This window comes from Leopardus geoffroyi, chromosome E2 (genome assembly GCF_018350155.1).
Source record: "Leopardus geoffroyi isolate Oge1 chromosome E2, O.geoffroyi_Oge1_pat1.0, whole genome shotgun sequence".
NCBI classification, from domain to species: Eukaryota; Metazoa; Chordata; class Mammalia; order Carnivora; family Felidae; genus Leopardus; species Leopardus geoffroyi.
In genome coordinates this window covers 9,922,662-9,991,457 of record NC_059335.1, presented here as the reverse complement: position 1 = coordinate 9,991,457, position 68,796 = coordinate 9,922,662, and the positions used below count along the sequence as shown (strand labels likewise).

General features: G+C 54.1%; 3 protein-coding genes across 7 annotated transcripts; all 3 read left to right on the top strand.

The window, feature by feature from the left end:
• The first annotated feature begins 10,926 nt into the window (after positions 1–10,926).
• Positions 10,927–18,430, top strand: C5AR1 (complement C5a receptor 1). 2 transcript variants are annotated; one of them, XM_045441904.1, is made up of 2 exons: positions 10,927–11,046; positions 17,017–18,430. In XM_045441904.1, the coding sequence occupies exons 1-2, from the start codon at positions 11,044–11,046 to the stop codon at positions 18,067–18,069; spliced, it is 1,056 nt and encodes a 351-aa protein (XP_045297860.1). In that variant the 5' UTR covers positions 10,927–11,043; the 3' UTR covers positions 18,070–18,430. The 2 variants fall into 2 exon arrangements, with proteins under 2 accessions (XP_045297860.1, XP_045297861.1); XM_045441905.1 differs by lacking the exon at positions 10,927–11,046 and adding an exon at positions 11,179–11,422.
• Positions 18,431–22,340: 3,910 nt separating this feature from the next.
• On the top strand, positions 22,341–33,424 carry C5AR2 (complement C5a receptor 2). Of its 3 annotated transcripts, none has more exons than XM_045441903.1 (2): positions 22,341–22,491; positions 32,112–33,424. In XM_045441903.1, exon 2 carries the CDS (start codon positions 32,127–32,129, stop codon positions 33,138–33,140), a length of 1,014 nt encoding a protein of 337 aa, XP_045297859.1. In that variant the 5' UTR covers positions 22,341–22,491; positions 32,112–32,126; the 3' UTR covers positions 33,141–33,424. The 3 variants fall into 3 exon arrangements, with proteins under 3 accessions (XP_045297859.1, XP_045297857.1, XP_045297858.1); XM_045441901.1 differs by lacking the exon at positions 22,341–22,491 and adding an exon at positions 25,166–25,985; XM_045441902.1 differs by lacking the exon at positions 22,341–22,491 and adding an exon at positions 28,958–29,214.
• A 4,629-nt stretch (positions 33,425–38,053) lies between these two features.
• Positions 38,054–64,599, top strand: DHX34 (DExH-box helicase 34). Of its 2 annotated transcripts, none has more exons than XM_045441898.1 (17): positions 38,054–38,164; positions 42,554–43,482; positions 46,325–46,636; positions 48,087–48,341; positions 49,413–49,515; positions 50,729–50,946; positions 52,908–53,082; positions 54,772–54,965; positions 55,641–55,742; positions 56,755–56,979; positions 57,195–57,368; positions 57,741–57,858; positions 59,752–59,858; positions 62,059–62,349; positions 63,131–63,307; positions 63,541–63,679; positions 64,338–64,599. In XM_045441898.1, the coding sequence occupies exons 2-17, from the start codon at positions 42,781–42,783 to the stop codon at positions 64,469–64,471; spliced, it is 3,426 nt and encodes a 1,141-aa protein (XP_045297854.1). In that variant the 5' UTR covers positions 38,054–38,164; positions 42,554–42,780; the 3' UTR covers positions 64,472–64,599. The 2 variants fall into 2 exon arrangements, with proteins under 2 accessions (XP_045297854.1, XP_045297855.1); XM_045441899.1 differs by lacking the exon at positions 38,054–38,164 and adding an exon at positions 38,181–38,677.
• The last annotated feature ends 4,197 nt before the right edge of the window (positions 64,600–68,796 follow it).

Sequence of the window (68,796 nt, the reverse complement as noted above, 5' to 3'; positions counted from 1 at the left end):
AGAGATAGGGCATGAATCGGGGAGGGGTGGAGAGAGAGAGAGGGAGACCCAGAATCCGAAGCAGGTTCTGGGCCCCGAGCCATCAGCACAGAGCCCGATACGGAGCTCGAACCCACGAACCACGCCACGTGCTCATGACCTGAGCCAAAGTCGGACGCTCAACCGACTGAGCTCCCTAGGGGCCCCAACCCCTTCTCTTTCAGAGCAATGCTCAGAGCCTGAGAGAAGTCTTTGTTGCCTGTCCCTGCTGCCCCAGGAGGCCTGGGGCTCAGGACTGTGGGGGACTGAAAAGTGTCCTTGCTGGCAGGGGACAGAAGCAGTGTAGAACACTTACGAAGTGCTTGCCCTGAGCCTGATAAGGACCGAGAGGAGAGTGTTTCATATCCTCTGTTTTCTGTTTGATTACGTGCTGACGCCCACACTTCGCTGTGATAAAAATAAACAAATGTGGTTTTTATCCAGAGAGAAGAGGTGGCTTGTCATTCTGGCAACTCTTAAGGCAGATTGTCAGGCAGGGGGCACGGGCAGGGACGCTGAGAGAGAGGGAAGCGACAGAGGGCACAGTGAGGGGGGGGGGGGCGGTGGAACCTGAGCCGGCACTGAGACATCTGGGGAAGGAGGTGTGGCAACTTGGGAGTCGGGGAAGGGGGGTGTCTCTGAGGCCGAATGTGAAAGAGAAACGGAGGCACAAAGAGACGTCAAGAGATGCAGAGATGGAAACATGGAGACAAGGCAGGGAGAGAAGTCCCGAGAGAGAGACAGAACCCTTGGGAGGTTGGGAAGGACGGGGACTGTGAGGTGGGGGGGGGGGGGGGGGGGGGGAGGAAAAGAGGGAGAGACAGAGTGAAGAAGAGACAGAGGGAGCCGAACATGCCAAGAGAGAGGAGAAAGGACAGGGACACCTGAGCGGCTCAGTCAGTTGAGTGTCCAACTCTTTTTTTTCAAAATATTTAACGTCTATTTATTTTTGAGCAAGAAAGACAGAACGTGAGCGGGGGAGGGGCAGAGAGAGAGGGAGACACAGAATCCGAAGCAGGCTCCAGGCTCCGAGCTGTCAGAGCAGACCCCGACACGGGGCTCGAACCCACGAACCGCGAGATCGTGACCTGAGCCGAAGTCGGACGCTCAACCGACTGAGCCACCCAGGCGCCCCTGAGCGTCTGACTCTTGATCTCGGCTCAGGTTCTGACGAATCTCATGGTTCACAGGATCGAGCCCCATGTTGGGCTCCACACTGACAGCATGGAGCCTGGTTGGGATTCTCTCTCTCTGCCCCTCCCCCACTCTCTAAAAATAGATAAATAAACATTAAAAAAAAAATAAGGAGGCAGGACCGATGACCCATCTGAGGAGATGAAGTTGAAGGGCTTGAGTTACCTTGAAAGCATCTCAGAGACACCGAGAGAGAAGGACAGAGGGGGTGGAGAGTCCCCCAAAGGCTGGGTGATGGGGGGACAGAGAGAGATGGGGAGGAGCCACACTGACAGACCATGGCACCGAGCGGGGAAGACGGGGACACAGTGGACACGGGCCGGGAGAAGAGGGATGGAGAGAAGGAAACGCTGAAGTTCGGGGTGACTGAAGGAGGAGGAAATGCAACAAGAAGAGAGCGGACAAAGATTCTTTGCTTTTTACGTCCGACTTCAGCCAGGTCACGATCTCGCGGTCCGTGAGTTCGAGCCCCGCGTCAGGCTCTGGGCTGATGGCTCAGAGCCTGGAGCCTGTTTCTGATTCTGTGTCTCCCTCTCTCTCTGCCCCTCCCCCGTTCATGCTCTGTCTCTCTCTGTCCCCAAAATAAATAAACGTTGAAAAAAAATTAAAAAAAAAAAAAAGATTCTTTGCTTTTTTTAAATTTTAGAGAGAGAGTGTGAGTGTGAGCGGGGGAGGGGCAGAGGGCGGAGAGAGAGAGAGAGAGAGAGAGAATTCCAAGTGGGCTCCACGCTCCGCACGGAGCCTGCCGTGGGCCTCGATCCCACAACCCCGGGATCATGACCTGAGTCAAAATCAAGAGTCGGGTGCTCAACCCAGTGAGCCACCCAGGCGCCCCAAGAGGGGACAACGTTTCTGAGAAAGGGACAGGAAGGTGGTGTGCCATTAGATAGGGGGAGAGGCAAACTAAGAACTGGGAAGCGTGGAGTGTGGTCATCAAACGGAGAGCTGGAGGCAGGTGGTATCTGGGTTTGGGAAGTGGAAAGAAAGCTAAAGATGGAAACCAATGGACACTCTGGAAAATTCCGAGAGGCGCGGTTGCTGAGAAGCACCCAGACAGGTGCGTCTGTCGCACGTCCCCAAGACGACTTTCATGCTTGGCGACTCACCAGAAGGGCTCACGGAACCCAGAAGAGCTGCTAGAATCACACTTGTGATTTATCGGAGCGAAAGGAGAGAGATTAACGTCAGCCAAGGGGAAAGGTGGGCACGCGGCCTCCAGGAGAGACCAGGCGTGAGCTTCCGGTCGTTTGTCCTCACGGAGTCGTATGGACAGCGCTCGCTTTTCCTAGCGAGGTCACGCGGGCCGCCCACCTGGAGCCTTTGCCAACCAGGGAGGCTCCCCTGAGCCTTGGTGTCCAGGGTTTTTGTTGGAGGGGGTCAGTTACAGGGGCATGGAGACCCCGGGGGCATTTTTCTGCCTCTCCCACCAAACAGTGGAATACAGCTTTGCAAGAAAAAGGAATTGGATACGGAACATTACACCACGCGAAAGACACCGGGCAAGAGAAATCACCTCCTACCTTACCCTTCCACTTACGGGAAATTCTAGGAAATTCAAACCGATCTGTTACGACAGAAGGCAGATCAGTGGTTTCCTGAGGGCAGAGGGTAGAGGGAGGGCTAGATTACAAAGAACCGCAAAGAACCTTCTGGGCACTATGGAAATGTTTGTTAACTTGCTTGTGGCGGGGGTGTCACCTTCCTACCTCGTTCTGGATACGTGCTGTGTGTGGCACATCGATTATACTTTAATAAAGTCGTGAAAAATAGCACATAGGAACTCAGTGGTACACGTACTGAATTTAACAGGAGACTAGGTGTCTTCTGTTTTGCATCCTTAGCTTCACTCAGTTGCCACAAGCATTATAGTCATTTCAAAAGCTTTATTATGGGGGCCCCTGGGCGGCTCAGTCGGTTGAGCGTCCGACTTCGGCTCAGGTCACGGAGCTCATTGCTCATGAGGTTCCAGCCCCGCGTCGGGCTCTCTGCTCACCGCTCGGAGCCTGGAGCCTGCTTCGGGTTCTGTCTCTATCTCTCTGCCCCTCCCCTGCTCGCTGTCTCTCAAATATAAAATAAAACATTAAAAAAACATTTAAGATTTTCTTTGTCTCCCTCTGCCCTTCGCCCCTGCTCACACACTCTCTCTCTAAAAAATAAGAATAATAAAAAGCTTTATTCTACTAAGGCGTTTCCCATTCGGTCATGATATTTTGACAATAACCCTGCGCACTAAACATTCTTCCCCTCGTTTTACAGAAGTGGATGGGATGGGGGAGGGGAGGTCAGAAACACGGCCAGTGACATACAAAGGTTTATCTGACGGCAAAGACCTCCATGAATTCTGAATTCTTTAAAAAAAATTTTATTATTGGGGTGCCTGGGTGGCGCAGTCAGTTAAGCGTCCGACTTCAGCCAAGTCACGATCTGGCGGTCCGTGAGTTCGAGCCCCGCGTCGGGCTCTGGGCTGATGGCTCAGAGCCTGGAGCCTGTTTCCGATTCTGTGTCTCCCTCTCTCTCTGCCCCTCCCCCGTTCATGCTCTGTCTCTCTCTGTCCCAAAAATAAATAAACGTTGAAAAAAAAATTAAAAAAAATTTTATTATTATTTTTTATTTGGTTTTAATGTTTCTTTATTTTTGAGAGAGAGAGAGAGAGAGAGAGAGAGAGAGAGAAGGAGTGGGGGAGGGGCAGAGAGAGAGGGAGACCCAGAATCCGAAGCAGGCTCCGGGCTCCGAGCGGTCAGCCCAACGCCCAATGCGGGGCTTGAACCCATGAACCATGAGATCATGACCCGAGCCAAAGTCAGGTGCTCAACCGACTGAGCCGGCCAGGTGCCCCTCGAACTGTTACTTATATCCATAGACCTTAATTTTTTCCTTAGGGTTTCTCTCTCTCTGTCCCCACATGGAGGCCTTTGGGGACAGTATTTTCAGCTCGCTCACTCATTCTTTAGCTGTATCCATTCGGCCATTCAACTCACCTATTAAGTTCTTTATTTCAGTAATTACATCGTTCATGTCCCTTGTCTCCAGTTAGGTTCTACTTCATAACTTCCTCTTCTTGCTTCAGATTTTCAATATCCTCTCTTGGTTCTCCACGGATATTTAGGATGCTTGTTTTTACATGCCTTATTAGCTCCACTTCATTGGGTAGAGTTTCTTCCAAGCCTGACCGACAGGTTGGAGCCTCCTGGGGATGCCGACAATTTTGCGCTTCAGAAAAGGTAACAATTCAGTGCTCTTTAAACTTGATAGCTTTACACTAGTTTTCTTTGAGCGTTGATTTAGAGGTGAGGCAGAGAAACTGATTTCTGTTCGTCAGAAAAAAAAAAAAACAAAAAAAAAAAACACACAAAAAAAAACCGCGGACAGAAAGTGAATTACAGCGTCTGGCCAGAGCAGAGACAATTTCCTGGTTAAAAAAAGAAATCGTCAAGGGGCATGGTGGGGGGGGGGGGGTGGTGGTGGGTGGGAGGAGACAGCGCAGGTGCCTCTCCCCATCTGGGTTCACCCGCGGGGACTGACAGTTTCCGGCACCTGGTCAGCCTCTCAGCTCGGCACTGAGGTGTCTCCTTGTGGCTTTTTCTGGCATCGCTGGACTTATTTGGACCCCAGGTGCAGCCCCCGAAGTGGGAGGGCTTGGGGCGACCCCGCCTCAAAGGGGGCAGCGAGTGATGACATCAATGCCCACCCCGCCCCACCCTTCGGTGGGAAGATCTCGAGGTCTGTTCTGCCTGGTTCCTCGCAGGGTCCCCAGCAGGGTCCCCAGCAGGATCAAGCCCCGGTTGCCCCCAACCGGTGGGCGTTAACACACCCTTTAATGGCCTTTCTCCCTTCTCTGGTCTCTGTTCTGTACTCCTCACTCCTGCTGCCCTTGATCAACTCCCGCATAAACTACCTGTCAAATCACCGCTTTAGGGGAAACTCAGGCAAAATTGCGATCGTCTCCAGATCTTGTCCCATGTTCATTTTCTTCATGTATATATATATACACATATTTAATTTTTTTTTTAATTTTTAAATGTTTATTTATTTTTTGAGAGAGAGAGAGAGAGATAAAGAACAAATAGGAGGGGGACAGAGAGAGAGGGAGACAGAGAATCCGAAGCCGGCTCCAGGCTCCGAGGTGTCAGCACGGAGCCCGATGTGGGGCTCGAACCCATGAACCGGGAGATCATGACCTGAGCCGAAGTCGGATGCTTAACCGACTGAGCCACCCAGGCGCCCCTATTTTTTTCCCCCATTCTTCGGACTTGGTCTTTTTTTGTGGGTGTGTGGGGGGGGGGGGGAGGTGCATGTGAAACAGTTTAAAATTAGAGAATAATATCAGTGGTTTATTGCCAGGAAAATAGCTCCGCCTTCATATCAGATTTTCAGCTGATTGCAAATGTGTGCCCCCCCCACCCCCCACCTTCCCACAAGGGGCACCTGGCTGGCTGGGTTGGAGGAAGTGGGCGATTCTTGATCTCAGAGTTGTGAGATCGAGTCTCATGTCGAGCGGAGAGGTTACTTAAAAATAAATAAACTTGGGGCGCCTGGGTGGCTCAGTCGGTGAAGTGTCCGACTTTGCTCAGGTCACGATCTCGCGGTCCGTGAGTTCGAGCCCCGCGTCGGGCTCTGGGCTGATGGCTCGGAGCCTGGAGCCTGTTTCCGATTCTGTGTCTCCCTCTCTCTCTGCCCCTCCCCCGTTCATGCTCTGTCTCTCTCTGCCTCAAAAATAAATAAACATTAAAAAAAAAAATTAAAAAATAAAATAAATAAATAAACTTAAGACAAAGCGCGTGCACCCGTGACCAAACACAGACCCGACAAAGGGCGAGGCTTAAAACATCTCCACAGGGCGACGGCCAGGGCGGAATGAGGGCAGAACAGGAAACTTGACCAGTTTTCCCCCATGAGGCTTGAGTCCAGCACTTGGCGTACTTTGCGGAGTAAGGGGATTAAAATTGGTGGTCAAGATGGAAAATGGGGCGCCTGGGTGGCTCAGTCGGTTGAGCCTCCGACTTCGGCTCAGGTCATGATCTCACGGTTTGTGGGTTCGAGCCCCACATCGGGCTCTGTGCCGACAGCTCAGAGCCTGGGGCCTGCTTCGGATTCTGTGTCTCCCCCTCTGTCTACCCCTCCCCTGCTCATGCTCTGTGTCTCTCTGTCTGTCAATAATAAATAAACGTTAAAAAAATTAAAAATCAAATCAAATCAAATCAAAACACACATTAACCACATCACCCAGCAGTCCGGCTCCTAGCTCCCCGGACACCCTGCAGCAGTGCAACCTTTTAAAGATTTTATTTGTCCGCAGTCCCTCCGCCCCACGCGGGGCTCGAACTCACCACCCTGAGATCAAGAGTCGTGGGAGGATGGAGTGCCACTCAGCAATTAAAGGGGACTTCTGCGACCCACACAGCGACAGGGATGAATTGTAAACGTATGAGGCTGAGGGGGAGGAGTCAGATTCAGAAAGCTGCCTATGGTATGATTCCGTTTATAGGACATTCTGGAAAAGGCCAATCTGGTGACGGAGACTAGCGTGGCGGTTGCCAGGGGTTACAGGTGGGGGAGGGGCTGGCTGCAAAGAGGCCGCTGAGGGAATTTTCTGGGGTGGGGGGCGGGGGACGAGACTGTTCCGGGTCTCATTTGCGGCGGTGGTTACCCCACTCGGTGTTTTTGTCAACACTCGCAGGACGGCACGCCCCCAAAAATGTGTTTTGTCGTATTGGGTTCAAAATAAATGAATAAACAATTAAAAAAATCTTAAAACCGGCATTTTAGGATCAGAGATACCCATTCGCTTTGTATCCGTGCATTTTTATTTATTAAAAAATATTTTCTAATGTTTATTGATTTTAGAGAGAGAGAGCGAGTGTGAGTGGGGGAGGGGCAGAGAGAGAAGGAGACGCAGAATCTGAAGCAGGTTCCAGGCTCTGAGCCGTCAGCACAGAGCCCCACGCAGGGCTCGAACTCGTGAACGGCGAGATCATGACCTGAGCCGAAGTCGGATGCGAAACTGACTGAGCCCCCCCAGGCGCCCCTGTTGTTGTTCTTGCTGGTGTTTTCCACCGAGAAGAGGCCCTCTGCCTGATGTGTCCTCCGGCTTCTTTCCCCCAGCTTCCCCTTGGTACTTCCTGTCACCATCTGGCTTCCAGGTTCCGCCGGGGCTGGAAGTTCCCGAAGTCCGTCTGACCAGGGTTAGAAGGTTGTGTGGGCCCAACCACTGCTGGGGCTGGGCCCACCACATCCTGCCTCAGAAGATCCCGTGGCCACCGCTGAGGAGCCCCAGTACACAAGGCCAGCATCTGTCTGGCTCTGGGCTTCCTGTGACAGCTAGCAGGTGGTGGCTGGCCACCAGTGGCTGTTGTCCGTGGTGTGGTGGCTGCAGCCCCATGTTCCGCCCGGCCAGGTTCAGATGGGTAGTAGGAAGTGTGGATTCAAAGTAACATGGGATTTAAAAATTGTTTTAAAGATTTTATTTTATTTTTTTATTAACAAAAACAAATTTTTTTAACATTTCTTTATTTTTGAGAGACAGAGAGCAGGCAGGGGAGGGGCAGAGAGGGAGGGAGACACAGAATCCCAAGCAGGCTCCAGGCTCTGAGCCATCAGTACAGAGCCCGACGCAGGGCTCAAACCCACAAACCGTGAGATCGTGACCTGAGCTGAAGTCGGACCCTTAACTGACTGAGCCACCCAGGCACCCCGGCCCATTTTTCTATTAGGTTGTGGTGTTTTGTTTTTTTTTTTTTTTTTTATTATGTCTGAGGGTGCTCACTGTGGTCTGAACAAAAGCGTCAGAAACCACCTAATCCCAATAGGCAAATGATTAAGTAAACAGATTTCAAGCCAAGAATGGATTTATTAAGCTGTTGAAAGGGGGGGAAATAGGTGCTTTCAAATGTATTCACAAAAACATTATTCAGAAAGCTAAAGTGAGGATCTCACAGTCATGGGATCAAGCCCCGCGCTCGGCCTGCTTGGGATTTTCTCTCTCCCCCTCTCTCTGCCCCTCTCCTGCTCACTTTCTCTTTCTCAAAATAAATAAAAGAAAAAATTGTGACAAAAGCACCTTATTGGAACAGTTGATGACATGTGAACATGAACTGCACATTACATCAGTACTATATTTCCTACTCGCTCTGTGGTAAAGAGGCATGGGGTTTCTAGCTCACTCTCTAGTGATTCAGAGAAAAGGGCTAAGATATATATCTATATACCCACAATTTCAGGAACCGATTTCTTTTTTTTTTTTAATTTTTTTTTTTTTTTTACATTTTTATTTATTTTTGAGAGACAGAGCACAAGTGGGGGAGGGGCAGAGAGAGAACGAGACACAGAATCCGAAGCAGGCTCCAGGCTCTGAGCTGTCAGCCCGGAGCCTGACGTGGGGCTTGAACCCACAAACCGCGAGCTCGTGACCTGAACGGAAGTCAGATGCTCAACCCACTGAGCCACCCAGGCGCCCCTCCAGGAACCAATTTCTTAAGACAAATATCCCTCTCTTCCTCCTTCCTTGCCTCACTCTCTCTCTCCCTCCCCTCTCCCCTGTTTCTTTATCCTGTTTTTAAAAATTTATTCCGAGAGAGAGAGTGAGGGAGGGGCAGAGAGAGAGAGAGAGAGAGAGAGAATCCCAAGCAGGCTCCTCACTGTCGGCGCGGAGCCGGATGCGGGGCTCGAACTCATGAACCGGTGGGATCACCACCTGAGTCAAAATCAAGAGTCAGACGCTTCACGCACAGAGCCCCCCAGGCGCTCCTATCCTATTCTTTTGGAAGATTTTCTTTTTCTTTTTTTTTTTTTTAAGCCATCTGTACACCCAACATGGGCTCAAGCTTACAACCCCGAGGTCAAGAGTCATATGCTCTAGTGACTGAGCCAGCCAGGCGCCCCCTCTTTGTCCTATTGGTCCTGTTTTTCTAGAGAACCCTGATTGATTGATTACCTGCCGCGTCCCCCCCACCCCCCCCCACCCCAGGCATATAGTGGGCGCATATTAAAGAAAGCACAGCACAGGGGGCAAATGCAACGGTGCGTGAATCTGGGCGAAAGCCACACGGGAGTTACTTGTATTCTCCTTGCCACTTCCACTTAAGTCGGAAATTACATCAAAATCAGCAGTTGCAAAAAAAAAAAAAAAAAAAAAAAAAAATTCTGATTAGTTCATAACTTCGCCAAGGGTCTAGGGCACAGAACCCACGGGTGTGCCTGGGTGGTCCATCCGTTGAGCAACCGACTTCCGCTCTGACCTGATCTCCCTGGTTGGTTCCTGGGGTCCAGCCCCGCCTCAGGCTCTGTGCTGACTGTGCAGAGCCTGCTTGGGACTCTCTTGCTCTCTGCCCCGCCCCCGCTCCCTCTCGCTCTCAAAAATAAGCAAACATAAAAAAAAAAAAAAAAAAAAAAGAAAAAGACGAGAAAACGTTAAGAACCCGTGCTTTAAGGCAATACGCAGCTTTGGTCCAAAATTCTAAAAAAAAAAAAAAAAAAAAAAAAAAAAAAAATTAGGGGGCGTGGCCTGGCTTTCTGAGTCTCTCCCAGCTCAAGCGCCCCCTTGAGGTCAGGGTCAGTATGACAGCACCTCCTCCCGACCAGCGCCAAATCCTCAGAAAGCGACCGTCCAAGTCCTTGCTGACAGCGCCCCTGGACCACACCCGTGGCTTCGTGTAGCGGCACTAAAACCCGACATCGTGCACCCTCGTGTGGGTCCCCAAACGCAAATACCACACTTGTAACAGCCTGGGGGAACGCACTCCGAACTCTGTAGGGGCTTCGGCAGCATGGCAGTGGAGATGGGTCAAAAAAAAATCTTTTTTTTTCCGATTTTTCTTTTGGTAGGGGTGGTGCATTTCTTTTTTACGTGTCTTTAATTTGGAGAGAGAGAGAGTGCGAGTGGGGGAGGGACAGAGAGAGAGGGAGACAGAACCGGAAGCAGGCTCCAGGCTATGAGCGGTCAGCACAGAGCCCCACCGCGGGGCTCGAACATACGGTTCTGAGAGATCATGACCTGAGCTGAAGTCCCGGCTGCTTAACCGACTGAGCCACCCAGGCGCCCCTCCTTTCTTTTCTAAGTAAACACTGTCTAACGTGGGCTCGAATTCACAACCCTGAGATCAAAACTCATGGGCTCTCCCCACCGAGCCAGCCAGGCACCCCCATTTCTGTGGTTCTAAGCCGCTCAGTTTGTGGCATTTTGTTACAGCAGCCACAAGAGACCAACGTAGGGTCCTTCCTCACCCCAGGCTTCCAGGTGTCTCCGGGAGAACCCAGAAAGAGGCCGGAAACGATGGCTGTGCTCAGGGGGTGCCAACTTCAAAAGGCCAGGCAGGAGAATTTAACAGCCGGGCCACCTCCACGGACCTCTCTGGGCCTCAAAGCAATCTGGCTGGGAGGCTGGGGCTCACTCACGATCCCTGCTCCCCAGGATCCCAGGGGGATTTGATCCAGTTGGATCTCTGAGCTTTTCTACACCTTCCCCGGGGCCCTAGAAGGTCCCACATGGGGAAACCAAGGCCAAGAGAGGGGTCGAGCCTAGATCTGGGCGGTGGCGGGGGGGGGGGGGGTGGTGTCTCTTCTCTCTGGGTTCCACCCTCGTCAGGCCAGGAATTACCTCAGGTTTGTGAGCCCAGCCTCCCTACTCTGGCTGGAAGGAGGTGTTCAGAGCTCTCTGGGTAATGCCCCACGGAAGCTGCCCCAGTTGGGGTGCCCAGTGCGCAGACCAATGAGAACCCCAGAGGGGAAAGACTGGTCATTTCCTTTCTGCTGTTTGCACCCTCCCTTGGGGCTTAAAAACCACAGTCTGTGGGCAGGACGCACCTTCGATCAGCGGGGAGCCCGGGAGACCTGAATATGGTGAGTCCCCCCCCAGCAGGATCATGGGGTTCAGGAACCATCTCCCTTCTCTGTCTCCTTGCTGGGTCTCTCTCTCCCCACCTCTCCCCTTCTCGCTGCCTCTCCCTCTCTCTGTTCTCCGTCTCCTCCCTTCTCCCCTGACCCGCATCTCAAGACTCTCCAGGGCTGGGAAACAGCTAAAAAGTAAGATCGTCAAGGGATTATCCCCAGGTCCTCGGGGCTGGGATCAGAAAGGTCCCTGGGGCAGGAAATCCGAGGGTCGGATCTGGCTAGATGACATCTTCCTCAAGTGGAGAGATCCAGGAGGGGTCTTTCTGGCGGTGGGAATGGCAGGAGCAAACCCTGGGAGGCTGCAAAGAACCAGCTCGGAAGCAAGGTAGTTACTCACCCGGACTTTCAGATGTTCTGAATTGTAGAGACGGGGAAACTGAGGCCCAGGCAGGAGCAGAGATGGCCCGGGTCCTTCATGGGTGGGTGGCAGACCCAGGTTGTCCCATGGGTTCTGTGAGTGTCAAAGGGAGCAGGTCTCCAGGCTCTGGGAGGGCTCCCGCCTCCCCTGCCCCCCACCCCCCTGTGCCCCCAGGGCTGGGTCTCCAGAGAGGCAGGGCTGTGATTTAGTACCTGCCTTGCTAGAGGTTCTGGTCTTGCTTCATCTGGGTGAAAGAGGAAACGGAAGACACATTAGCTGACCAGGGAGGGGCTTGGCATTGCCTCACCCCACTTTTGAGACCTGGCTGGGGCCAACAGGACTTTGCGAAGCGGACCGACCTTTGGCTTCGGCTTCTTCTTGCCGTAAAAAGGTCCCAAATACCAAAGCCGACTCAACAATCCGACGATCCTACGGAACTAGAACCTACATCACAGGATCACTGAGAGAATTAAATGATACACGGAAAGCTCTTACGTGCATGGTATACAGTAGGCGCTCACTGCATGTGGCATGTCTATCGTTCCTTCCCCCTGCAAACAGATGTACGTTCTGCGCGTTGGCCTACAGCTTGCTTTTTTTCCCTAGAGTACCGTATAGTATTAGTAACCTGTATTTATTGAGCGCTTACTGTATGCCAGGCCCTGTGCTATGCGCTTTACATTTACATCGAGGAGGAAGATACTGTTATCATCCGTGTATATTTCAAGGGGATTCGTCCTTTGTTTTTGTCAGCTGTGTGATAGTCTCCTGGGAGGGTCTGTCCCCTGTCAATAGAGATTTAGGTTGTTTCCCGTGTTTTGTCTTTATTTTTTTTTTTTAATTAAGTTTATTTATTTATTTTGAGAGAGAGAGGGAGGGAGAGAGAGAGAGAGGCAGGAAAGAGCAGAGAGAAAGGGAGGGAGAGAGAATCCCAAGCAGGCTCCACACTGTCAGCACAGAGCCCGATGTGGGGCTTGAACTCATGAACCGTGAGACGATGACCCGAGCCCAGATCAAGAGTCGGTCGCTTAACTGACTGAGTCACCCAGGCGCCCGTGTCTTTATTTTTTAAATTCAATGTTATTAAAAAAAATTATTTAGGGGCGCCTGGGTGGCTCGGTCGGTTGAGCGTCTGACTTTGGCTCAGGTCACGATCTCACGGTTTGTGGGTTCGAGCCCCGCGGGGGGCTCTGTGCTGACCGCTCGGAGCCTGGAGCCTGCTTCGGCTTCTGGGGTCCCCCTCTCTCTCTGCCCCTCCCTGCTCACACTCTGTGTCTCCCTGTCTCTCAAAAATGAATACACGTTAATAATTTTTTAAAAATATATGAAATTTTTTTTTATTGCAATCTACCCCCCCCAACACGGGGCTTGAACTCACGACCCCGTGATCAAGAGTCGCACACCCTACCGACTGAGCCAGCCAGACACCCCCCCTCTGTTTTGTCTTTGAAACCAAAGTTACATCTTTGGACCCAAGTCTGGGTGTCCAGACTGCAGATGCTAAGTCCGTGGGCAATTTCTCTTTTAAGAGACATTGCCAAAAGGCACACCAACCTAGACTTTCCCTCTGCCGTGCATCAGAGCGTCTTTCTTCCTGCCCCAGCGCCCTCTGCCCCCCCATCTGCACGGTTGCATCAGACTTTCTTTTGTGTGTGCGTGTGTTCTACATTAAAAAAATTTTTTTTTTAATTTTATTTTTAATTTTAAAAAATGTACATCCAAATTAGTTAGCATAGAGTGCAACATTGATTTCAGGAGTAGGTTCCTTAATGCCCCTCCCCCATTTAGCCCCTCCCCCCTTCCCCAACCCTCCCGGAACCCTCTGTTTGTTCTCCAGATTTATGAGTCTCTTCTGTTTGGTCCGCCTCCCTGTTTTTATATTATTTTTTGCTTCCCTTCCCTTATGTTCATCTGTCTTGTCTCTTAAAGTCCCCATAGGAGTGAAGTCATGATATTTGTCTCTCTCTGGCTAATTTCACTTAGCATGATACCCTCCAGTTCCATCCACGTAGTTGCAAATGGCAAGATTTCATTCTTTTTGATTGCCGAGTAATACTCCATTGCATATATATCCCGCATCTTTCTTTATCCGTTCATCCATCGATGGACATCTGGGCTCTTTCCAGACTTTGGCTCTTGTCGATAGCGCTGCTATAAACATGGGGGTGCGTGTGTCCCTTGGAAAGGGCACCCCTGTATCCCTTGGATAAATGCCTAGTAGTGCAATGGCTGGGTCGTAGGGTCGTTCTATTTTTAGTTTTTTGAGGAGCCTCCGTACTGTTTTCCAGAGTGGCTGCACCAGCTTGCATTCCCAGAGAAGATTTTTGTATTTTTTTTTTTAATTTTGTTTTTAATGTTTACTTATTTTTGAGAGAGAAAGAGAGAAAGCCAGAGCACGAGCAGGGAGGGGCAGAGAGAGAGGGAGGCCCAGAATCCGAAGCAGCTTCCAGGCTCTGAGCTGTCAGCACAGGGCCCGACACGGGGCTCGAACCCACGAACCGCACGGGATCATGACCTGAGCCGAAGTCGGACGCTTAACCGACCGAGCCACCCAGGCGCCCCCATATTTTTTTTTTTTAATTTTTTTTTTCAACGTTTATTTATTTTTGGGACAGAGAGAGAGACAGAGCATGAACGGGGGAGGGGCAGAGAGAGAGGGAGACACAGAATCGGAAACAGGCTCCAGGCTCTGAGCCATCAGCCCAGAGCCCGACGCGGGGCTCGAACTCCTGGACCGCGAGATCGCGACCTGGCTGAAGTCGGACGCCCAACCGACTGCGCCACCCAGGCGCCCCTCTTTTTTTTTTCTTTTTTACAGTGTCATTTATTTGTGGGAGAAAGCAGACCATACCATTTGTCCTGTAGAGTTTTCTGCGGTCTGCTTGGGCTGATCTTGCCCCTGTGGCGTTATCATATTCCTCTGTCCCCCGCTCTTCCTGTGGACTGGTCGTTCTTGATCTAGAACCTTGATTGGAGCCCCATTCATTTATTGGGCCACAATCACTTCACAGGCGGTGCTGTGTCCTTTCTAATGCGTCACATCAAACAGAACAGGATGTCCAATTGTCTGTCTTCTCTGGATGAGCCACCCAGGCGCCCCTCTTAGATTTTTTTCCTAAAGGAAGACTTTCTTACATCAACTCTTTATTTCCCTGAGATATATATACCCTGTGCAGAAATGGCAGGATAAATGCTTGATTTGTTTCTTTTCCAGAATAAAAAGGTGACCAATGGGTTTGCTTGGGTTTTTTTGGTTAATGTTTATTTATTTTGAGAGAGAGACAGAGAGAGAGAGTGGGGGAGGGGCAGAGAGAAAGGGAGAGAGACCATCCCAAGCAGGCTTTGCGCCATCAGCACAGAGCTCAGTGGGGGGGGTTGATCCTTCCAACTACAAGATCATGACCTGAACTGAAATCAAGAGTCGGACACTTAACCGACTGAGCCACCCAGGTGCCCCTGGGTTTGCTTGTTTTTACTGTCATTTCGAGCTCACAGATCTTTATATATTAATGTGTTTCATTCCATAGCAATTATTATTAGATATTCAAATTGGCTCATCTTTGTTTTTAATGCTTATTCATTTTTGAGAGAGAGAGAGGGAGAGAGTGCATGAGCAGGGGAGGGGCAGAGAAAGAGAGGAGGACAGAGGATTTGCCGTGGGCTCTTCGCCGACAGCAGAGAGGCCGATGTGGGTCTTGAGCTCACAAACCTTGAGCTCATGACCTGAGTGGAAGTTGGACGCTTAACTGACTGAGCCCCCCGGGGGGCCCCAAGCCTGGGCTCTTTGAACGGCAGAGGGTCATTAGAGACCATAATCTGGGTGCTAAGGCGCTCTTTGTTCTTGGACACCTATATCTTTCTCTGTTCCTTTCATCCCTTCTGTCCTTCCTCTTGCGAGGCAAAAATCTATATCTTATTCCTATTTTTTTTTTTTTTTTAATTTTTTTTTTTCAACGTTTATTTATTTTGGGGACAGAGAGAGACAGAGCATGAACGGGGGAGGGGCAGAGAGAGAGGGAGACACAGAATCGGAAACCGGCTCCAGGCTCTGAGCCATCAGCCCAGAGCCTGACGCGGGGCTCAAAACTCACGGACCGCGAGATCGTGACCTGGCTGAAGTCGGACGCTTAACCGACTGCGCCACCCAGGCGCCCCCTTATTCCTATTTTTTTATGCTTCATCTTGCCCCCCCCCCCAATATTTTCTCTCTGCTCTGACCCTGAGGTTTTGAAACGACTTAAGCTAATGGTGATAGGAGAGTACAGGTCAACCAGGAAAGAAACCGAGGCACGGAGCAGTAAGGGAACGTCCAAGGGCCCAGGCAGGCTTCAAGCAGGACAGTCGGGATCTGGCCTCTAAGTGCGGTGCTGAGCTCTCCGGGAACCCGGAGCGAAAGGACACATGTGTGCCCCTCTACCCTTCGCAAAATATCCTCCCGTAGTTTGAACCGAGTAGAACAAATAAATAAAGCTCTGCTCAAATCCCCCCGCCCCCGCCCCACAACAGAGACCACTTCATAAGCCCCAGCAGCCTGACTGTCCATAAAACCCCGGAATTGCCTGATACGTTTACACACCAGTGTCCATTTGCAGACACCCACCTGTCTGGGAAAGCAAACTGTGGTCTGATTGGACGGTTCCCAAGGCACGATCGTGCAAGGGCAGAAAACAAACAAAGATGGCAGCCTGTCTTTATTTACAGTTTGGATGTTTTGCCCCCCCACCCCCCATGGATTTGGGGGGAGGGGCGGGCATTGATTTTGATTCTTTAAAACATCGCATCAACATATTTACCTGGATGACTGAGCGTTGTTTTTTTTGTTTGTTTGTTTGTTTGTTTTGGGTTTTTTTTTTTTTTTTTTTTTTGATTCCCCCTTTCTGCTTGCTTAAATACCAGGCCGAATCCCTGCCTTCTTGGGGGGAGCCACTCCGAGACAGAGCACGGAGCTGTCTTAGTGGGCACGAGGCAGCAAAAGGGGGTGATGGGCGGCAGTGGGGTAGCCACCTGGGGATATCATCTGAGTTTGTTGACAGCGTTAAAAAGAGCTAACAAGCCGCGGGGACCCCCCGGGGGGCTCGGTCGGTTGAGTTTCCGACTTCGGCTCAGGTCACGATCTCGCGGTCCGTGAGTTCGAGCCCCGCGTCGGGCTCTGTGCCCACGGCTAGGAGCCTGGAGCCCGTTTCGGATTCTGCGCCTCCCTCTCTCTCTCTGACCCTCCCCCCGTTCATGCTCTGTCTCTCTCTGTCCCCAAAATAAATAAACATTAAAAAAATAAAATAAAATAAATTCAAGAAAGAGCGAACAAGCTGTGTGCCGTCAGAACGGACAGTGACCACAACGTTGGCAGCAGGACTAGGTTTTGCCCGCTCGGTTGCCGGATCCTGGGGATGTCCAAGGATTTTAGCAGGAGGTGGCAGGGCGGCAGGTGTAACCCCGTAGCTGGGTCTGGCCCTCGCATCCCCGTTTCCCTGGGGAGAAACCTGGGGCTCCAAGAAGAGGTGTGATGGGCTCCTGGCCGCATAGCTCTGATGGACCCTTCTTGCCTCTCTCATCCCACCCAGGACTCCCTGAATTACAGCACCCCTGAGTATCCTGATTATGGCTGGACCGTGGACCCGTACATGCCAGTGGACAAGTCTTCTAGAACCCCCGCCCTGTCTGCTCCGAATGTGACTGCCCTGGTAATCTTGGCGGCGGTCTTCCTGGTGGGCGTCCCGGGCAACAGCCTGGTGGTGTGGGTGACGGGCTTCGAGGTCCGGCGAAACATCAACGCCATCTGGTTTCTCAACCTGGCGGTGGCCGACCTCCTCTCCTGCCTGGCGCTGCCCATCTTGTTCACATCCATCGTCCAGCACGGCCACTGGCCCTATGGCGACGTGGCCTGCCGCATCCTGCCCTCCCTCATCCTGCTCAACATGTACGCCAGCATCTTGCTCCTGGCCATCATCAGCGCCGACCGCTTCCTGCTGGTGTTTAACCCCGTCTGGTGCCAGAACTACCGAGGGGCCCACTTGGCCTGGGCGGCCTGCGGCGTGGCCTGGGGCTTGGCCCTGTTGCTGACCATCCCGTCCTTCATGTATCGCGTGGTGCGCGTGGAGGCCTTTCCGTTCAAGATGCAGTGCGGCGTGAACTACGGGAGAGACGGTTTCGTCACCGAGAGGGTCGTGGCCGTCCTGCGGCTGGTGGTGGGCTTCCTGTGGCCGCTGGTCACGCTCGCAATCTGTTACACGTTCCTCCTGATTCGGACGTGGAGCCGCAGCGCCACGCGCTCCGCCAAGACGGTCAAGGTGGTGGCGGCGGTGGTGACCAGCTTCTTTGTGTTCTGGCTGCCCTACCAGGTGACGGGGATGATGCTGGCCCTGTCCGACCGGCGCTCGAGAATCTTCAAGAGCGTGTCGCCCCTGGACGCCCTGTGCGTCGCCTTCGCTTACGTCAACTGCTGCATAAATCCCGTCATCTACGTGGCGGCGGCTCGGGGTTTACACGCCCGCTTCCTCAGGTCCCTCCCCGCCAGGCTCCGGAACGTGTTGACCGAGGAGTCCGTGTCCCGGGACAGCAAGTCCTACACGCTCTCCACGGCGGACACCCCAGCCCAGAAGAGCCAGGCGGTGTGAGGGGCGCGCTCCCGGCCGCCCTCTGCTCGGCGCCCCCACCTTCCCACCCGTGCGGTTTCTCTGGGCTCATGGTAACCGTGACCTTGGTGAAACCGTATTACCGGGAGCAACCCTGCCCCCCTCCCCCAGCCAAACAGCTCTCTGTCTGCGCGTGCGCGTGCAGATTGTGACTAGGACACATTCGATACACAGAAGACAGATGGGAACGTCGTAACCTTTGCAGAAGAGTGAAGGGCGCCTGCGCGGCTCAGTCGCTTGAGCGTCCGACTTCGGCTCAGGGTCACGAGCTCCCGGTTCGTGAGTTCGAGCCCCACGTGGGGCTCCGTGTTGACGGCTGGGAGCCTGGAGGCCGCTTCTCTCTCTCTCTCTGCCCCTCTACCTGCTCATGCTCTGTGCGTCTCTCCCTCTCTCGCTCTCTCTCAAAAATAAATAGACATTAAAAAAAAAAACTTATAAAAAATAGTGAGGTATTTATATCACTAGAGAGCTGGAACAAAATGTAACAAGCGTCTCAAAAGGCATTCTTTTATTTTTTTATTTATTTTTTTAAAAAAAAAATTTTTTTTTCAACGTTTATTTATTTTTGGGACAGAGAGAGACAGAGCATGAACGGGGGAGGGGCAGAGAGAGAGGGAGACACAGAATCGGAAACAGGCTCCAGGCTCCGAGCCGTCAGCCCAGAGCCCGACGCGGGGCTCGAACTCCCGGACCGCGAGATCGTGACCTGGCTGAAGTCGGACGCTTAACCGACTGCGCCACCCAGGCGCCCCTCAAAAGGCATTCTTGCTCCTTGATACGCGGGCGAAGCTTTTCTAAGCGGGTGGATCTAGGGGCGCCTGGGCGGCCTGGGGTTGAGCACTGATTTCCGGCTCAGGTCATAATCTCGTGGTTCGTGAGTTCGAGCCTCGAGTCGGGCTCTGGGCGGACAGCTCGGAGCCTGGAGCCTGTTTCGGATTTGGTGTCTCCCTCTCTCCCCGCCCCTCCCCTGCTCACGCTCTTTCCCTCTTTCCCCCCCCCCCCCCAAATAAAATAAACATAAAAAAAAAGCCCAACTAAGTGTGCCGATTTAAAGTACAGTAGGTTAAAATGTTACTCAATTGGGGTTTAAAAAAAAAAATGCCCTAAGTAAAAAAGAGGTTAGATGGTCCCGGTCAGAAGCAAGTGTGAGGGAAGCTTGCCCTAAGGGGAGGTTAAGAAACATTGGTTGGGCACCTCCAGGGGGGAAGGAGGTCACGCGGGAACTTGGCGTTTTACTTTGTAAACTGCTGTTTTGTTTGCATTTCTCAAAATAAATAAATAAAAGAAAAAGAAAAAAGAAAAAAAACCCAAGAAACTTTAAATTTTGGTTATCACTGCGGACTCACGCGTAGCTGGCTGTGAGTGATAATACAGAGGGATCTTCTGTGCCCTTGACCTATTTCGCTATGGGAACACCTTGCAAAACGACATTACAAGATCACGACCAGGATGTGGACACCGATATACTCGAGGTGCAGGATATTTTCGTCACCATCTGGATCCCTCATGATGCCCTTTTCCAGCCCCCACCCCCCACCGACTGCCCTCCACCCTCCCAGCCTGGTCTGGGGCCCCTGGCCACTACCGTTTCACTCTCATCCTCAATTCGGTCCTTTCCAGGAACGTTAGTTATCAATGAACTCATTCAGCGTGTAACCTTTTGACTTTTGAAAAAACTAGTCTGCTGCGCTTGAATGATGAACATAGGGGCGCCTGGGTGGCTCAGTCGGTTAAGCGTCTGACTTCGGCTCCGGTCATGATCTCGTAGTTTGTGAGTTCAAGCCCCGCGTGGGGCTCTGTGCTGACAGCTCGGAGCCTGGAACCTGCTTCGGATTCTGTGCCTCCCTCTCTCTGTGCCCCTCCCCCGCTCACGCTCTGTCTTTCTCTCTCTAAGAAATAAATAAACATTAAAAAAATTTTTCTTTGAATAATGAAAATAAAAAACAATAAATGTTGAAATGCTGTGCTACTTATAATTGACTGCAAAACCGTTCTGTTTAGTGTTTTGTGTGCGTGCGTGTGTGCAGATGGGCTAGAAATATCGTATAGACCAGCGCCATTCAACAGAAACGTGCTGTGAATCTCACAGGTAGTTTCCAGTGTCCTGGTTGCCACACTAAAAAATTGAGAAGAGGGGCGCCTGGGTGGCGCAGTCGGTTAAGGGTCCGACTTCAGCCAGGTCACGATCTCGCGGTCCGTGAGTTCGAGCCCCGCGTCGGGCTCTGGGCTGATGGCTCAGAGCCTGGAGCCTGTTTCCGATTCTGTGTCTCCCTCTCTCTCTGCCCCTCCCCCGTTCATGCTCTGTCTCTCTCTGTCCCAAAAATAAATAAACGTTGAAAAAAAAAATAAAAAATAAAATAAAAAATAAAAAATTGAGAAGAAACGGGGGCACCTGGCTGGCTCCGCTGGGAGGGTGTGTGGCTCTTGATCTCAGAGTCGTGAATTTCCACCCCATGTTGGGGGTAGAACTTACATAAATAAATACATACACTTAAAAAATAAAAAAGAAATGGATGCAATAATAGTAATATATTTTATAATTATATTAACAACAATGACATGAGGAGCATAGTAATGATGAATATATTAATGAACATTATACAATTACGTATTATATGAATATCAATATGTTATATAGTAATTGTGTGTATATATATATTTCAAAGATTTTATTTTATTTATTTATTTTAATGTTTATTTATTTATTTTTGAGGGGAGGGGCAGAGAGAGGGAGAGAGAGAGAGATGTCCAAGCAGACTCTATGCTGTCAGCTTGAACTCATGAACCCATGAGATCATGACCGTAGCGGAAATCAAGAGCCCGATGCTAACCGACTGAGCCACCCAGACGCCCCAAAGATTTTATTTTTAAGCAATCTCTACACCCAGCGTGGGGCTTGAGCTCACAACTCTGAGATCCTGACTGAGACAGCCAGGTGCCCCTATTAATAATTACATTTATAATCAAATAAAATCAAAACGTATAACTATGTTACATAATGTAGAACATATATAACACATATTAACATTATATGAATATATATAATTGACATCAATGTATTATAGTGATAGTAATACTATTAATATATTTATTACATTGTTATATACAATGATATTTCATATATAAAGTATATTCATGCAGTCAATGCTATATTTCGCCTAACAATATATCCAAGATATTGCTTTTATAATTTTTTTCCCCATTTCCCTCCTGTAACTGTGTGTTTAATTTGAGAGACAGAACGAGCAAGAATAGAGGAGGGGCGGAGAGAGAGAGAGAGAGAGAGAGAGAGAGAGAGAGAGAATCTTAGGCAGGTTGCACGCTCAGTGTGGAGCCTTACGTGGGGCTTAATCCCACGACTCTGGAATCACGACCTGAGTCCAAATCAAGAGTCGGACACAACTCACCGAGCCACCCAGGCACTCCCAACACATTTCTTTTTATTAATTTTTTTTTTAATTTTTTTTTCAACATTTATTTATTTTTGGGACAGAGAGAGACAGAGCATGAACGGGGGAGGGGCAGAGAGAGAGGGAGACACAGAATCGGAAACAGGCTCCAGGCTCTGAGCCATCAGCCCAGAGCCCGACGCGGGGCTCGAACTCACGGACCGCGAGATCGTGACCTGGCTGAAGTCGGACGCTTAACCGACTGCGCCACCCAGGCGCCCCTCTTTTTATTAATTTTTTAAAAATGTTTATTTATCCTTGAGACAATGCGAGAGGCGGAGTGCAAGCATTGGAGGGGCAGACAGAGGGGAGACACAGAATCTGAAGCAGGTTCCAGGCTCTGAGCTGTCGGCACAGAGCCCGATGTGGGGCTCCAGCCCGTGAACGGTGGCATCACGACCTGAGCCAAAGTCAGAGGCTTAACCCGCGGAGCCACCCAGGCGCCCCAACCGGCCTGTTTTTAAAAGATCGTCCCGTTCGGCACCTGGGTGGTTCGGTCGATTGAACACCGGACTCTGGATTTGGGCTCGGATCATGAGCACGGCCAACCTTCCCCGGGGGTGGGGAGTCGGCTGCAGACGGCGAGGTCTTTACCTCACTCTGATCTGGGAGGGAGACGTTGTCCCAAGAGCTGGCGCCCCGCAACGGTCTTCTGGAAACACTCGGAGGAGAAGGAAGTGGGCTGAAGGGCCCGGCCGTTGCCACATCTGGGGTTTGGGGGGATCTGCTGGCTCAACAAGTTCTGAGGAGGAAGTGGGGGAGAAGGAAAGTGGATGATGGGGTTTGGCTGAGCTGGCCGTGTCCGTCCCCCGCCCCCTGCCTACCACCGGCACCAAGCTCCCCGACACCCACCCACCTATTCCTCAGACCTGGCTCCCCCAGGCCCCCGGGGCAAAGCCTCCTCCCTGCGCCTGTGCCGTGTGACCTCCCCGAACACCACACCTCTAACCCCCAGGTAGGTACCGTTCCAGATCAGCACGGTCTCATAGGAGCACAAGGCAAGCCATGCGGGAGATCATCCGTTTTCCAGCGGCCGGACAAGAGGCAAGCAAAGCGAAGCAGAGAGAATCAGATACAATTAATTTGGGTGTTATTTATACTTTTAAACGTTTGTGTATGTGTTTTGAGAGAGAGAGACAGAGAGAGAGAGAGAGAGAGCGCGTGCGCTTGTGTGTGAGCGGGGGAGGGGCGGAGAGAGAGGGAGAGAGAGAATTCCGAGCAGGCTCTGTGCTGACAGCAAACTCGGGGCTCGATCCGGTGAACCGTGGGGTCGTGACCTGAGCCGAAATCAAGAGTCAGACACTCACCTGACTGAGCCACCCAGGCTCTGTACTTCTGGAGCTCTATGTGTCTATCGCGCCCAGGTTCTAGGGTGACATTCTACAATCCTGTGATTCAAATAGTCTGTGACTAACACTGTAAGATCCCTTGGGTCAAATAGCCATTCACCCTTTCAGGCTTCGAGAATTTTGTTAGGGTGGGGGCACCTGGCCGGCTCAGTCGGTAGGGCGTGCGACTCTTGATCTTGGGGTTGCGGGTTCGAGCCCCAGGTTGGGGATAGAAATTACTTAAAAAATAGAATCTTTAGAGAAACTAAGTGAATCTACAAAATGACGTTCGGGTGAACCCTGTGAAATTGCCAAACTTCATCCCATTGTGGGGTGAGGAGGTATAATGGCTTATTGTTTATTATTTAAAAAAAATTGTAAAATACAAGTCACGAAAAAAGTCACCATTAATGGCATTTAGTACATTCCCAGTGGGGTGCAGCTGTCCCCACGATCTGGTTCCGGAACATTCCCGTCACCCCAAAAGACACCCCTCCCTGCCCCCCAGCTCCTGGCAACCACTTACCTGCTTTCTCGTCAGGTATTTGTCGGAATACGACCTATTTGCACCCACAACATGGCAATTTCCTATGTCAACTTAACCTTTTTTTTTTTTTTTAAGTTTATTTATTTTGAGAGAGGGAGAGAGAGAGGCAGAAAGAGTGGGAGAGAGAGAATCCCAAGCAGGATCCATGCTGCAGGATCCACGGCAGAGCTCGACGCGGGGCTCGGACTCACAAACCGTGAGATCATGACCTGAGCTGAAATCAAGAGTCTGACGCTTCACCGATGGAGCCACCCAGGCGCCCCTCTCAACTGAACCTTCTAAAGTGTTCTCCTTCGGGGCGCCTGGGTGGCTCCGTCGGTGAAGCGTCCGACTTCGGCTCAGGTCATGATCTCGCGGTCTGTGAGTTCGAGCCCCGCATCGGGCTCTGTGCTGATGGCTCGGAGCCTGGAGCCCGCTTCGGATTCTGTGTCTCCCTCTCTCTCTCTGCTCCCCACCCCCCCCCCCCCCCAATCGTGCTCTGTCTCTCTCTCTGTCAAAAATAAATAAAAACATTAAAAAAACTTTAAAGTGTTCTCCTTCTAGATTCCCTGTGTTGAGGGGCTGGGACTTGGCATCCCATCGTGGGATGGCTGTAAAGGAATCCCACCCCCTGACTGGCCCCTCACTTTTTATAAATCTGTGGTCCCCACCCCCTCATCCCTCGCCCCTGGCCTCTGCAGCCTGTAGAGACACTGTCCTCAACCCACAGCATCCCCCAGGCCCCCAGCGCCAGGGACACCGGAAAACCCCGCCTCCCAGAATCCAAGAAATGTGCACCCCGAGACTCAGGGGCTGAGTTTTATGAAGATCTAATGATTTGAGCAGTTTTAGCCCAATCTGTAAACTCCGGATGAGACTGAGGACGGACAGTCCCCGGGTCTTTTCGGACCAGGACGGGTGGGTTCCCATAGGGTGTGGGAGATGAAGGGGTCTCCCGGAGCAAGGCAGGGACGGAGGGGACAATTGTCTCCTCGGGAAGGTCTGGGGCCATGACACGGTTTAGCCAAGACGCGGTCACCCAGGGAGGGGCCGGGAGACGCCCCACGTCACTCGCGCAGTGAGTTCCATCCAGTTTGTTGACTCAGAACAACTTCCTCTAACAACATGATTTTACTCTCTACACAGCAGCAAAAGAAACATTGTAAATACGTCCCCTCAGCCCCTGAAGCACACAGAGAGAAGTACAAACACAGAAAACTGCTGAATAGAGGCTCCGGGATGGGAGAGTCACTTCCTCTTGCTAAGCCTGCGTTTTTTTTTTTTTTTTTTTTTTTTGGTCATGTTTACTTATTTTTGAGAGAGAGAGAGAGAGAGACAGAGCGTGAGAGGTGTTCGAACAGAGAGAGAAGGAGACGCAGAATCCGAAGCAGGCTCCAGGCTCCGAGCTGTCAGCCCAGAGCCTGATGCGGGGCTCGAACCCACGAACCATGAGATCCTGACCTGAGCCCAAGTCAGATGCTTAACCGACGGAGCCACCCGGGCGCCCCAAAGCCTGTGTTCTTAAAATGTAAATTTTAAGAGTTTCTGTTACAGTCTTTCTGCTGTGGATTTAGCACAGGCGAAGCCACCTCCGACGTGCCGGGCACTGTTGGATTCGTATGTGTGTTTTAAATCTCTTTACCGTTTTTTTTTTTTCCTGCTTGCTGCAGAAAGTCCACTGCACAGGAGAGGAAACTGAGGCTCAGAGAGGCGGAGACCCCCCCTCCCCCCCGCCCAAACTCCTCAGCGGGGGACCTGAAATATGAGTCCTTCTGGTTCTCACGCCCACATTCTCAGCCTCTGCGGCTGTGCTGGGAGGGAGGTTAAGGACCGCGAAGGTCAACATCTTCCCATTCTAAAGATGGAAAACTGAGGCTCACAGGAGGGATAGGATTTGTTTGCGTTTTGTTGGCTCTGAGGCCTCAGGCCCTGTGTTTGGTGACCTTGGGCTTTTTGTGGGGACCTTGACCCTGAGCCGTCTCCCTCAGCGCCCACGGAAGGCGTGTTTATCTGCCCTTGGGGATCTGCGGAGGGAAGAGAGAGAGGGGCTGGGCACGCGGTTGGAGGCTGGGAGGCAGGGAGAGGGCAGTGAGCGCTTGGTGAGGGTGACCTCAGAGGGTCCCATGGGAGAGTGAATCTAGGCCCAGATTCCCGCCCCCCCCACCCCGCCCCCCCAGGTCTTGAAGGTCAAACCACACGCAGGTGTGGCTTCCAGGAATCGGTGACTGGTGACATTGATCCTGGGGTTGGTGACACGGGGTCAGCCCTCCACCCACCCGAGCCCTCTCCGGCTTCATGCGCTGCCCGGTAATTTTGGGATATGTGAGTCATGGGAAGAGTACAAGACAAACACACCCCGGGGAGTAGGACAAGGCCACTCCTGTTTTTTCTGGCTGTGGAGATCTGCTGGGGCCCGTGAGTCGGCGGTGCCCGGCGGCATCCCGTGGGAGCCCTCGGCCAAGGGGACGGGCTTCCAGGAATCCCCCCGGCTGCCAGACGCCCGGAGAGACCTCAGACCTCCCGGGTCCCGGCTGCGAGCCTGCCTCGTGCTTCAAGTGGCATTGGGTCAAGATGAGGGTCCTCTTACAAGAGACGGTAAGGATGGAGGGAAGGGAGGAAGGGAGGCATCGCACCAGCTTGGCCTTTCAGACGAATGATTGTCAGAAGCTGGGAATCAGTCCTGGGACTTGAGAGATGGAACCCTCTCACCATTCCGTTGGGATTCCAGACCCTTGGAATTTACTCGGGCAGCCCGGCAGAAAAGCTTGGGGCAAAGGACCCACGTAGCCCTCCCACCCAGGTGGAGAGGAAATGGTCAGTCTTCAACCTCCAGGATCTCGGGCAGTTTCGGGAGAACCCAGCAAATGGCAACGCGTCCCGTGACCTAGCCCTTCGACTCAGTCATCCCACTTCTTAAGACTTTGACTTTATTTTCATGTGTAACATACACACACAAAAGTGGGCACGTCAGCACCAGGAAACTCAGCGTATCTCCACGAGCCGAGCTTGCACAGGCAGTGAGCACCCCGGTCAAGAAATAGCACAATCCACGGGGCGCCTGGGTGGCTCAGTCGGTTGAGCGTCAGACTCTCGATCTCGGCTCAGGCGGTGATCTCCCCGTTTGTGAGATCGAGCCCCGCGTTGGGCTCCTCGCTGAGCATGAAGCCTGCTTAAGATTCTCTCTCTCCCTCTCTCTCTCTCTGCCTCTCTCCGCTCTCAAAATTAAAAAAAAAATTTTTTTTAAGGTTTATTTATTTGTTTGGAGAGAGACAGAGACAACGTGAGCGGGGAAGCGGCAGAGGGAGAAGGAGACAGAGAATCCCAAGCAGGTTCCGCGCCGTCAGCACAGAGCCCGATACGGGGCTCGAACTCACGAAAACGCAAGATCGTGACCTGAGCCGACACCAAGAGTTGGACGCTTCACCGACTGAGCTACCCAGACGCCCCTCAACATACATAAATATTAAAAATAAAAAAAGGACTAGCACAACCCTGGTCCCAAAGTGCCCTCCCGTTCCCCCTAGTCACTAACCCCCCCAGAGAATTCTTCTGCTTGTTTTTTTTTTCTTTAAAAATTTTTTTTTAACGTTTATTTACTTTTGAGACAGAGAGAGACAGAGCATGAACGGGGGAGGTTCAGAGAGAGAGAGGGAGACACAGAATCTGAAACAGGCTCCAGGCTCTGAGCTGTCAGCCCCCAACGCAGGGCTCGAACTCACAAACCGCGAGATCATGACCTGCGCCAAAGTCAGACGCTTAACCGACTGACTGAGCCACACAGGCGCCCCTCTTCTGCTCGTTTTTGAACTTGATGAGAATGATACTACTCAGTCAACCCTCCTGCGTGTCTGTCTGGATCTCTCCCCTCAGCAGTGTATATATGAGATCTATCCACCTTCGCGTGTGTGGTTTGCTTATTCTCATTGTTGTAGAACATTCCACCGCAGGAATATACCCTGCTCTGTTTATTCGTTCCCCTGTGGGTGACTATTTGGGTGGTTTCCCAACATGGGCTGCTGTGAACGTGACTCTTCTGGCAAAGGTCTTTTGAGGAGCATATGTATGCTTCTCTGGGAGGTGGCGGTGAGGTATCCCATGTTGGGTTCAAGTCCATTCTGCTCCACGGTTCCCCCGGGCCCCAGGGGTTCCAACACGACAGGCTGATTTACAGACACACGTGTGCCAAGAGCACTCACACGGGTGCTTGGGATCTCAAGGAGCCGAAAGAAGCCGAAGTCACCCGTTTGTTTCTCGGTGCCTCAGTTTCCCTCTTCGTTCTTTTACTCGCCAAACATCCCCTAAGCACCCGCTGCGGGCCGGGTGCCCTTCTGGATGCCGGGGACACAGTGGAGCCAGAAGTAGCCAACAGTTTGGGAAATGGGGCATAACAATGGCACGTACCTCATAGCGTTGTCTTAAGGGTTATGCCTGGTACATAGTAGGTACTCAATAAATGTCATCTGCTCTCTTCATTGTTATAAAGTAATAATAATAGTTATTTTGGTAATTATGTTTTACATGTAGATATAGTTATATGCATATAGTTTATTGCACAAAAGGTGATAAAATAATTAAGCTGCTCGTGACCATCATTAAAACTGTCCTTTATTGGGGTGCCTGGGTGGCTCCGTCGGTGAAGCAACCGACTCTTGGTTTCAGCTCAGGTCATGATCTCGTGGCTTTGCTGGTAGCGCAGAGCCCGCTTTTGATTCTCTCTCTTTCTCTCTGCCCCTCCCCTGCTCACGCTGTCTCTCTCTCAAATGAATAAACTTAAAAAAATTTTTTTTTCAACGTCCTTTATTTAATCTAAGGCTGGTTAATGAGCACAACCCGTCCAGCCAGGGGGCCGATTCTGAACCGTAAGGAAAGGGTGGATGTGTGTGCAGATAAGGAAACAGATCGAAAACACGTTGCGTGGAAAGGGCTAAGAGATGACCCAGGGGGTGCTGGAATGTTCCATCCCTGTCTGACATCTGAAAAGGGAAATACCACAGACTGGTTGAGCTGCCAACACGCGGAATGCTTTCCAGACTTTAACGAGTAAAAGCTGGGCAGGGCGGGGGTCTTAGGGTGGGAGAGAGGGTACGTGTAGCAGCAGCTGACATGTCACATGCTCACTGTGGACCAGGCACTGGGTTCGGCTTGTCGCCCCGATTCACTTACTGAATGCTCGCGACACCTCTAAGGGAGGAATATCATTATCCTCGTATCACAGACGGGGAAGCTGAGGAACAGAGAGGTTCAGGGACCCGCCCAAGGCCACACGGCTGGTGAGGGTTTGAATTTAAAATTTTTTTTAATTTTTTTTTTTTTTTTGAGACAGAGAGAGACAGAGCATGAACGGGGGAGGGTCAGAGAGAGAGGGAGACACAGAATCGGAAACAGGCTCCAGGCTCCGAGCCATCAGCCCAGAGCCCGACGCGGGGCTCGAATCCATGGACAGCGCGATCATAACCTGAGCTGAGGTCGGATGCTTAACCGACTGAGCCACCCAGGCGCCCCTGAATTTTTAAAGCCTGCACACACACACACACACACACACACACACACACAAAGTGGCCGGGCCTCTTAGCAGCTAGTTGGCAGCTAGTTGGCGGGGTGGAGGGGGCAGAAGGTGTCCCAACTTCCCTTCTGCTTTTCCTGTTGTGTCAATGCCAGATAGAGCTCTGGGTAGGGCCAGCCAGCCCATGAAGAGTCAGCAGACAGCCACAGGCTCAGGTCTGACATTATGGGGGATCGTCTACGGTCTACCTTTGTCTGTGCCACGTGATTTACACACACCAACTCCTCAAGGCCTCCTTCCCCTCCGCCCCAAACCGATGAGGTAGGTCCACCTCCGTGACTCATTTCTCAGATGAGGAAACCGAGAGAGGGCCAACTGAAACTCAGTTACAGAGCCCGGGTCTGCTCCGGGCCACGGGCTGTCCTGCCTTCTGAATCTAAGATTTCGGGGTGAATATATTCCAGGGCCCGGAGGTCCGGGGTGGGGCCAACCCAGTTCAAAACTCAGCTCTGTTACTTGCTTAGATGGATGGTCTTAGGGAGGTTATTTCTCTGTGCCTGTTTTCTCGTCTGCAGAATGGGTGCAATAACAGTGTTAGAATCAGAGGGTTGTTATAGGGATCGAATGATTCACTGTTCCTTGAACGTGACCGGCCATGTTCTCACCTCAGGGCCTTTGCACTGGCTGTTCCCTCTGCCTGGAACTCTCTTCTCTCAGATCCCCACACGGCTCATCCCTCTCGCCTCCTTTATGGCTTTGTTCAAATGTCACCTTCTCAGGGAGGCCGTCTTTGACCACTTATTTAAAATTCCCTGTGTGATTTTTTTTTTTTTTTTGCCATAGCATTTATCACCTTCTAAGATACTGTATTTTGCTTCTTTTTTTTTTAATTTTTTTTAATGTTTATTTATTTTTGAGACAGAGAGAGACAGAGCATGAACGGGGGAGGGGCAGAGAGAGAGGGAGACACAGAATCGGAAGCAGGCTCCAGGCTTCGAGCCATCAGCCCAGAGCCCGACGCGGGGCTCGAACTCACAGACCACGAGATCGTGACCCGAGCTGAAGTCGGACACTTAACCAACTGAGCCACCCAGGCGCCCCTGTATTTTGCTTCTTTATTCCTTGTGTGACTTATTCCTTCCTCGTCTGCCTCCATCCACCTAGAATGTCACCCCGTTGTGTATTCAGTGCCTGGAACAGACAGGGTACTCAGGTGCTAACTTGAAGGAATGAATGAATGAATGAATGAATCTCCTAACGGAGAACTCAAGATTTTATTTTTCCTGTTTTCCTGACACTATCATGACTTTACAAAATTGCTCTTAGTAGGGGGTGCCTGGGTGGCTCAGTTGGTTGAGCGTCTGACTTCGGCTCAGGTCATGGTCTCGCTGTTCGTGAGTTCGAGCCCCGCGTCAGGCTCACTGCTGTCAGCGCGGAGCCCGCTTTGGACCCTCTGTCCCCCTCTCTCTCTGCCCCTCCCCTGCTTCCTCTCTCCCTCAAAAAATAAATAAGACACATTTTTTTCAAATTTTATTTATTTTTGAGACAGAGAGAGACAGAGTATGAGTGGGGGAAGGGCAGAGAGAGAGGGAGACACCGAATCCGAAGCAGGGTCCAGGCTCTGAGCCATCAGCACAGAGCCCGACGTGGGGCTCGAACCCATGAACCATGAGATCATGACCTGAGCTGAAGTTGGACGCCCAACCAACTGAGCCACCCAGGCGCCCCTAAATAAGACACATTTAAACAATTTTTCAAAATTGCTCTAGGAGGGTTCTAGAAATGCTCTGTGTCTCAATGTAGGTGCCTGGTACCTGGCTGTGTTCAGGCCGTGAAGCCCTGGGAGCTGTTCCTGTGGGCGGCGTGTACACTTTGCTGTCTGTATTTACCATCTAGTTTGTATAAAAACCGAAATGGCACAATTTCTCCCGAGGTCCATTTTCATTGTGCCCAGATTCAGTAATACCGGTGAAGAAAAACCAAGGCAAGCCCTTTTGTTGTGAAAACGTATTAACCTTTCCTCCTCTGGACAGATACTCAGATGCCGATATTTTAAATTCTAGAACTCCAGCTGGCTACTGGGCCAGCGTCCTAACATTGCAATGCTCTAGAAATTGGTCACTGTCCAATAAGGTAGCCTTTAGCCACGTGTGGTTATTTATATTTAAGTAAAGTTGAAAAATCTTCGTCCCCCTGGCCCCATTTCAAATGCTCAGTAGCATCTGTCAACCGGGTAGCAGTTACCATGATGGACAGCGCAGACAGAATTTCTTTCTTTCTTTCTTTCTTTCTTTCTTTCTTTCTTTCTTGTTTATTTTTTGAGAGAGAGAGAGAGACAGAGCGTGAGTGGAGGAGGGGTAGAGAGGGAGAAACAGAATCCGAAACAGGCTCCAGGCTCTGAGCTGTCAGCACAGAACCTGACGGGGGGCTTGAACCCAAGAACCGTGAGATCATGACCTGAGCTGATGTCGGACACTCAACCGACTGAGCCCCCTCAGGCGCCCCCATAGAGGACATTTCCATGAACACACAGCGCTGCTCTGGAAATTCCAAATAATAATTGGCTAGTGTCCTAATATAATATTTGGGGATTCCAAAAATTTTTTTATCACGATCATTTTTTTATATAAAAATATTTTTTTAATGTTTATTTATTTTTGAGAGACAGAGGCAGAGCAGGAGCGGGGGAGGGGCAGAGACAGAGAAAGAGAGGGAGACACAGAATGCGAAGCAGGCTCCAGGCTCTGAGCTGTCGACACACAGCCCCACGCTGGGCTCGAACTCACGAACCATGAGATCACGACCTGAGCTGAGATCAAGAGTCTGTCGCTTCACCCCCTGGGCCACCCAGGCGCCCCGATCGTGATCATGTCGTGATCATGTCGTGACACTGTAGCGTTCCGGAATTCCCAAATGCTAAGAAGCCTGGGTTGTAACACTGGGACATTCTAGAATTCCCGCATGCTCTGGAGCTAGTTCTGGAATTCCAGGATTCCAACGGGGGGGGGGGGGGCGGGCGTGCTGACGTGGCATCGTCCTCGAAGTCCAAGTCGCTCCCCAGCTAGTCGCAGGACCCGAACGCGCTGCGGTTCGGAGGCCGTCACAGCGTCTAGTCTCCAAGCCGCTCATGGGGCTCCCACCCCCTAGGATTCCGGGGACCCGGGGGGGGGTGTGGGGGGGTTTCCTCCTCACTTTCCACGCCTTTCTCCCCGGTTCAGGTGTCTGGGGCCTGGATGGAGAACACGTCGGTCAGCTACGAGTATGGGGATTACGACGGGATTCCGGACCTCCCCGTGGACTGCATGGACGGCACCTGTGTCTCCAGCGACCGGCTGGGCGCCGCCCCGTTCCTGCTCTACGGGGCGGTCTTCCTGCTGGGCGTGCCGGGCAATGCCGTGGTGGCCTGGGTGTCCAGGAAAGAGGCCCGCCACCGGGTCGGTGCCAGCTGGTTCCTCCACCTGGCCGTGGCGGATCTGCTCTGCTGTTTGTCGCTCCCCATGCTGGCGGTGCCCCTCGCCCGCGGGGGCGACTGGCCGTACGGGGCAGTGGGCTGTCGGGCCCTGTCCTCGGCCATCCTGCTGTCCATGTACGCCAGCGTGCTTCTCCTGGCCGCTCTCAGCGCGGACCTCTGCCTGCTGGCCCTCAGGCCCGGCTGGGGGGCCGCCGCCGGGCGGGCTCGTAGGGTGCAGGCAGCCCGCGCCGTCGCCTGGACGGTGGCCCTGTTGCTCACCGTGCCTTCGGCCATCTATCGCCGGCTGCACCAGGAGCATTTCCCTCAACGCCTGGAATGTGTAGTGGACTATGGTGGGTCCGCCGCGGTCGAGAACACCGTGACCGCCACCCGCTTCGTCTTTGGCTTCCTGGGCCCCCTGGCGGTCGTGGCCGGCTGCCACGGTGCCCTTCTGTGCCGCGCGGCCCGACGCCGCTGGCCACTGGGCACGGCTGTCGTGGTGGGCTTCTTTGTGTGCTGGGCCCCCTACCACGTGCTGGGGCTGGTGCTCGCCGTGGCCGCCCCGCACTCCGCGCTCCTGGCCCGGGCCCTGCGGGCCGAACCCCTGGTCACCGGCCTGGCTCTGGCTCACAGCTGCCTCAACCCCATGCTCTTCCTGTATTTCGGGAGGACGCAACTGCGCAGGTCACTGCCGGCCGCGTGTCACTGGGCCCTGAAGGCGTCGCGGAGCAAGGATGAAAGCGTGCTCAGCAAGAAATCCACCAGCCACGACCTCGTGTCGGAGATGGAGGTGTAGGCTAGAAGGAAACTGGTTTGTGTTCTTCTGTCCAATTTCGCCAGGCTGGCTTCAGGCACGGCTGGATCCAGGGGCTCAATGATATCATCACTGATTTCTCTATCCATTCAACATCCATTCGTTATGCACCTGCTATGTGTAAGGCCCTAATATAGGCACTGAGGAAGTGGCAGTGACCAAAACAGACACAAACCCCTGCCCTCGGGGAGCTGGCATTCTAGTGGACGAAGACCGACAGAAAGCAAGACAATATTCTCGTGGACGAAGACCGACAGAAAGCAAAGGAAAAGTGAATATGGAATACATCAAGTGGTGATAAGTGTTAAGAAATCTAAAGGGGACGAAAAGGGCTGAGTGAGGCAGGGATATAGATCAGTCAGGCAAGGCTCATCGGGTAAGGTGATATTTTAGCCAAGACCTGAGGAAGGGAGGGAGAGGTCATGCTTAAAGTATGTTAAACACAGGGCTCAGCAAGTACAAAGGCCCTGAGGCACAATGTGCTTGGCATATTCCAGGAAGAGTGAAAAGGCCAGTGTGGAGGGAGCAAGAGGGAAAGTGGGGTGAGAAAGGGAGAGAGATAGTGGGGGGCCAGATTTGAAAGCCTCTCAGGCCATAGCAAGTGTCTGGAGATCCATGGGAGTGTTCTGAGCTACTCTTATCAGTTAAAATACACAAGACCCAGTCAATTTGAGTTTCAGGTAAATTAGAAGGAAAAGGTTTAAAAATTTTTTTATTTTAATATTTTATTTATTCTTGAGAGAGAGAGAGAGAGAGAGAGAGAGAAAGAGAATGAGTGAAGGAGGGGCAGAGCAAGAGAGGGACACAGAATCCAAAGCAGGCTCCAAGCTCTGAGCTGTCAGCACAGAGCCCGATATGGGGCTCGAACTCACAAGCCATGAGCCGAAACCAAGAGCCAGATCCTCGACCGACTGGGCCACCCAGGCATCCCTGTAATTTTTTTTTTTTTCTAATCTACATCAGGCGACCCTTTTCTGAGCAGAAAGAGGTTTTGATCTGACTTAGATTTTAATAGGGTCCTTCTAGTTGCTGGTGGAGACGAGTCTATGGGGGTGGGGGGAAGGGACACGAGGAGCCATTGCAACAGCAAAGAGACTACTGCAATAGTCTGAACAAAAAGTGATGGTGACTCGAGTCAGGGTAAGAGCAGAGGTAAGGTAGTGAGAAGGTGACAGATTACAGGTGTATTTTGAAGGAAAGCTTACGTCCTCGCTCCTTAGCTTGGTATTTGAGGCTTCTCTCCACTACTGGACACGTTTATATTCTAGTATATTCTTTTTTTTTTTTTTAATTTTTTTTTTAACGTTTATGTATTTTTGAGACAGAGAGAGACAGAGCACGAACGGAGGAGGGGCAGAGAGAGAGGGAGACACAGAATTGGAAACAGGGTCCAGGCTCTGAGCCATCAGCCCAGAGCCCGACGCGGGGCTCGAACTCACGGACCGCAAGATCGTGACCTGGCTGAAGTCGGACGCTTAACCGACTGCGCCACCCAGGCGCCCCTATTCTAGTATATTCTTGTAGCAGACAGAATAATGGCCCCTAATGAGGTCCACATCCTAATCCCCTGAGCCTGTGACTATGTGACCTACCGTGGCAAAGGGAACTTTGCAGATGTGATTAAGGATCTTGGGGGTGGGGAGAGTATCTTAGATGATCTGCATGGGCCCAAGGGAATCACAAGGGTCCTTATCAGTCAGAGTCAGTGGCAGATGTAACAACAGAAGCAGATGTCAGCGACTGGAGACAGAATGCGGCCCCAGAAGGGGCTTACCGACACCTTGATTTGAGACTTCCGACCCCCAAAACTTACAGAATAAATTTGCATTGTGTTAAGTCACTACATTTGTGGTTACTTCTTAATTGGCAGCCACAGGAAACTCACACGGATCCTCTGAGCTGGATTAGTTCATGCTTCTGGGCCGTTTCCCCAAGCTGCTGCCGTTGCCCAGAATGCCCTTTGGATCTGTGCTGCCCAATCTTACTCAAATTCAAATGAATTCAAATGCAACATTTAGTTTCTCAGTTGCACTAGCTTCGATAGCCACGTGTCGCTGGTGGCTACCATATCGGGTCGTGCAGATATAGAACCTTTCCATCACTGCAGAAAGTTCTATTGGGAAGGGCCCCTGGAGAATCTCACCTGCTCTCATCTTTTAAGTCACATAGTAGTGGCATAGAGTCTTTACTCCAGGACAGCATCTTACACATAGTTTCTCCTTTAGGGTAATTCCATCAACAACACAGGGAAGGAACGAGAGATGCTTCATTCTATAAGATGAGGCTCAGGGAGCGGAGGTCGTTTGCCCGACGTCACACGGCGAGGAAATTACAGAGCTGAGATTTGACCCCACGTTCCCTTGACTCCAGTGCCCACGCTCAGAAATTTTCCTTCAAATGACACTCTCTCTGGGGAACCCTCTCTGATCCATTCCCCTCCAAAGGAGGGCGTAGTGTTCTCTTCTCTGACTTGAGTTTCTAGAACACAAGTTCTCAGGTAAACCGTAAATTCCCCACAGGCAACCAGTGCCCTATTTTTATTCCTGTCTCTCCTCCCCCCATCCCAGGTCTTAGAAACATCAAAACAATCTTTGTCTACACCCTGTTTTCCAACTAGACCATGAGTTCCTCAATGCGATGAGGTTCTCTTTCTTGCTATCTTTTTTCTCTATCTGCTACAGGGATACATAGTAGGTCCTCAACAATACCTATTTTATTCCTGGCGTTTCATTCAGAATTGACACGCATGAGTTATTAAGACCAATATTCCTTCGTAGAATGAATTATGTCCTGAGACAATTTATAGAGCGTCATGAAAAGTCAGGGGAAACCCTGCTGTCAGTCCACTGGGGCCAGGTGTCATTTCGGAGAGCTTTTCTTTGGTATGTTTATCAAAAGACTTTTGTGGCTTTTGAGATTTATTGTCATTTATCACTGCATCAGCCTTACTTTTTTTTGAAAGAAGAATAAACTTCATGTAAGCCTTCAAAGGTATTTCTGTGAAACCGGGTCGTTAAAAGTAATCTTGCTTTTTGTTTGTTGTAACTTCCCCTTTTCTGTTCTTAATTTTGTTCGTTCTTGGAACGTGTTGATTTCCTTGTTTCTGATGAGCCGGGTCCCAATAGAGCTAGTTTCAAGTTTTCTACTCATTCCTAATGTTGGTAGTTTGTGACTTACATCTTGACTTTGTATTTTTACTCCCTCCCATTTTTCTTTAAAAATAAATTGTTCTCTTTTGCAAATTTCAAGAAGTGCTTAGTCAGTTTCTTCCCCTTCTTTTGATAATGACAGATGAACGGGCCTCTCTGTGTTCACATTGTTTTCGGAAGGTTTGTATTTGTAATGACATCCAACTTCCCTCTTGAGTGCCACCTTGGTGTCCAACCCGTAACTGACTAGTTCACTCAGAGTGAAACTCTGGGGTTTTCTCTCTGAGCCCTCCCCTCCTATTTTCCTGATCTCAGTTGATGGCAACTCCGTATTTGCAGGCACTCAAGCCAAAAACGTTAGGAGTCATCCTTGACGCCTTGTTCTACCTTAAGATATCCACAGAATGCGATTACTTCTTGCCATCTTCTCTGCCATCATCCTGGTCCACAATCTCTCCCTTGATCGTATCAGTGGCCTCCCCGGTCCTCTTTCCTCATCTGGGTACCCTGTAGTCTGTTTCTCACACACTGAGCCAGAGGATTCAATTAAAATCTAAGTCAGATCATGCCTCAGGTCCCTCCTCTGCTCAAACTCCTCCCATGGCTCCCATCTCACTCAGATGAGAAGCCAAAATCCTCACCATAGTGTATCTGATCTATCTGCCTTCTTTCCTCACCTCATTCCCTGCTATTTCCCCCTCCACACAGGCCTGCTTGCTGACCTTGGAACGACCAGTTTTGTTGCCATGGAAGTCTCTGCGGTTTCTATTTCCTTTACCTCCAGGGGGGCTCCGTGGCTTGCTGCCTCACGTATTTCGACTCTGCTCAAATGCTACTTCCTTGGAGCTGTCCTCTTTGATCATGCTACTTAAAATGATAACACTCCTTGCTCCTTTTCTGCTTTGTTTTTCTCCAAAGAGCGTGACAATACTTCTTGGCAATTCTTTTTACTTATGTGTCTGTTTCCCCTACTAAAACCAGAGTTCCGGGGGAGGAGGGACTTTATCTGTCTCGTTCGCTGAACTGGGTCTAGAACTGAAGGCCGTAGCTTCTCAATGGCAATATCATCTTAAGGAAAAAGGGGAATGGCAGGAGAATACAATAAAAATGAAAGCTCTAACATTTATTGAATGCCTACTACGTACAGTAGGAAAAAAACCAATGTATTACCTTATGTATACACTTTCGCTTACTTTCCCCAACGGTCTTGAAAAGGAGATATTATCCTCATGTTATAAGTAGGGAAACTGAGGCTCAGACCCGCAATGACTGGGGCACCTAGGACTAGTCAACAAACATTTACCGACTCTCTGATCCTTGTGGTGGACGCTGGAGGACATGGGACCTCCACGGCTGGAACGGCCCCTGCCTTCAAGAGGCTGGGGAGTGGAGCTGAATTATTTATTAGTGAATTGCTAGGGTGAATTTTACGTTAACAGAATCTTGCATTAATAACTATGAATCGTAGTGACTAAATCACGGGAGCGGTTTCATAGCGTCTGGGCTCCTGCTAGCATTCTCCCCGGGCGTCGGGGCGTCCCGGGCACAAGTGACAGTCAGGGGGAGGGTAGCTTGCGCGGGGGAGAAGGCGCTTCCGAGTTTGCGCCGCAGTGCTGCCCCCCGTCCCTAGAGGGCGCAGCGTCACTCCCGGCTCCACTCGCAGAGAGGCGGAGCCCGCGCGCGCTGTGCGCAGGCGCAGAGTGGGTTTTCGGACGCTCCCGGTGGCGCGCTGGCTCCTCGGCCCGCGGCGGGGTGGGGCCGGGCCGCGAGGGGTGGCGTGCGCAGGCGCAGAGCCGGCTTTGGGGCGCGTGTGGGGCGCTGGGGACCGGAAGTTGGAGCGGCTGCGGCGGTTGTGAGGTGAGGGGGGTGGGGCGGCGGCGGCTGCAGTGGCGCGGGTCGGTGCAGGTTGGGGAGCTGGGGAGCGAGCCGAGGGGTCGGGAGGGAAATCCCAAGAGGAGGAGGTGTGTTGGAGGAGCCAGAGAGGCCGGGAGAAGCGGACGGAGATGGAGCCTGCGCGCCCCGGCAGTGCCTGGGCCCCGGAGAGGCGCGAGACTGGAAGAAATGGGAGTCGCGAAAAGAAGCTTGGAGAAGCTGAGGGACCGAGAGACGGGGAGGTTGAGAGAGGATGGAAGCCGGAAACTGGAGAAATGGCGGCGGGGGGGGGGCGCGAGGAGCTGATGGGGTCCCCCAGAGCGCCTCGCGGAGACTGCAGAGAAAATGTGGTGGCACCGTGAACTTGGGGGGGGGGTGGGGGAAGAGTAGGAAGATGGGCGTGGAAATTGGCGAACAGAGGCTCAGGAGGCGGGCAGTTCCCACGGAGGAGCAAGACACGGGTTGGCCTTCAAAATAAAAGTTATCTTAGCAGCCAAGGTGGGTTTTACTTGGGGGTAATGGAGAGTTGCAATTTGGGACAGGCCGGCTATAGCAAAAACCATGGAGAAGAGGGGCGAAGTGGGGAGGGGTGGTTTTGAATGAAAGTCCTTTGCTTTGGAGAAAGCAAGAATTCAGGGCGATGATGGTTTCTTGTTGAGTTGCTGTGGCGGTGGATTTCTTTTTAAAAAAGTTTTAAAGCATTAAAAAAACTCGAGAGAGCGAGAGCGGAAGCGGGGAGGGGACAGAGGGAGAGAGAGAGACTCATGGGGCTCTATCCCTTGACCCTGCGATCATGAGCTGAGTGGAAATCAAGAGTCGGTCGCTGAACCCTCTGAGCCACCCAGGTGCCGGTGCGGCGGTGGATTTCTTGAAGGAGATGCCACTGACCCTGAACCTCCTCCCCCGTGGCGGCTGGTATTTGATGATTCTTTGCTGTCAACAATTCTCTCGGAGCCTATACTTGACAATTCTTCCAAGTGATTGACCTCGCGTGGTACCACCGGAGAGCTCCCCCGTTCTTGGGGCCTCCCAGCTCCATCGCAGTGAGATGTCTCTTCATTAATTCACAAGACTGAGTCATGGGGAGAGACTGATACAGAGATGGAAGCAGTGGAAATAGAAACTGGCAAGAGCTGGCAGAGGCACTGAGAGAGGGGAAGAGCCAGCTGAGGGAAAGAGCCGGAGGTGGGAAGTGAGTGAGACGGCCGCCCTAATGAGGGCAGACCCTCAAAGGGAGCCATCAGGGGGGTGGAGAAATGGGATGCGATGGAGAGCTGGTTCCACTGGAAGACTAGAGTGCGAACAGAACTGGAAAGACCGCGTCATGGTTAAAAATGGAGACATAAAGCCAGACGATGGAGAATCACACCGAGGAGATGAAGAGGAGTAAATGGGAGCCTGACTCCCTAGATTTGAATTCCCCGTCGCACCACGTACTTGACCATCTTTGGTTCAGTACAACAGGGAGTGGCGATAGCACCTTCTTAACGTCGTGAGGGAAGCGTAGGTGCGCGGATGCTTGTCGTTGCACGTGTACGTATACGCAGGTGATTTAGAATGGTACCTGATACGGGAGCGAGTGCTAACTTGTTAAAGCGCCAGACAACTGGGAGGCAAAATATTAGGTGGAGAAATGGAGATGAAGAGATAGTCGTGATGGAGGGAGAGACAGTGATGGAAACCGGAGAGAGACAAAAACGGAGCATCAGAGCTGATGACAAGGAGCAAGCGAGAAAGGCAGATGGAGGAATGGAGAGGGTCAAATGGAGAAAGACGGTTGGGGAGAATGTCAGACCAGAAAATCAGAGAAACGAGAGGCGGGACCAGACTTTGAAACAGAGGAAGAGGGTGCCTGCCTGGGTGGCTCCGTCGGTTAAGCGTCCGACTTCAGCTCACGTCATGATCTCACAGTTCGCGAGTTCAAGCCCCACATTGGGCTCTGTGCTGACAGCTTGGAGCCTGGAACCTGCTTTGGATTCTGTGTCTCCCTCTCTCTGCCCTTCCCCCACTCGCACTCTATCTCTCAAAAATAAATAAAACTTTAAAGAATTATTATTTTTTATTATTTAAAAAAAAATTTTTTTAACGTTTATTTTTGAGACAGAGACAGAGCATGAACGGGGGAGGGTCAGAGAGAGAGAGGGAGACACAGAATCTGAAACCGGCTCCAGGCTCTGAGCTGTCAGCACAGAGCCCGACGCGGGGCTTGAACTCATGAACCGCGAGATCATGACCTGAGCCGAAGTCGGACGCTTAACCGACGGAGCCACCCAGGCGCCCCTAAAAAATTACTTAAAAAAAAAAAGAAACGGAGGAAGAGGGCTGAGCATGGTGAGCTGGAAGAGACAGGCTGAGACATGAGGATGGACAGCCAGAGAGGGGAGAATGAGGGAAGCAGAGAAAGCCCCTGAAAGCCATTGTCAAGAGGCCCAGAGATGGTCAGAGACACAGTTAAGAGCAGCCAGAGGATCCGAGAAATCTACAAGCTAGCCTAAGATTCCTTTGTTTTTTTAAGATCCTATTTTTAAGCAATCTCTCCACGCAATGTGGGGCTTGAACTCACAACCCCGAAATCAAGAGTCACCTGCTCCATCGGCTGAGAAGAGACTGGGGCGGTGGATTTCTTGAGAAGAGACTGCTTGAGAGCCATGGTTTGCGCTCTGTTGGGCCCATGTGCACACAGGCAGTTTGCAGCCTCGGGGGAATGCGCTCCATTTCATTCCCTGTCCTTTTCTGAGGATCATGGGCTCAGTGTCAGCAGCCTTCCAAGGCCTTTTCCTCTGACTACCTCCTCTACAACTTGCATTCCCACTCTAGCACCACCCAGCCCGGGTGTTTACCAGAAAACAGGGTGCACAGGCTCCTGTTCCCGTGGGAAACCACTCTGCCAGCTCACAAGTGCTTCCTCAGTGGAAACCCCTTTCTGGCTCTAATAACTCCCATGGATGACCTCAGTGCCCCACGAGACTGCAGAGGTGGAATCTGGGCCACGATGGCCCCAAGAGACTGAAGAGTAGGTGAAGGCATTGCTAATTCCATACGAAGGGGGGATGTGGCCTCGAGTGTAGTTTTCCAGGTTATAGGCCCCTGGTTCTTGCCGTTTTACCCTTGTTAGTCATCACGGGGAGAAAGACTGGACTCGAATTCTAGTTACTATTTTGCTCCTCCGTGCCTGGCTGGGCAATCAGTGCTACGATGTTGGGAAGACGGCATTATCCTCATTTTATAGACGAAGAAAACAGCCTCACAAGTTAATTTGCCAGTGGTCACACATCTAATGATGCAGCAGAGATTCAAACCCGGATCTGCCTGACTCCAAAGCCTGTACCTAGGAGGCTTCAGAGCCTCTGAATCCTTTGAAGGTCATAAACAATAAGAATCTGAGGGATGGACTTCAGAATATCGTACGTACGAGGATATGCTGTGTATTATTAGGACTTAGGCAGCTGAGGGTCAGAAAACCAACTTGGAGTGAAGACATTTTCTTGTGTAGCTGGGAACTAGGTCTCCAGCACTAAATGATGCTACCAACCTTCTCCCTTCTCCCTCTTCCACCTCTGTTTTGGTAGTTGCTCAGTGGCCATCCTGGTGCGTGCTTTGCCCACGCGCAGCCTTTTCTCTAGGATGGGTTTCTGGGAAAGCAGATAACGTGAGGGCTTTTCTCTCCTGGCAACCTAGTGTAAATTCCAGAGAAAGGCCGTGATTGGCTCTCCCTGGACTACATGTCCACACCTCGCACCAATCAACGGGTAAAGGATGAGTAGGGGCCCATGATTGGCCAGACCTTTGTTGCTTGCGCAATCAGTAGGGGTTCTCAGAGCTCTTGCCTAGGGGCGCCTGGGTGGCTCAGTCAGTTGAGCTTCCGACTTCAGCTCAGGTCATGATCTCATGGTTGGTGAGTTCGAGCCCCACATCAGGCTGGCTGCTGTCAGCACAGAGCCTCCTTCAGATCCTCTCTGTCCGCCTCTTTCTCTGCCTCTCCCCACTCAGGCTCACACTCTCTCCTTCTCGCCCCCCACAAAATAAATATTAAGAAAAGAAGTCTTGTCATACTGTTTCCATTATACCCCAGCTTTCTTGTGTTACTGCCTCTCGTGACGGTCCCATGGCCTACAGTCCTTCAGATTTCAGGTCAGACGTCTCTGGGGACCCTTCCCGACTCCCAGGCATGGTCAGGCAGCTCCTTTGGGCTCCCACAGCCCAGTCATTGGATCGTCTGGTGAAATGTCTGCCGTATGTGACCATGCCCACATGTGAGGGCTCAGGGTGACCTTACTCCTTACCATCCATCCTCCTCGTCCCGTGCTTACAAAACCGCAGCCTTCCAGGAATTGCTTCGAAAGACAAACGAGTGTCTTCTGTTCTCTCCTCCAGGTGCGCAGGGCCTGGAAGACCCAGGATGGACTTGTGTCTGTCGCACAGATCGCCGCAGGAGTCGTGAGGTGCCCTGTGTGTCACCAGTTGGACCCGGGGCCCATTGCCTGTCATCATCCTGTGCCACAGTGAGGAGCAAAATTGGCTTTTTGAAGAGAAGGTGATTCCTCCTCGCGGGCACTGGGCTCTCGCTGCAGCTTCGAGACCGCGTCGCGACTGCCCACCACATGCCTCCTCCCAGAACGAAGGAGGGTGGGGGTGACCGAGGCCGACACTGGGATCCCAGTGAGGAGGACGCCCCTGAGAAATGGGACTGGAATTGTCCGGAGACCCGTCGCCTCTTCGAGGACGCCTTTTTCCGTGATGAGGATTATATACCCCAGGGTTCTGAGGAGCGCAAGAAGTTCTGGACCTTCTTTGAACGCTTACAGAGATTCCAGAACCTCAAGAGCACCAGGAAGGGGGACAAAGACCCTGGGCGTCCCAAGCACAGCATCCCGGCGCTGGCCGACCTGCCTTGCGCTTACGACCCCCGTTACCGCATCAACCTCTCGGTCCGGGGCCCCGACGCCCGGGGCTCTCGGGGGCTGGACAGACAGCCCCCGGAGAGGGTGTCCGAGTTCCGCCGAGCCCTTCTGCACTACCTAGACTTTGGCCAGAAGCAGGCGTTTGGCCGACTGGCCAGACTGCAGAGGGAACGGGCGGCCCTCCCCATCGCCCAGTACGGGACCCGCATCCTGCAGACACTGAAGGAACACCAGGTGGTGGTGGTGGCGGGTGACACGGGCTGTGGCAAGTCCACCCAGGTGCCCCAGTACCTGCTGGCCGCCGGCTTCAGTCACGTGGCATGCACCCAGCCCCGGCGTATCGCCTGCATCTCCCTGGCCAAGCGCGTCAGCTTCGAGAGCCTCAGTCAGTATGGCTCACGGGTGAGTGGGACTTCAGCAGCTCTCCGGCCTTTCCAGTGTGACCCCGAGGCGCAGGGTGTTGCCCTTAGGGCAGTAGCGATAAGAGTTCCCAGAGCACTTAGCAATGATACCCTCTGGCTTAGCGGTGATTCTTCTAGAAGTTGATCTACAGATGGACCCGAACGTGGTTCAAATGAGAAAGTCACCAGCATTCCCCAGTGTCACCCTTTAACGGTAAAAAATTGGAAATATTCTAAAAAAAAGAATGAGGATACTCCTTTTTTTTAATTTTTAATTTTTTATTTTTTTTAAAATTTTTTTTTTTTATGTTTTTATTTATTTTTGAGACAGAGAGAGACAGAGCATGAACGGGGGAGGGGCAGAGAGAGAGGGAGACACAGAATCGGAAGCAGGCTCCAGGCTCTGAGCCATCAGCCCAGAGCCCGACGCGGGGCTCGAACTCACGGACCGCGAGATCGTGACCTGGCTGAAGTCGGACGCTTAACCGACTGCGCCACCCAGGCGCCCCTACTCCTTTTTTTTTAAACGTTTGTTCATTTTTGAGAGAGAGAGACAGAGACAGAGCAGGAGTGGGGGAAGGGCAGAGAGAGGGAGACACGGAATCCGAAGCAGGTTCCAGGCTCTGAGCTGTCAGCACAGAGCCCAACTTGGGGCTCGAACCTACGAACCGTGAGATCGTGACCTGAGCCGAGATCAAGAGTCGGACGCTTAACCGACTGAGCCACCCAGGCGCCCTGAAGACACTTCTTTACTAATGATTTCTAGGGTTCCAATCCGGGCTGTACCACTTAAAAATTGTCATTGCAATTATAATACTCTGAACAGAAGACTGTATGTATTCTAAGTATGTAGCCCAGTGAATTTGCACAGACTGAATTCATTTATGTAACCAGCACCCGGATTAAAAAAAAAAAAAAAAAAAATCCAGTCCACACTCCGACCAGGGCCACGTTCCACACTGTCACCAACACTCGTTATGGTTAACGTTTCTCCTGTTAGCTTTTCTGGAGTGGGCGGAGAGTGATACCACATTTTAATTTGTATTGTTGATTTTTTTTTAAATTAATTATTTATTTTTTTAGTTTGTTTATTCACTTCGCGAGAGACAGCGAGAGCAAGCAGGGGCGGGGCAGAGAGCTAGGGGGAGAGGGGGAAGCCCAAGCAGGCTCTGCACTGTCAGCACAGAGCCCGTGTTGTGGATTTTAATTTGCGTTTCCCCGACAACTAAGGATCGAACGCCTTTTCACGTATTTATTGGCCGTTTGGAGAGCCTCTTTTCTGAAGTGTCTGTTCAAGTCTTTTTCCCTATTTGTCTTTTGTGTTGTCTTTTTCTTCTCGGTTTATCAGGTTTTATAGATTCTGGATACAAGTCCTTTGTAGGATATATGTATTGCAAATCTTGTCGCCTACCCTGCCTGTGAGTTGTCTTTCATTTTCGGAATGTTGTCTTTTGATGACAGTGTCTTTTCATTTAAATATTATCCAGTCTGTAACTTTTTTTTTTTGATGTTTATTTTTTTGATAGAATACAAGCAGGGAGGGGCAGAGAGAGGGAGACACAGAACTCAAAGCAGGCTCTGTGCGGTCAGGGTAGAGCCCAGTGCGGGGCCTGAACTCATGACCTGAACGGAAGTCAGATGCTTAACCGACTTAGCCACCCAGGTGCCTTGTCATATTTTTTTAGAAGTGGTTTTTTTTAAAAATGTTTATTTATTTTGAGAGAGAGAGAGCACAGGTGTGAGTGTGTGTGAGCGGGGGAGGGGCAGAGAGAGAGCACCCCCAGCAGGCTCTGTGCCACCAGCACAGAGCCTAATGTGGGGTTTGAACCCATAGGCTGCAAGATCATGACCTGATCTGAAACCAAATCAAATGCTCAACTGACTGAGCCACCTAGGCGTCTCTGTCATTTTTATTTTTATTTTTTAAGTAGGCCCCACACACCCAGCCTGGGGCTTGAACTCACAGCCCCAAGATCAAGAGTCACATTCTCTATCAACTGAGCCAGCCAGGCACCCCTGTCCTTTTCTTTTTGCGGTTGGCACTCTTTGGGTTCTGTTTCAGGAATATTATTACTTTAAGGCCAGAAAGACATCCTATATTTTTACTTAAAGATGTTTACATTTAAAACCGTAACTTATCAGAAATTGTGTGTGTGTTATGCGCACGCACGTGCAGGTGTGTGATGTGAGGTAGGGGTTAAGATCATTTCCTCTTACGGGGCCCCTGGGTGGCTCAGTGGTTAAGTGTCTGACTTTGGCTCAGGTCATGATCTCACGGTTCGCGGGTTCGAGCCCGGAGTCGGGCTCGTTGCTGACAGCTCTGAGCCTGGAGCCCATTTTGGATTCTGTGTCTCCGCACCGCCCCCCCCCCCCCGCCCCTCCCCTGCTCGCACTGTCTCTCAAAAAAAATAAAATATTAACACACACACATACACACAAAGATCATTTCCCCTCAGTACCGCTTTTTAACTGTGTTTTGCCTTGGATGCGTGACCTCAGTTTCCCCATCGGTGAGGTGAGAAGGGTCTTGCTGCTTGTGGTGGCTGTGTGAAAAACGTCCGGCGTTTCAAGTAGTTCCGGGCAGAGTGAGGACTCCTTGAAAGGTGAACTGTCACCATTACAGTCGACCAGTTAGTTGCGCACCCGGCCGGGTGCCAAATATGTGCACAGCACATACTGTTCTCGCAGCATCTCGGGGACAAAATGTCTCCGAGGGACGGAACTGTGCTCTCAAGGTCGGTGGCGCTAAGTGGCAGAGGTGGGATCCAGACCCCAGCGTGTTGGGCTCCAGGGTCGGATCCCCAGGTCTGGGCTCCTCTCCTGATCACCGCTCCCGCCCCCAGGTCGGCTACCAGATCCGCTTTGAGAGCACACGCACGGCAGCCACCAAGATCGTGTTCCTGACGGTGGGGCTGCTCCTGAGGCAGATCCAGCGGGAGCCCCGCCTGCCCCAGTACCAGGTCCTGATCGTGGACGAAGTCCACGAACGCCACCTGCACAACGACTTCCTGCTGGGCGTTCTCCGGCGCCTGCTGCCCGAGCGGCCTGACCTCAAGGTCATCCTCATGTCGGCCACCATCAACATCTCGCTCTTCTCCAGCTACTTCGGCGGGGCCCCCGTGGTGCAGGTGCCCGGGAGGCTGTTCCCCATCACGGTCAGTGCTGCCCCCACACCCCCCGGGCCTCCCACCTGGTCTCTGGCCAAGCCGGACACGTCCCTTCTCCCCTGCCTGCGCAGACTCCCATCTCTCAGATAAGGACGGTCTTGCTCGCCCTCTCTCCCTTAAAGCTCCTATTCTCTGAGCACTTCCAATGTGCTGTGTAGGTGCTCAGGGCTTTGCTGCAGGAGACCCGGAGTGTAAAGATCAGTGTTCATTCCTCTCCTGTGACAGTCCTGCTGGTCCAGGCCGGCGGGCAGCTCTGTTCCATGCGGTCACGCGGGGACCCGGGCTCCTCTCTCCTCCTGCTCTGCCATCTCACGGCCGGATTTTCTCCATCTCCCAGTAGCAACTTCCACCCTGAACTTTGACCCCTTGGCTCGGCCTGTTGGCTGGGGCTCGCGGACGGGTGTCGTGGGCAGTCTTAGGGAAGATGGTCACAGCTGACGTGGGTTGAGTGTGGGTCGTCCCCGCGGCCCCGGGGGCCCCTAATCACAGCCCCGGGAGTCCTGCGCCAGGGGCTTCTGCCCGTGAGGGTAGAACCGAGGCTCAGAGACGGGGAGCGTGCTCACAGACGCAGACAGCCTCTGTTAGCTCTTCCAGATCCCTTTTCCCTTCCCGCCTTTCTTGTCTTGCCCAGAAGGGGACCCGTGTGGGTGGCACTCACGGAACGCCTCCCTTCTGGCATCCGGCTTCCTGTCGGCCCTTCAAAATGGTCTGCACCCGCTGTCTGTTTTGTGCTTTGGTAGTCACTCCTTCCTCTTGCACCGTTGGCCAAGAATTAGCGAGAGCTCTAGAGTTCTTGGCACAAGGACACTGTGGTTTCGGGTTCTAAATGCCCATCTGTCTGTCTTCCCAGCAGCCATAAAAATAGAGCGAGGATGCTCTCCAGGAAGTGATTTTTCTAGTTTTTTAAAATTTTTTAGTGTTTATTTATTTTTTGAGAGAGAGAGAGAGAGAGCGCGCGCACAAGGGAGAGGGGGCAGAGAGAGGGAGATGCACAGAATCGGAAGCAGGCTCCAGGCTCTGAGCTGTCAGCACAGAGCCCAACCCGGGGCTCGAACCCGCACACCATGAGATCATGACCTGAGCTGAAGTTGGACGCTTCACCGACTGAGCCACCCAGGCGCCCCCATCTAGGGTTTTGATCCTGGCTCCACCCTTTGAAATTCTGATGCTGTTGAAGTTGCTCTCCAGACACAGTACATATACACCGTGCGTAAAGCTCAGTTGATTTTCCCAAATCAGGTAATGTGGGTGTCATGACCAGCACCCAGAAGCTTTCCGGTTACTTTGGTACTTTGTCCTTTTATGGCATCCTCAAACTGACCCGTTTGAGGGTGCGGCCTGCCCCCTGACCGATCCACGCCTTACCCGGCAGTCCACGGTCGGCGCTTGCCGTGCAGGTGACCCGGTGCCCCTCTGCCCCGGGGCCGTCTCCCTGCAGGTCGTGTACCAGCCACAGGAGGCCGAGCCGCCGGCGTCCAAGTCGGAGAAGCTGGACCCTCGGCCTTTCCTGAGGGTGCTGGAGGCCATCGACAATAAGTACCCGCCGGAGGAGCGGGGCGACCTCCTCGTCTTCCTGAGCGGCATGGCGGAGATCAGTGCGGTGCTCGAGGCGGCCCAGGCCTATGCCAGCCACACCCAGCGCTGGGTGGTTCTGCCGCTGCACAGCGCCCTCTCCGTGGCCGACCAAGACAAGGTACCCCGTGTGGCCGGGCCGGGTGGGGTCTGACTCGGGGGGGGGGGGGAGGAGGAGGGTGTCGGGATGTGATTCCACCATTGCAGGGCTGCGGGCCGCAGAGGGCGCTGCTCGCGTCTTTCGTGGGGGCAGGCGGGGAGTATGTGCCAGGGTGAGCTTCCGCGGGAGGCACCGGAGCTGAGCTTTGGAAGACCAGGAGGATTTTGGGTAGAAGAGGGAGGAAGACAGTCTGGGGCAGGGGCGGGGGTGGACCAGAGTAGAGTTTCATCTCTGGCACAGACACTCAGTTCCACCACTAGAGTAGGAAAGCAGCCGTAGACTGACAGGCGAGGCTGTGCTGTGTTAACAGTTGACTTACAAAAACAGGCAGGAGGCTGGATCTGGCCCCCAGGCCTACCTAGTTGCTGACCTCTCTTGACTACTATGCTTGACTGTCCCTTGGGCCCAAGAGAAGGGCTTGTGCAAAGGGCCTGTGGTGGGTGAGAGCAAGACAGGGCTGCTGCGAGACCACCTGCAGGGTGGCCGGGGTCCAGGCTGTGATGGGGAAGGCAGGCTGGTTGGGACTGAGATGCGGGCAGGCCTAGACCCCAGGGCCCGGAAGACGCAGCGTGGTGCCTGGGCTTTGCCCTGAGTGCACCCGGGAGCCATGGGAGGGTTCTGAGCAAGGTGGGGAGCAACGCCAGTTTGCTTTAGCAGATCCCTCTGCTCTATATGATCAGAGACCGGGGAGGAGGCCGGAGCAGGACCTGGGTGGGAAAGAAGGGCCTGGGCCAGGGCAGTGCTGCGGGTTTGGGGAGAGGGGATTGGATTTCAGAAATGTTGGAGATGTGCAGGTGTGGCTGGAGGGGGGGTAGGAGAAGGGGAGCCGGGACAGCCTAGGTTTCTGACCCACGTGGGCGGTGGGGACTCGGGGAGGAGGGAGGCCTTCCCTGCTTCCGAGGCTACTTTAGATGTTGTAGGTGGGTGTGAAGTGCCTGTGGGCCCAACCAGGAGGTGTCAAGAGGCCCCTGGACACACGGGTCAGGAAGGGCTGAGCTGGTCTCGGATGTCACCTCCTCGTCTTTCCCGCAGGTGTTCGATGTGGCCCCCCCTGGGGTTCGGAAATGCATCCTCTCCACCAACATCGCTGAGACCTCAGTCACCATTGATGGGATACGCTTCGTAGTAGACTCTGGTAAGGGCTGCTCCCTGCCACCGTCCCTGGGCCCTAGAGAGAAGTGTGGGGTTTGGAGATGTGCAGAGGTGGCGAGGGACCTCCAGACCAAAGCAGGGAGTGGGCTGTGGGGCAGTGGCAACATCGTAATCTTCTCAGACGTTCCAAACTTGTCCCTGCCTCGGGGCCTTTGCACTTACTGTTGTCTCTGCCGAGAGCCATCTTTCTCCACATATCTGCAAGGCTCACTTCCTCATCATTGCAGGGCCTGCGTGAATGTCTTCCCATCAGAGAGGCACACCTTGTCCACTTCTGTGATCTCCCTTTCCTCCTGCCGCTGTTGCTTCCCCTGCAAGGCCTTGATTTTCTTCAGAGTATGGGCATTATATTTTATGCCTGTTGATCTATTTATTTTCTGTCTTCCCAACTGGACTGTTCTCTGGGAAGTCAGAGTAGCATAGCAGTGGGGAGACACTGAAGCCAGCCTGGCTGTGTGACCAAGGTCGTGTCACTGACACTAAGTTAGTCAGTTTGCTTGTTTGTAAAATATGCAATAATAGCAGAGCCTCCTTTGGGTTGTAAGGATTAGAGTTTAAACATTTAAAAACATTTTTCAACGTTTATTTATCCTTGAGAAAGACTGCTCGAGTGCGAGCAGGGGAGGGGCAGAGAGAGAGAGAGGGAGAGAGAATCCCAAGCGGGCTCTGTGCCGTCAGCACAGAGCCCAGCGCTGGGCTTGAACCCACGAACCGTGAGATCATGACCTGAGCCGAAATCAAGAGTCGGACGCTCAACTGGCTGGGCCACCCAGGCGCCCCTAAAAACGTTGTTCGTTAAACATTGACATGCCGTTGCTTTTAAGGTGTGTCCCACTTTCAGAGACAGAGAAAGTGGGAAAAGTCAGTCTTTGAATTGATGAACTGTGTCTTGTTCGGCCCCGTGAGCCCAGGGACTTTGTTCACAGCTGCGCCCAGTACAGTGCCCGGCTCGTAGCAGGAGCTTAATACTGACGGTCGGATGGCCGGGCTCCCGAGCACCCAGAGGCTGCGAAAGTAAGAGATGTGTGAATGAGGACACGAAAGAATAGATCAACAACACGTCAGGGTCGAGGCCAGAATGAGCTCCCGGTTGGCGTTAATGGAATAAAGGAGGAAGCCGGGGTGTCCGGGAGTGAGCGGCGAGGCGGCGGGCCCGCGTGGCCGCTGCCCACGGTGTCCCGTCTGTCCCCGCCCAGGGAAGGTGAAGGAGATGGGCTATGACCCACAGGCCAAGTTGCAGCGGCTGCAGGAATTCTGGATCAGCCAGGCCAGTGCCGAGCAGCGGAAGGGCCGGGCGGGCCGCACGGGCCCCGGCGTCTGCTTCCGCCTCTATGCTGAGTCGGACTACGATGCCTTCGCCCCCTACCCCGTCCCGGAGATTCGGAGGGTGGCCCTCGACGCGCTGGTGCTGCAGGTGAGGCGTGGTGCCGGGAGGAGCCCGGGAGGACCTGGGGCAGGACCAGTCCCAGGGTTTCAGGGCCAGGAAGGGCAGAGCAGGGCAGGGCCGGCCCGGCCGGGCCACGGAGGGAAGCTCATCCTTCCCAAGTGTCAGATCCCATGTCGGGGGGACGGTTGTTCCCCAGATCCACAGGCTCGTGGGAGAGACCTCGTGACTCCATCAGAATGCTTTCAGCTGTAACAGAAAACCCATCAAGAGGTGGCTTTTAAAACAGGGGTTTCTCCGCATATTTTGTCCAGACTCTTACCTCATCAGTTAGCTTTGACTGGATTAGGCTGCTGGGCCCAACAGGCCCACTCACGGAGCGGCCAGTGCCGCAGAGCCGGCGAGGGAGCGCGGGAGCGTTTGAGGGCCAGGTCCCTCCACCCGCCTTGCCCTGGTTAGCACTCTGTCCTGTGGCTACACCTCCCCCCAGCGGAGCCTGGCCAGTGTGGGCTCTGTGGTCTGGCAGAAGAGGAAAAGCAGAGCGAGCTGGGGAGGGCGGATGGCTTCCCCAGCAGGCCCCCCGGGCGGGAGTGGCCAGTGGCACAGACCAGCCCCTCTTCCTATGCATAATGCACTCTGATAGTCTCTTCTTGATTTCATTTTTTAAATTTTATCATTTATTTTTGAGAAAGACAGAGGGTGTGAGCAGGGGAGGGGCAGAGAGAGAGAGGGAGAATCTCAAGCAGGATCCACACTGTCAACACAGAGCCCGACGCGGGGCTCAAACCCATGGAACTGTGAGACCGCGACGTGAGCCCAAGTCGGAAGCTTAACCAACTGAGCCACCTAAGCACATTGTGGGTCTCATTTAAACAAAAGAAGAAAAAATTTTTTTTTAAACATTTATTCATTTTTGAGAGGGAGAGAGACAGGGCACGAGCAGGGGAGGGGCCAAGAGAGAGGGAGACACAGAATCTGAAGCAGGTTCCAAGCTCTGAGCTGTCAGCACAGAGCCCGACGTGGGGCTCGAACCCACGAACCGTGAGATCATGACCTGAGCTGAAGTCAGACACTTAGCCGACTGAGCCCCCCAGGCACCCCTGATTTAGGGGATTTTTAAATGAGCATTGGGTGTTCTCCCAGGCATGATCAAGGTTTCAAGAGCAGGGAGGGAGGGGGGCCGGCTGGTTGCCGGGTGGGTGGCCCAAGCTTGTGCCTCCCCCTGGAAGAGGCCCAGGAGAGTAGGTCACCTCTCGGCGAGGCTGGCCGAGCCCCCGGGCCCTCTGAGCTTTCCCCGTGCTCTCTTGCGGCCACGTGAGCCCCCCACGCCAGCCTTTCCTTCATCTGCTCCAGGGAGTAGCTGATTGTTTACACCTCGCCAGACCCGGCGACGGGTGGGTGTTGTGCTTCAGTCTCTGGGCCACTGAATTAATCAGGGTTCTTTGGTCCAAAGTGAGAGAAACCCAGCTCAAACTACCAGAAGCAGGAAAGGGGATTTCACGAGGTGGTGTGTCCATCGTGGGGCGCGGTCTGGTTTAGGAACGATTAAGGACTCCTCTACCCACTGTCTCGGGCTCGTCTCCAGGGAAAAATGGTCCAGCAGCTCTGGGCTTCCACACCGACCCCTCACAACCAGAGAGGATGCCCCGACTTCTGTCTCCCAGCGTCGGATGGCAGAATCCCAGGGAGGATCCTGATAGGGCCTGCTCACATCACGTCCTCCTTCCTTCGCCGGTTGCCATGTCGAGGGGCTGAGAAACCAAGAGGGGCCTAGTTTAGGTCATGTGGCTTGCTCCGTGGCCGGGGTCTGGGAGAAGAGGTGCTGGGTAGACAGACAGACAGACAGTGGGCCTTCTCCCCTGCTTCTGTGTGATGGGCCTTGACATTAGGAGTTTTAAGGTATTGGGAGCTTGTGATCCGTGAGCCCCCTGCCGGTGCTCCATAGCAGCTCCTGAGTTCCCCATTCCTGGGGGACTCGATTGTCATTCCAGATGAAAAGCATGTGCGTGGGGGACCCGCGAACCTTCCCCTTCATCGAGCCTCCGCCACCAGCCAGCCTGGAAACGGCCATCCTCTACCTCCGGGACCAGGGGGCCCTGGACAGCTCAGAGGCCCTCACCCCTATCGGCTCTCTGCTGGCCCAGCTTCCGGTGGACGTGGTGATCGGTGAGGACTTCCTTTAGGGGTGATCACACGGGGCCCCGGGAGTGGCTGCGGGGACCATTCACTCTCTGGGTGACTCATAGGCAAATCCGTTCTTTCACTGGGCCCCGTCCATTCATTCACAAGTCTCCCTGCCGGGGACCGTTCTGGGCGCTGCGGGTACAGCAGTCAACAGAGAGGCACCTGTCTCTGTCCCCAGCTCCACCCTGGCGCCCCCCCCCCCCCACTTGGTGTCGTAAGGATGTCAAAACCTTCTGCCTCCTCTTGCTCATTCCTGAGTCATCCTTGCCCTTTCTGAGAAGCTCGCTGACCGAGGTGCGTCCTGGTCTGATTCTCCTGACTCCTAGGCTTTCTAGATGATCCGTGTGGCCCACAGAATATTCCCAGCTGAGCACGACTGTTTGTGGCACCATTTCCAGGCCCGATGCCCAACAGAACTCTCTGCCTGTGTTAATGTTGTTAAAATCCCCACCAGTACTACACCCTGGAGCCGTGGTGGGGATGGCAGGCTGCGTGCTACCGACCCCGAGGACCCCTTGTGGTTGGGAAGGTGGTTCTTTTTATTTGTTGTAGAAGGAGACAGGGCGAGAGCAGGGAGAATCGGATCTGAGAAGAAAAAGAACATTCTGTGAGCATTGGCTGTATGTCAGTGAAAGGCTTTACGGGCCTTCTGTCATTTCATGCTCACCTGGTGAAGGGAGGGCCTCCGGTCACCCCCTCTGTACAGAGGAGGAAGTTGACGCTTGGCCGGGGACAGAGATAGACGCTCCGGGGCCCGGAACGGGCAAACGATAGAGCCTGGATTTGATCTCTCGCTCACCCGGGGTCACGCAGTTGGCAGAGCTGGGAGGCGCTCCCCAGCCAAGCTGACACTGTCGGTCCCCAAGCCCTGTGGGGCAGGAGGCGCCGATGACCCGGCGCTGGGCGGTCCCGGCCCCGACGGCTCAGTCACCGTTGTCACTCTGTGCCGGTCGGAGCTCCGCGTGTTTCACAGGAAAAGCACAGTACATCCTCCCAGCAGGCAGCTGGGCTAGGCCCATTTCCCAGACAGGGAAACGGAGGCACAGAGAAGTAGAGGGACTCATCTGAGGGACAGAGCTACAGGGTTCTGGGACAGCCTCGTCCTATTGCCCAACTTCAGTCTACGAGGCTAGACGTACAACAGGAACTTTCCAGAAAGGCAGCCAAGGAGAATGGTGAGGATGAGTCAGACGCATGATACGCAGGCCACTGACTGTGGGGCCAGACCGGGGAAGGGCTCGGTTCCTGCTGAGGAGCGCTGGCCGATAGGAATGGCTTTTCACCTCATTGGAGTCACGTTCTAGAGAGAGGAGAGGGATACCGTGGCGGGGCACGGGGAGTGCCGGGAAGGGAAATAAAGCTAGGAAGGGGGGTGGGGAGTCCGTTGTAGGGAGGAGAGCCGGGCAGACGGTGGTGCTAACAGCAGCCACCCCTTTGTGCCCGCCTCGTGCCCCAGGAGGCGGGAATTGGGTTACCTCCAGCCTACAGATGGGGAAACTGAGGCCTTGCCCAAGCTCATGTGACTGTGGAGTGCAGCGTGTGGACTTGATTCTGTCTGTCTGGCTCCCAAGGCCCTTTGTGGGCAAGGTGGAGGGAAGCTGGGCCAGGGTGTCCCGGGGCCCAGGAGGCTCAGCTCAGGGTCCCTCCCACCTCCCACCCCCGGCCCCCCAGGGAAGATGCTGATCCTTGGTTCCATGTTCCACCTGGCGGAGCCCGTGCTCACCATCGCGGCTGCCCTCAGTGTCCAGTCGCCCTTTACCCGCAGCGCCCAGAGCAACCCCGAGGGTGCGGCCGCGCGGCGGCCCCTGGACAGTGACCACGGTGACCCCTTCACGCTCTTCAATGTCTTCAACACCTGGGTGCAGGTGAGGCCGGGGGTGGGGTCACCCCTGTCTGTGTCATTCTTCACGGAGTCGGGGGAGGCCCTCCACGCCAGGGAGGGCCACGGAGCCCTCTGCAGACTGGACGGGACCCCGTGTCCACCATTCATTCCCGTGGGCGTGGGGCCTGGCCTTGAGGGGAGGCTGGGGTTTCTAAAACACCGCACAGACCCACTGCTGACTGGAGAAAGTCCACACCCTTGGGTGGCACCTGTATATCCAGCACCTGCTCCCCGAGCCCCTATTCTGGGCCTGGCCCTGTGCTGGGCAGTGCTGGGGACCCAGCGGTGGCTAAAACCGCCTGGCTCTGCTCGCCTGGGTCTCACAGGTCAGCGCAGGGAGGCAGACCTGGCCCCAGACAGTGACCACTCAGAATGGGCTGTGATGGGGAGTCCAAAGGGCCGAGAGAGCCCAGAGGGGATGTCTGACCCAGTGTGGTCTAGGAGGGCTTCCTGTAGGAGGGGGCGGGGTGGGGCTGAGAGTGGAAGAAGGAGGAGAGCAGGTGTCCTTGAGGGAGGCCTGACAGATCTCCACCTGCCTCATACTCTCCCAGGGGGCTGGCGTCTGGGCCCGTGCTGGGAGCGTCTGGGTGGTGGGTCAGCCCCTGCACCTTCCCCCAGCTGGATAGGCCCAGACGCCCTGGTTTCTGACCTGCACCAGGTGAAATCCGAACGGAGCAGGAGCTCACGCAAGTGGTGCCGCCACCGGTGCATAGAGGAGCATCGGCTGTACGAGATGGCCAACGTACGGCGCCAGTTCAAGGTGAGGCTCGGGACCAGGGGAGGGTTGGGTGGGGGCCAGCAACAAACCTGGCGGGGCCGGGGGAAGGGTGCAGAGTGAGCACGTGTGAGCATGCTCCGCGGCACAGCCTCTCTTCTCTGACGGAGCGGAGTCCCGCCCTGCACCCTGCCCCCACCTTCCCCGCCATCAGACACTCAGATGTGGGGTGGCCTGGGCGGGTCTAAGGGGTAGAAATCCAGGAGGGCTTCCTGGAGGAGTGGCCAGGGTCGGCGGTCCCACACTCCCTCCTCGTGTGGAACTTGGCCATCTAGAGCCGGGGGAGCCAGCTTGCCACATAGGCTGAGCTCTGGGAGGCCGCGTGGGGGGATGGGCAGGGCACCAGCTCCGGCGTGGACGTCCCGGCGGCAGATCCCAGTGCCACGCGGCTCAGGGCCTCCACTGTCACGAGGAAAGGGGGACAATGACAGCCGCCCTGTGAGGATTAAGTGGGTTAAGACACGTAGAGCGTTTAGAACAGGGCCTGGCGCACAGGTGCCATGCGAGCCTTTGCCACATTTACTCCGTGGTCCCGCAGCCTGCCTGTGTCGCGACTGTTCCACGGGCACCTCGCCATGCCTTTCGGTGGGCGTGCAGGTGCCGCAGGGGAAAGTCAAGTAAGACTCGCCGGCGTGATGCGCTCCTTGTGGTTGAACTTGGGCACGTCGAGGCCCGGAGCGGGTGGTCACCCGACCGGGGCCTGCCATGCAATTTCAGGAGTCCCCCTGTTGGGGACCGCTGACGTTCTGACCATTCTCAGCATCTGCCAGCATCACTGGCTTTCCAGAACAGCGGTTCCGCTTTTGTGGGCACGCAGACCCCGAGAGAGTAGCAGAGGGCGGGGGTCCTTGTCTCTCTCTGTCACACGTGCACACGACGTCCGTGTCCTCCGAAACAGAGGGGCCGGCGAGTGGCAGGCCCCAGGCCGGAACCCGCGTCTGGGTCCAGCGCCCACTGGCCTGCCCCGCGTCGCTCACCCGGGCCCCGCTGCCCCCAGGAGCTGCTGGAGGACCACGGGCTGCTGGCCAGGGCCCGGGCCCCGAAGCCGGGGGACAGTTATAGCCGGCTGCGGCAGCGCCGGGAACGCCGGACACTGTACCAGCTGAAGCGCCGGCACGAGGAGGGCGGGGGACACAGGCGCAAGGTGCTGCGGCTGCAGGAGGACCCGGGCGGCTGCTCCAGCGAAGAGGACCCGGGGGCCGGCGACAGCGTGGACATCCAGGTGGGCGCCGGGGGCCTGTTCTGGAGCCTGGGGCGGCAGGCAGGGCGGACTCGAGCAGAGGGGGGGCCCTGTCCTCCCCTCCGGAGCCAGGGTCTCGCGGATGGGAGCGGGCCACCACCATCCACGGGACCCTCGGGTCCACGTATCCTGGTACGAGCCGCGTGGGTATCGGGATGGGGCCCCCAGGAACCCGCCTTCCCCCGTGTTTCCTCCAGGATGTGAAGTTTAAGCTGCGGCACAGCCTGGATCAGCTGCAGGCGGCCACCACCTCGGCCCAGGACCTGACGCGGGACCAGGTGGCCCTGCTCAAGCTGGTGCTGGGCCGGGGCCTCTACCCCCAGCTTGCAGTCCCAGACCCGTTCAACAGCAGCCGCAAGGACTCGGACCAGGTGGGCCTCCACTTGCTCGCCGGCCCCACGTGGGTTTTGTCATTCAGCAGGCCCTCCCTGCCCCGCTCCGTGCCGGGGACTCAGAGATACGGAAACAGTCCTGGCCCTGCCCTCGTGGCCTCCAGGCCAGCGTGTGGGGGCAGATCTATGCCTGGATGCATGACCCAGGGTACTTGCGGTCGGGATCGGGGGACACGGGGGGGGATCTGGCCAGCCTGGGCCGCAGTCAGGGAAAGCTTCCTGGAGGAGGGGACTTCGAGGGGAGACACGGATGGGGGAATCTGGCAAAGAGCTGGGGGGAGAAGGGTTCTGGGCGGTGGAGAGTAGGTCCGAGGGCCTCTGTCACCTGGCGTCTGCCTTTGGCCCCTCCAGATTTTCCACACCCAGTCCAAGCAGGGCACCGTGCCGCACCCCACTTCCGTCTTTGCCAGCAGCCCGGAGGTTCTGCACACGCAGGAGCAAGAGGCCGGGGGCGGTGAAGGGAGCCGAGGTACCGTGAGTCTGGGTGGTGAGGGGGAAACCCTTTGGGATGTGAGGAGCGGAGACAGTGACGTCAGGGTGCCCCTCACTATCTGGGGTTACCCCCTTTCTCCCCCGACATTCTGCCTTCGCTGGGGCTGTTGTCACACGACCTGCAGGCATGGAGGTCCCAAGAGCCAGACCTCGCTGGGTGACCTCGGCCAGTCCGCTGCTGCCACACTGAGCCCCGCCCTCCCCACGGAGGGGTGGGGTGGGGAGGGGGTGGCCGATGGGGGTCTGAGGCCACTTCCCAGACCAGAGCTTTCAGCGAGTAGGCGGCACCGGACCTCTGAGCTCTGTGTTCTCCCGGCTCAGTCCTGCCCAGGGGTTTCCCTCCGGCCCTGTGGGCACAGGGGCAGCATTCTGGCATTCAGCCCCAGGAGCCGCCTCAGCGAGGCTTCAGCCAGGCCGGGCGGGGACCCTCCAGAACGTTCGGTGTGGAACGTGTGCTCTCCCGATGGCCGTGGTATAGCCGCGCGCTCTGTGTGAACTCTGGGGCACAACCCATCTCTCTCCTTGTCTGTGAAGAAAGTACCATACGGTATCACCACATGCTAACCTGGAAAGGTCAGGGTTAGAACGGGACGCATCTAAAGTAGAATTTGCAACTTGTCTCTTAAGCCTTTAACTGCTTGTAAATCCCTGGTCCCTTAACCCTCTTCCTGCTCCATTGTTGTTCTCCTTTGATTTTTAATTTTGAAAATCCAGATGTCACACAGGTAGAGTAGGACGAGCCCTCAGTACCTTCATCCAGCCTCTGTAGCCGCCGTCTGGCCCCCTGTGTCTACATCACCTCACTTTTTTCTTTTCTTTTTAAAAAATTTTTAAAAATATTTATTTATTTTTGAGACAGAGAGAGACAGAGCCTGAGCAGGGGAGGGGCAGAGAGAGAGGGAGACACAGAATCTGAAACAGGCTCCAGGCTCTGAGCTGTCAGTGCAGACCCCAATGCAGGGCTCGAACCCACGGACCGTGAGATCGTGACCTGGCTGAAGTCGGAGGCTTAACCGACTGAGCCACCCAGGCGCCCCTCCCTTTTTTCTTTTTGCTGGAGCATTGTACCGCAGATCCCAGACATCATATCATTTAGAAATGATTAAAACAATCATTTTAATTGTTTTGCAGTATTACGATGCCACTGTCACTCCTAATGAAATTAACGGTATTTCTTTAAAAAACAAAAACAAAAAAACCCTAGTATTTCTTAACATGGAATAATGCATAGGGAAAGTCGTATTCATTATGACAAAGTATTTGCCAATAAGTCACAGACACTTTATACACACGAGCATATATTTTTTTTTAAAGAGTTTATTTTTGGGTCTCCTGGGTGGCTCAGTCAGTTAAGCGTCCAACCCTTGGTTTTGGCTCAGGTCATGAGCTCACGGTTCGTGGGTTCAAGTCCCACACTGGGCTCTGCGCCTACGGCACGGAGCCTGCTTGGGATTCTCTCTCCCCTCTTGTCTCTGCCCCTCCCCGCTCGAGCTCTCTTTCTCTCCTTCTCTAAATAAATAAATAAACTTTTTTTTTTTTTTGAAGTTTGTTTATTTTTGAGAGACAGAGCAGGAGAGGGGAGAGAAACAGGGAGACAGAGAATCCCAAGCGGGCTCCACACTGTCACCACAGGGCCCGACGTGGGGCTCGATCCCAGAACCGTGCGATCATGACTGAGCCAAGGTCCAAAGTCGGACGCTTAACTGGCTGAGCCCCCAGGCGCCCTGCGTGAATGTGTGTTTTATACGGGTGTGTAAATGCCCTGGTGGGACCGGCAGCCCCTGGGGAACGGGCCATTGCAGGGGTGGGGGGCTGTGGGTGGGACATCCGGTGGCAGGGGCGCCCTGAGCTGTCGTCCTGACCGTTCCAGATGACAAGGACAAGCTGAGCAGCAGGCACCAGCTCCTCACCTTCGTCTCCCTGCTGGAGACCAACAAGGCCTACCTGGTGAACTGCGTCCGCATCCCCGCGCTCCAGGTGCGTCCCGGCCCCACGCGCCCCAGCTCCCGGGTTCGATGACCGTGTCCCCAGGGCAGGAGGCTGGGATGGGCCTGCAGAGCCGCCTTCCCCCAGCCGGCTCTGCATTCCTGTGCTGGATAAATACTTGCCGAGCGCCTGCTGTGTGTCGGGAGCCGTCGAAGGCACTGGCATGACGGCGGTGAACGAGACGAGCCCAGTCCTTGCTCTCCCAGAGCGCACATCCAGCAGGGCAGGGTGGCAGTAAGGACTGTAAAGCATTGCATGCTGTTAGCGGGTGAGAAGTACTTGGGGAAAATGAGAAGAATGGGGTAAGGGGATTGGGGAGGGGCAGGGTGAGGGTGGGGGACAGGCTGTTGTACGAAAAAAGGTGAGCAGGGTGGGCCTCGCTGAGAAGGTGCTGTTGCACCAAGACCTGGAAGAAGGGAGGGAAGGAGCCACGGGATGCTTCGGGAGAAGAGTGTCTTAAAGGGAACAGCGAGTGCAAAGGCCCTGAGGCCCACACATAAGCCCCAGGCCCAGGGAACAGCTGGACCAGCGTTGGTGAAAGGGAGAATGGCTGGAGATGGGATCAGAGAGAGGAGGTCAGAGAAGTAGGAGAGACTGGAACCCCCACCCCGGGGGAAGTTCAGACAGAGCTGGATCAGAGTCTGCCGGGCAGAAGCGGGGAGCCCAGCAGGGAAGTGACTGCAGTCATCCAGGTGGGAGAGGGTGGCCGTGGAGGACATGCTTCGGTTGCAGATAGGTTCGTGTGTGTGTGTGTGTCTGCAGCCAGGAAGCGAGAGTCCTGCCAGCCTTAGCGGCCACGCCTCGTGAGTCCTGTGTGCCACCCTGTGGTTCTAGGCCAGCCGTGATTCTCACTTTATGGGGGAGATGAGGCTCAGGGGGCGAGGGGGGCATGTCGCTTGCCTGAGCCGCACAGTGAGCAGGCGGCTGAGCCAGAGCTCCAGGGCCGCGCGCCGATGCCTCCCGTGCCCCCCAGATGGGCGTCCCCGTTCCCAGGACCCCTGACTTCGATCCCAGGGAATGAATGTAGGGGGAAGAGAGAAACCCTTCAGGCTCCCCGAGCCTCGGGATTTTGTGGGCACTGCGATTTCCACCCACCCCGTGAGAGCTGACTCTGACCTGCCCAGTTGTGTATTCGCTCAGACGTTTCTTGAGCGAGTGCCTCGCACCAGGCGCCGATTACTGTTCTAGGTGCTGGGGGTTCAGTCGTGATCAGAATCCGCAAAACTGCCTGTGTCCATGGGGCGCCTGTATGAGTGGGGGAGGCAGACAACAAACAGAAACACAAATAAATAGAAACCATAACACCAGATTCTCCTATCCGCGCCAGAAAGAAAGAACAAAGCGGTAAGGGGACAGAGTGGTGGCAGTTAGCGGACTTCTGGGAGGAAGCAAACATTTACTGGCTGCGATGCTGCCTGGCCATTGTCTCTCCTCTGTACGATTGGTTTCTTTCTTTCTTCCTTTTTTTCTTTCTTTCTTTCTTTTCTTCCTTCCTTCCTCTTTCTTTCTTTCTTCCTTTTTTTTTCTTTCTTTCTTTTCTTCCTTCCTTCCTTTCTTTCTTTCTTTCTTTCTTCCTTTCTTTTCTTCCTTCCTTCCTCTTTCTTTCTTTCTTTCTTTCTTTATTTCTTCATTCCTTCCTTCCTTCCTTTCTTAATGCTAATTTATTTTTGAGAGAGCGAGCATGAGTGGGGGAGGGGCAGAGAGATTGGGGTCAGAGGATCCAAGCTCTGTGCTGACAGCAGAGAGCCCGACACGGGGCTCGAACTCACAGACTGCGAGATCATGACCTGAGCCGAAGCCAAGCGCTTAACCGACTGAGCCACCCAGCCGCCCCTGTTTATGTTTTGAGGATAAAGCTCGAGTAGGATGACACGTGCACACGGCAGGTACGCTGATAAGTGTGGACAGAGGCATCCACGCGTGTAAGCTCAGCCCAGCGGAGACGCGCTTTCCCTCGGCCGTCTGCCTCTGACGCAGGATGGCAGTCCTGACTCCTTAGAACGAATGGCAGTTTCCTCTTTGGTCTTGGTGCCGCGGTTTTCCAAGCAGACCGTCTGCTCCGTGGGGGCGGGGACTCTGGTCTCACTCACAGCCGAACCCGGAAGGGGGCCTGGCACAGAGTAGGCGAGCGGTATGTGTTGGCTGCGAGGGTGGACGCCCACTGTCTGTCTTCCGGTCCTCTCGCTTCCAGTCTCTCTTGCTGTTCAGCCGGTCCCTGGACACCAACGGTGACTGCTCGCGCCTGGTGGCTGACGGCTGGCTGGAGCTCCAGCTTGCGGACAGTGAGAGTGCCGTCCGGCTTCTGGCGGCTTCCGTGCGGCTCCGTGCCCGCTGGGAAAGTGCCCTGGACCGGCAGCTGGCGCGTCAGGCCCAGCAGCGGCGGCCGGAGGTGGACCAAGAAGAGGAGGAGGAGGAGGATCCCGTCGCCCGCAAGGAGGTGGCCGACCTGAGCAGGGAGCTGCTGAAGTTCACGGCCTCCAAGGTACCTGCCCCGCCCACCCCCGGGTGGCCACGCCCCACCTTGGCCAGAGGGGTGCCCGCCGCAGGGATCCGGAGTCCAGAAGGCCTGGCTTCTAGCTCGCTAAGGGGTTGCACATTTGCGGGTTTCCAAACCAGACAAGTTGAGGGCGAGCCCAAGGTCACACAGCTGGTAAGGGGTGGGGCCCGGATTTGGCCCCAGGAGCCTGGCTCCGCTGTTCACCCCTACAGGTCCCTCCCTCCCAATTCATCAACACAGGTTTACGCTGTGTGTGTTGCCCCTCGTTAGCGGTTAAGGGTGTGCAGGGAAGCTGTCCGTAGCTGTCCGTCCACAGAGGAGCGTGGGAAGAATCGGGCGGAGCGGATTTGGGTTCAGTTCCCCACCCCTTAAGCCGGGAGTTGCGAATCGCTCCTGAGTCTACCCTGTGTGGAGGGGGTGGAGACGACGGTGTGAACCAGGGTGACTTCCTGGAGGCGCCGCAGGCCCAGTGAGCCAGGGCGAGGGGAACAGACCGGCGTGCCGGCGAGGACGGGCAAGGTGGCCGGATGGAAGGTCTGGCTGTGGTCCCGCAAGTGACAGGGAGCACAGGAGGGGCCTGGGGCATCGGGGCATGTTTTAGACAAGCCCCTGGTCCAGAGTGTCTGAGACCCTGTTGTGATTGGGCTAAGCAGTTGGCCCCGTAACTGAACCGTCCAGGGTCAGATTTCAGGTACGGCTGGATCCAGGTGCCCTAACAATGTCTCCCTGGGTCTATCACCCCTCTGTCCTGTATTTCCTTCCCCAGGTCCCCTACAGCCTCCGGCGGCTCACGGGGCTGGAAGTCCAGAACCTCTATGTGGGACCCCAGACCATCACAGCCATGCCCAGTCTTCCTGGCCTCTTTGGTAGCTCTGCCTTGTCCCCTCACCCCACCAAAGGGGGCTACGCAGTCACTGACTTCCTCACCTACAACTGCCTCACGGTAAGCGTGGACCCCACCTTGGCCCCTCACCGCCCCACCCCCCAACCCCCGAAGATGGGATTCAAGGGAGTCCCTGCCTCCCCACCAGCCACGCCCCCACTTGGTGCAAGGATGTGCTTTCAGGACGAGGCCTGCCAACCCCGGGGTGGGGGCGAGGGTTCCGGGACGGGTCCCAGGCTGGTGGCGGCCAGCTGGGCAAGGGGCCGAGTCCCGATGCAGCCTTCCTGCCTCAGAGCGACACGGACCTGTACAGCGACTGTCTCCGCACCTTCTGGACCTGCCCCCACTGCGGCCTGCACGTGCCCCTGACGCCCTTGGAGCGCATTGCGCACGAGAACACCTGCCCCGAGGCCCCACAGGACGGTCCCCCAGGTGAGGATGGGGGGGGGGGCGGGACACCCATCCACCCGCCCCACGGCCATTTCCCGTGAGCCCAGGCGTTCGTTCACTGGACACCTGGGGACCGGTGACTGTAGTCCTGGTCGGTGCCACATACGGGCTTTGTCCCAGAGACCCTGAGCCCGGGACGGGGAGGGTCTGGAACGCTCTTCCTCATTTCTTTGTGTCCGTCTCTTTTCAGTCCCTGCGGTGCTGACCCTGGTCTGCCTCTTTCTGTTTCTCTGTCCCTCGCCACTGTGTCTCTTGCCCTTTTCTCTGTCCAGCTGTCTCTGTCTCGGCCACACCCACCCTGTTGTCACCCCGGGGGATGCCACAGCGGGCGGACCCCGACACCGTGTCTGCCGCATGCACCACACACGGGGCTGGTCGGGGAGAGGGCGGAGGGGCCCCATGGTCACCACCCCAGGGCTCTGTCTGTCTGTCTGAGTCACTCACCCCGTGGCACACAGAGTTCAGGCTTGCCTGTGTGTGTATTAATTGAGGAAGGCTTCCCGCAGGAGGCAGAGCCAGATTCCCCAGAGGCTGGGATGGCGGTGGGGGGGGAAGCCTGAGCCCTGCGGGTGCCTGGGATTTGGGTGGGGAGCGCTCGGCAGAGCAACCCCCCCACAGCCTCCCTCCCCCTCTCTCTCAGGGGCTGAGGAGGCCGCCCCCGAGCCCCTCCAGAAGGCGTCTGTCCTGCAGAAGCCCTACCACTGCGCGGCCTGCCAGAAGGACTTCCTGTTCACACCCACGGAGGTTCTGCGGCACCGGCGGCAGCACGTGTGAGCCTGGGACCGCAGGGACCCTGGGACTCCCGCCCGAACCCGCGGCCTCAGCTCCGAGCCGCAGGGTCTGGCCCAGCCCGGCCAGGAGGGGTGCGCATACGTGAATAAAGTCTCCTGTGCTGACTCTGACCTTGGAGCCTGCTCCCGCCCGTCTGGAAAGTGGCAGCTGTCCCCGGTCGGTCGTCCCCTGGGTCGCTCTGGCTCTCCTCCCTCCCGCTGCCTCGGGCCCTCTGAGGCATCCTGGGGCAGGTGCGGGCGGGTAAGACCCAGCAGGGCCTCCGGATCCCAGGTAGAGGACCTTGGCCTCCCCACGGCTGCTGCTCTCCCCTGGCCCCACGGCCCGGCTTTTTCTCAGACCAGGGAGGCCTGCGTGTCCGTCCGCACGTCCGTCACTTTGAGAGCTGGGCCGGGGGTGGGGGTGTCGGTGTTGACTTGGGCCCGCGCGTCCCGCACCGTCACCAGGGCCATTCCTGCTGTGGGGTCCATGGCCGTTCTCCCTTGTCCCCTGGGGCCCCCAGCCCCACCCCGCCACACACATGAGAATGATTGGGAAATGCGGTGAACCACTTGATGCTGGTAAATCCTGCGGCTCCATTGAAAGGGAGAAACGTCTTGAAGGGCGCAGACTGCCGGGGTACCTGGGGGCTCAGCCGGTTGAGCATCCGACTTTGGCTCAGGTTATGGTCTTGCGGTCCTTGAGTTCGGGCCCTGCATCAGGCTCTGTGCTGACAGCTCAGAGCCTGGAGCCTGCTTCAGATTCTGTGCCTCCTTCTCTCTCTGCTCCAACATTCTCTCTCTCTCTCTCTCTCTCTCTCTCTCAAAAATAAATAGTAAAAAAAAATTTTTAAAAGAAAAGCAAACTAGGGTATCCTGTACAAACACAGCCACCAAATCCTCAGTAAAAGTTTAGCGACTCCTACTCAGCGGTTTATAGAAAGCACAGTAAAGCACATCCTGGCCAAGTGGGGTTTGTTCTAGGAATGCAGCGTCGATTTAACACTTGAAAAACAATCAGTGTGATTCACCACGGTAAAAAACAAGTGCATGGGACAAATTTCAGCACCCTGTGCCCTCGGCCCGCCCCGGAGTGTAAGAGCAATGCACGCTTGTGGGGGGCAGGGGTCAGAGCCTAAATAGAAGCCGCTGCAGGTGTTTTAAGCAGGAAGAGATTTAACACAGTGGTGGGGAGGATCGGGTATTTATAACACCGTGGGAGGCTGGAGCCACGGATCTGGGCCGCGTGCCCCAGAGTGACACCCAGGACGACAGCACAGAACCCTCCGAGGCCGCTGCCAGGACCGCTGGGTTCGAGGACGCCCAGTCCTGGCCGTGACCCCGGGGGTCTCCTCTGCCGCCCACGGGTCTGGAGGGAGTCCACCCGCGGGGGCGGCCAGGAGACCAGCCGCGGCCTCCAGCCTCTGCTGCCAGGGGTGCAGAGGTCGGTCGGGCCCACCCGGTGTCCCCTGCAGTGAGGAGCCCGGGAGGACCCGGAGAAGGTACAGAAAAGCGATGTAGGGAAGGAACTAAGAATCCACCGTGGTTCACCTTCAGGGGCACAATCTCCACGCGCCTTTCTCTGTGCCTGTGTCTCCAGACGTCTTCAAACTGGTCAAGGTGCTACTGTGCCCTTGGCGCATTTGACAGTTCTGAGACGGATCATCAGTATTTCCCCAGCTCATTGAAAATTTGTCCAAAAGCTGCCTTTTAAAGATGGCGGTGAAACCTCCCAAGTGTAGACACACTGCCTGTAAAAACCCGTTTCCTACTGTTCTGTATTTGGATGATTTCTGCGTCTCTTCTTAATCAAGTAGAGCCAACAGCACACAGCTTCCTATATATGGAGGATTCTTTGTCCGCATCTGAATTCCTTTTTTGCTTTTGCTTTTAAGTAGGCTTCACATCCAGGGCGGAGCCCAGGGCAGGGCCTGAGCTCCCAACCCTAGGATCAAAACCGGAGCCAAGATCCAGAGTGGACGCTTAACCAATGGAGGAAACCGCTCTGGGGCCTCACGAATTCCTATTTTTAAAAAGGCTTTCTCCACGATAGAAGATTCGGGGAGGCTGGAAAAAGGGAGTAGCAAGGAGAGAGCACCCCCCGGAATCCCGGCGCCCACGGGACCGGGCGCTGGGGCGGGGACGGCGGCAGATCCCGTTTGCGTCTTTCCACAAAGCGTCTGAACGTGAACACGTCCCGGTCGATATTCGTGCGCCCGACCCCTCGGGTAGCGGCCGCGGAGGCTTCCTTCCACAGGGCCGGGCCTGCCCACGTCCATTACCGCATTTCCGTCCGTTCTGCACGGCACTCGGGCCGACCTGCCTCGGCATCGGGCCTCCCCCCAGACTTCCGGCCTTTGCTTAGGGCATGTTCCCAGGAGTGCGATCAGGGGTCAGAAGGGAAAGAGCATCTGCGAGGGGTCCCTGGCACAGACTGCAAGGTTCCACTCCTTTTTAACCATCTACATTTCTGTCCATTTCTGTCATCTTTCCAGAGAAAGTGCATGCATTGTGCCAGAGTAGCAAACGCTCAATGGTCCCTACTATGTGCCAGGCACTGTTCTAGGAGACGGTTTTGTGTTGATACAGAGCCAGCTGACTTGTTTTGCCTGGCTGTCTACTGGCCCGTTACATGGATGTGCCAAACGTTTATCTAACCAGGCCTATATGGAGAGACATTTAAGCTGTTCTCAATCTTTTGCTCCTATAAAAAGCTGTCACGAATATTCTTGTATGTGTGTCATTTCCAGATACAGGTGCATCTGTAGGATACATTCCTAGAGGTAGAATCACTGGTCCAAGAGAAGGTACAGTTTTTAAATGATTTATTTTTATTTTTATTTTTATTTTAGAGTATAAGCGGGAGGGAGGGGCAGAGGGAGAGACAGAGAGAGAGAATCTTAAGGCAGGCTCCATACTTGGCACAGAGCCCAATGCGGGACCCGATCCCACGACCCTGGGATCATGACCTGAACTGAAATCAAGAGTCAGGTGTTCAGTTGACTGAGCCCCCCCAGGTTCCCCCAGAAAGTACGTTTTTATAGGTCATTTGATAGATCCTCCTACCTGTCCTTCCACACATGCAGTACTGGCTTACATTATTTTTATTCCCCCTGATTGCCAGTGAGCCCAAGCATCTGAGCCATTTGTATTTCCTCTTCTGTGCTGGTTCAAACCCTAAACTCTTTGTCGTTTTGTTATTGGTTTGTTGTAGCTCTTTATATATGCTGGGTCTTAAGCATTATTGATGTTACAAACATTTCTCTCAGTCTGCTGCTTGTCTTTTGGCTTTATCTATGGTGACTTTACTCAACTCTTTTTCAGTTTTTGGTGGTCAAAGCTCTCTTCTGTTATGGCCCCTGAGAATACCTTCCCTGACACAAGGTGTTAAAAATAGGAAGATAAATGGTTTAGGGGAGAAACTAACGTCAGAGCTTTTCCCACCCACTGGACAGCCAAATGTCCCCAGAACATTACAGCTTGTCAGGATTGTTCCTGCTTTTCCTCCTTGTTTCATATTAAAACATAAAATTAATGTCCTATTGGCAAGAAACAGAGTTCTTTTTATGTGTGTGTGTGTGTGTGTGTGTGTGTAGTGGGGGGGGGGGTGCGTTGCTAAAAATGGAAGCCACCCAATGTCTGCCAAAAAGACTTAAGCATCCCCTGGGCTCTGACCCAATAAAACCGTTCTACGGGGTGAGTCTGAGAGAACCTGCTGGAAGAAGGGAAAAGACTCTTAATGCCCAGATATGGCCACCAGGGCATGTGTCTGAATTGAAGAGCCAGGGGTCCCAGCCCCTTAAGGGTGAATTTGATGGCCTTGAACAGAAGTTCTTATCACCCGTTAATCTGGGGTGTTAGGTCTGTTCCAAAATGCGCACAAAAACTCCAGGTGGGGGGCTGTGGCTTGGACATTCTCAAAACCGCAGGAAATAAACCTCACGGAGACACCGCTTTGCACCCGCCAGATTGGCCCAGATTAAAAAGATCGACGATGCTCACTGCTGGCTAGGGTGTGCGCGAACGGGAACTTGCAGCCGCCTTGAGGGGAATTCATACAACCTTGATCTCGCAGCATCTTTCAAAATGCAAGGTGGGTGTGCACTCAATGACCTTTTGAAACTTTCCCTTGAAGCATAACATACAGAAAAGCGCTCAAGTCGTAAGTGAACAGCTTGGTGAAATTCCCCAGGAAGCGAAACATGTCTGTGTCACCATCCAGAGAACCAGACCGTGACCAGCCCCCCCCCCCCCCCCCCCCGGCAGCTGGCTTGCACTCCCCGCCCCAGCGCAGGCCCCTGGGGTGACCAGCGCTCTGCCCTCTAACATCAT

Excerpts from the sequence above, each read along its gene's own strand:
- C5AR2 (XM_045441901.1), top strand. The coding sequence starts at position 25,962 with ATGAGGGTCCTCTTACAAGAGACG. Across the intron at positions 25,986-32,111 it reads GGGTCCTCTTACAAGAGACG|GTGTCTGGGGCCTGGATGGA; the intron begins GTAAGGATGGAG and ends TCCCCGGTTCAG.
- DHX34 (XM_045441898.1), top strand. The coding sequence starts at position 42,781 with ATGCCTCCTCCCAGAACGAAGGAGGGTGGGGGTGACCGAGGCCGACAC. Across the intron at positions 49,516-50,728 it reads ACGCTTCGTAGTAGACTCTG|GGAAGGTGAAGGAGATGGGC; the intron begins GTAAGGGCTGCT and ends GTCCCCGCCCAG. Across the intron at positions 63,680-64,337 it reads CCCACAGGACGGTCCCCCAG|GGGCTGAGGAGGCCGCCCCC; the intron begins GTGAGGATGGGG and ends CCTCTCTCTCAG.